Consider the following 72,089-nt stretch of genomic DNA (forward strand, 5'->3'; position numbering starts at 1 on the left):
CTCCTTATGTCTGTATATTTTTTTATCTTTCCTAACTTAGTGTATATATATATATATATATATGTAGCGCTAGCTCCTGAAGAGCATGCACTATATGTTTTGTCATTTAACTATTCCTGGAACCGCAGTTTGGTTTTGGGTTCAATTACACTAAATTGTAGCCTCAGTACCAGTCTTGCTGGATTGCATGGTGTTCTACCTGACCATTGGTGGCGCTGTCAGCTTTGGCAGGGTTTAGAATGCAGTCTAGTTAGGTGCATTAAGTGTTTATTCTCTCTCGGAACCAGCCCAGTGGGAGTGTCCTCTTGCTGTGCATTCTGGCAGAGGGTACTTAAGGTGCTGATGTCACGTGCTTCGGGGGTTTCCGTTCCAGAAGAGTTTTCTGTCTGTTTGGTCCTGGTCCTCCTTATGGCCTGGGGTGCGAATCCACCCGACTCTAAGTCTCGGGGCTGGCTGGCCTGAGGCAAAGTAACTGAAGGAAAGATTCGAAGGTGGTCCGGTGCCGTCTCGGTTTGTGGAGAGGCCCAGCAACTGGAGAAGCATCCAGGGGAGGACTCTTCGGCAGAAGGCCAAGGAAAGGTTGGCTTCTCAGAAAAAGCCTGGAGGCTTAGTTGAAAGACCCCAAGTGAATCTGATGTCGTATGGTATCGCCGGACCAGCTGCAAGATACTGGTGCTTTACGAGGGTTCTCTAATGCCACGTACACACGATCAAACAATCGGGTGGAAAAGTCCGGCAAACTCAAGTCCGCCGGACAATCCCCCCGTGTGTAGCCTCCGGCGTACTTTTTTTACCCAAAAGTACGGCGGACTTATAAAGTAGTTTTGCTCTCCAATCTTCCCGCCGGACTTGCATTTCGGCGGACAATCCGGCCGTGCGTATGCCAGTCCGCCGTACTTTCGCAATGAACGGACTTTTCCCGCCCGGAGAAAAGTCCGCTCATTTTGAGCACGTCTCCAGGTAGGTGGGACCCGCGAAGGATGCATCACTAGCCCGCCACCTGGTATGGACTTAAAGGGGAAACCCAACACCGAAAAAATCGGCGTGGGGGTCCCCCCAGGTCCACATCAGACCCTTGTCTGAGCACGCTACCCGGCCGGCCAGGAAAGGGGGGGATGAGCGAGCCCCCCCTCCTGAGCTGTACCAGGCCGCGTGCCCTCAACATGGGGGGGTGCCTTGGGGAGGGGGGGCCGCGTGGCCCCCCCACCCCAAAGCACCTTGTCCCCATGTTGATGAGGACAAGGGCCTCTTCCCGACAACCCTGGCCATTGGTTGTCGGGGTCTGCGGGCGGGGGGCTTATCGGAATCCGGGAGCCCCCTTTAATAAGGGGGCCCCGGATAGCGGCCCTCCACCCTATGTGAATGAGTATGGGGTACTATGTACCCCTACCCATTCACCTGTAAAATAAAGTAAAAAAAAAACACAACACACAAGATAAAATAGTCTATTGCACGGTTTCGGGGGTCTTCCGTCTTCGGGGGTCTTTAGTACTTAGTACGCCATATTAGTCCGCTGAAAAAGTGCCGTGTGTGGGCAAGTAGCCCGTTCGGAAAGTCCAGCGGACAGTCCGGTGGGAAGTCCGCCGGACTAAGTCCGCCGGATAGTCGGCTACGTGTGTACGCGGCTAAATCCTTTCAGTTATTCAAGTGTTCTATAAGTCTGTGGCAGAGACTTTATTCAAGTGTCCTGTAACAAGTCTGTGGCTTTGCTTCATTTAATCACCCTGTTGGCTGCTAGGCCTGGTGAGAGAAGGACTATCCGATAGGGGTGAGGATCCAGCTGTGAATGGCTATTTTCTGGATTTCCTAATGTGAGAGACTTTTTCCTATTTGACTTAGTACTAAGAGTACCTGGACTTTCCTACCTAAACCTTCTAACCCTATGTTGAGAGACTGTGCTTGTTTACTCTTTTGCAAATAAAAATCCCTTAAGTGGATCTGGTGTCAGTCTCTACAGTTCTTGGGCCATCTACCTCGGGAAACCTCTAGACACGCACGAGGTCAAGAAGGTAACGGTAAGCCCAATTAAATCAGCCGCTCCTTCGGGGGGGTTTTTTTTTCCTTTTTTTGTTTTTCTTTTACCTTTTTGTGTGAGCATACACCAAAAAAATAATTAAACAAAAAAAAAAAATTTTGAATTATAAACATGGAAGAGCGAGAAAAGACCAAACGGTCTGGCTTTTTTTTTATTATTTGTCTTGTCTGAGTAGATGTATAAAGGTTGAAAAAAAATTATTATTTTTTTTTTTTTTTTACCTTTTTGTCTGAGCATACATCTACGACAAAAAAATAATTAAACAAAAAACAAAAAATTTAAAAAGGTGGGAGAACGGTTGGACCACTTTGTGGTTTCTGACATCACCCTTCTATTTTTTCTCTTGATTTGGAAACAAAAGTGTCATTGAAGACTCATAGCTAAAATACAGAAAATACATGGGCTGAAAATGTTCACTACTTTAAAGATTTACTCAGGGTCTCGGCTATGTTTTTTTTTTTTTTTGTAATAATTTGGTATATCTTTTTTTTTTCTTTGTACTGTCTCTCTGACTCTGAATTAATTGTTCATCTATTGCAGGACATAATGGACTAATTATCATAAATGCTCTGCCCACCCCCCCCCCCCCCCCACCAGGATCCTCCTCTGTGACTCTCATAATTATCCTAACGAGCTGGACATCCCTTTCCAGCCTCAGTCAGTGTAATGAAGGCTGCGGGGAGCCGCTGTTTCCTCTGGACAGGGCTTTGTCCCTGCTCAGCGCTCTGACAAGTCATCATTAGAAACTTCAGAGACTCCTCGGGGGCCGGTCCCTAAGGATTCTGTGCTTAGTAAACAGTTCTATGGAAGCCTCTTAGACTTTGCACATAATTAGGTCTCGCAGTTAAAACTTTTAGCTGATTATCACCGACCCCGGCAGGTCTCCACAGAGACAGTCCATTTATGGACTGCACCAACTATTTAAATAAATGTATATACCACCACTTCTAATTACAATCATGGACCTCAGAGGTGTGTGTATAGGACCTAGTGCAGCAGAGTATCCTCACGGTGTACTCATATACAAAAAATATGTGTTTATACTCAGTGGTTTAATGTGCCCTCAGGTATTATTTATGTATACCCTTTAGTAAATATGCAAAGGAAATACGTGCTCCTATGCCAAAATGAAATAAAATAAAATATAAAAATATATATATATAAAATATGAAAACATGTGGTAATAAACTAAATTACACCCCTACATCAAAATGACAAAGTGAAACAAATATCTAGAAATGTAACTACCGTATATACTCGAGTATAAGCCGAGATTTTCAGCCTCTTTTTTGAGGCTGAAAGTGCCCCCCTCGGCTTATACTCGAGTCATCGCTGTCTGTCTGCCCGATCAGCGTGTCGAGCAGACAGACAGCGGCCATTCTAGGATTCAAAGGCCGCGCCTCCCTCTCCGCCTTCGCCTGTGATAGGCGGAACACTGAATTTCCCAGCAGTCTGTGTTCCGCCTATCACGGACATCCTCTCATCCTCGTCCGTAGTATGAAGATGAGCGGACGTCCATGATAGGCGGACCACTGACTGCTGGGAAATTGAGTGTTCCGCCTATCACGGACATCCGATAGGCGGAACACTCAATTTCCCAGCAGTCAGTGGGAAATTGAGTGTTCCGCCTATCACCGACGGAGGCGCGGCTTTTGAATCCTAGAATGGCCACCGACGAAGAGCTGAAGGACGGAGGCTCGGCTCGGGACGGGCCGGGACGCAGGCCGGGACGGGACGCAGGCCGGGACGGGACGCAGGCCGGGACGGGACGCAGGCCGGGACGGACACAGGCTGGACGGACACAGGCAGGCTGGACACAGGTAGGCTCTACTGTGTCTTTACTGTGCCTCTCCTGGAAATGAAGAAATCAATGCATGTGCCCTATTCCATTTTTCTTTCAGTTTGTACCATATGGAACCCATTACTTCAATGGCTACTTCCTCTGACTGGTGTTTATGATGATCAAACAATGTTTAGCAAATAATATACATACACATATGCTTATTATAGTGCTTTTGTAACAACAGCAATGTAAAACCTTTCTATTACTGGTGTTACTGGTTTATTCCTTAGTAGCCTATTTGACAGTTGTTTCTAATTCCTTAGGGCAAGGTGGGAAAAAGCACACACACACACACGGATGCATGCACACACACACACACACACACACACAGGGATGGATGGACACACACACACACACGGATGCATGGACACACACACACACACACACACACACACACGGATGCATGGACACACACACACACACACACGGATGCATGGACACACACACACACACACACACACACGGATGCATGGACACACACACACACACACACACACGGATGCATGGACACACACACACACACACGGATGCATGGACACACACAGGGATGGATGGACCCACAGGGATGGACGGACACACAGGGATGGACAGGCATGTCTCACCCTCGGCTTATACACGAGTCAATAATTTTTTCCAGTTTTTTGGGGGTAAATTGGGGACCTCGGCTTATATTCGGGTCGGCCTATACTCGAGTATATACGGTACTACCTGTGAACAAAATCTGTATATATATATATATATATATATATATATATATATATATATATATATACATACACCTATACATACACACACATATATAAAATTAAAGCAATGCCAAAAGAAAACTTAAAATATGTATCTTCAGTAGGGATGGGCTTTATGTTCAAGTTGAACATGGGACTCGAACATTGGCTGCTCGCCATTTTGCCGAACAACAAACAATTTTGGGTGTTCGCGGCAAATTCAAAAGCCGCGGAACACCCTTTAAAAGTCTATGGGAGAAATCAAAAGTGCTAATTTTAAAGGCTTATATGCATGGTATTGTCATAAAAAGGGTTTGGGGACCCGAGTCCTGCCCCAGGGGACATGTATCAATGCAAAAGAAAGTTTTTTTCGGGAGCAATGATTTTAATAATGCTTAAAGTGAAACAATAAAAGTATAATATTCCTTTAAATTTCATACCTGGGGGGTGTCTATAGTATGCCTGTAAAGGGGCGCATGTTTCCCGTGTTTAGAACAGTCTCACAGCAAAATTACATTTCTAAAGGAAAAAAGTAATTTAAAACTACTGGCGGCTACAATGAATTAATGATCCGTTAATAAGCATAAAAGTTTATTGATAAAAACGGCATGGGGATTTCCCCACAGGGGAACTCTGAACCAAAATTTTAAATAAATACGTGGAGTTCCCCCTAATCCATACCAGGCCCTTCAGGTCTGGTATGGATATTAAGGGGAACCCCGTGCCAAAAAAAAAAAAAAAATGGTGTTGGGTCCCCCTTAAAATCCATACCAGACCCTTATCCTAGCATGCAACCTGGCAGGCCACAGGAAAAGAGGGGGGGGAGAGAGCACCCCCCTGAACCATACCAGGCCACATACCCTCAACCTTGGGAGGGTGCTTTGGGGTAGGGGCCCACCTCAAAGCACCTTGTCCCAATGTTGATGGGGAGAAGGGTCCCATCCTCACAACCCTTGCCCGCTTTTTTTTTTATTTTGGTTTGGGGTTCCCCAGTGGGGAAATTCCATGCCTTTTTTTATCAATGAACTTTTATGTGTATTGTCGGACCGACAATTCATTGTAGCCGCGAGTAGTTTTAAATGACTTTTTTTCCTTTTAGAAATGTCATTTTGCTGTTCTAAACACGGGAAACATGCGCCTCTTTACAGGCATACTATAGACACCCCTCAGGTACGAAATTTAAAGGAATATTACACTTTTATTGTTTCACTTTAAGCATTATTAAAATCAGTGCTCCATTTTTTTTTTGCATTGATACATGTCCCCTGGGGCAGGACCCGGGTCCCCAAACACTTTTTATGAAAATACCAGCATATAAGCCTTTAAAATTGGCACTTTTGATTTCTCCCACAGACTTTTAATGGGTGTTCCACGGCTTTTGAATTTGCCGCGAAACCCACAATTGTTCGCTGTTTGGCAAACTGGCCAATAGCCAATGTTCGAGTCAAACTCATGTTCGACTCGAACATAAAGCTCATCCCTATTTGAGTGACAAAGCAGAGCTTTCTTTTGGTGGTATTTGATCACCTGGTGATATTTGATTTTTGCTAAAAAAAAATAAAAAAAGACCAATTTAAGAAACAAAAATACAAAACTGTTTTATATTTGTTAATAAATTTTGCAAACAGGTCGTTTTTCTCCTTCGTTGATGTACACCGATGAGGCTACACTGATGGGCACTGATAGACTGCCCTGATGGGCACTGATAGGCTGCACTCATGGGCACTGATAAGGTGACACTGATGGGCACTGATAGGTGGCACTGATTGACACTAATAGGCAGCACTGGTGAGCACTGATAGGTGGCACTGATAGGCACTAATCGGAGGCACTGATAGCTGGCAGTGATGGGCACGGATTGACACTGGTAGGTGACACTGATAGGCAGCACTGCTAGGTGGCACAGATGAGGCACTGATTGGTACCACTAGTGGGAATTGATAGGTGGCACTTGTGGGCACTGGTAGGTAACACTGATTGCTGGCACTTACGTACTGTGGGCACTAATTGGTGGGCACTGTGGGCACTGATTCATGGTGCTGGCAGGTGGCACTGGCAGGCGGTACTGGTGGGCACATGAGGCTCTTCCTCTTCGGGACTGATGTCCTTGCAAACAGAAGATCAGCTTTTTTAGCAATTCTCTGTTTATATCATGTGATCAGCTGTCATTGGCTGACAGCTGATCACATGGTAAGGGGGCGGGATCGGCTCCTTACTCGGATCTGTGATCACCCAAGTAACATTGACTCGGGTTATCACAGCACATGCCACGCGCCCTTCAGGGGGCGTGGCAAGGCTGCAAAGGGGAGAACATCAATAGACGTTCTCCCGGCAAAGCAGATCTGTACTGTAGCCATCATTCGGCTATATCGCGGATCTGAAGCAGTTAAATAGTTCTCCATGAATGATGTCCCTAGAGATATTCCTCTCACTCTGGTCTGTGCAGCCATATGTAAAATGTGTAGTGTGATCCTTGTTTTCCTACTTAACCGCACCCAACACTGGCCTTTGTATATCTACGTGGGAATTGGGGCTTTAAAATTTTGTGTGTGTTTTTTATTGACAGCGTATTACTTTTTTTGTCACTTCATTCTATTTTTATTACATAAGGGATTGATGGAGTAGTACGAATATTGCTTGTCACAGGTCCTCTTTAAAGAGACATCAGAGGTCTTTTAGACCCCCTAATGTCACTGGACACCAAAAAAGGTGGTCAAGTACACAGCACACTTGATCGGCTCCTTCCCCGGCCACAGCAACCGGGGAATGACAGCGCTGAAACCCAGAAATGACATAATCTCACACCTTCCATGTTCATTCACTGAAGGGGAGATCAGAGATCTGATGTTTGCTGATCTCCTTCTGCTGTCACCGCTGACACCCACCTCGCATTTGGGGGAACGGTGCTCTTTGTGAGCTGTATGCCTGGGGACCCCTGAGGTGCTGTTACTTGGATTCAGTGCCCCCCCCCAAGACACACAGACTCTGGATATGTAAATGCCATGTTAGCAATAGACTAAATCACACTATTGGGACACAAACTCTTAGATGCTAATATCATCACCTCCAGCCACCTGTCTGTCTTGTATAATGTAAATGAGTCTAGTCTGGCTTGACACCGATTCTAAAGAGTATTTCACCTATTGTTGTTTTGTTGTTTGTGCTAATTAACCTGCAATTGAATTCGGCAGGAGCCGAAAAGTCTTATCCCTCAGTCAACTAATCTGAGTGTTGATTTAGATAATTAGCTCATGCTAATTAGGTTAGGTTTTAGTCACCCCGCTGTATATATTTTGTGTGAGATCTCAAATAAAGGTAATTCCTGATGTCCTCCAAGACTGGTGTCGTCTAGTCTCTTGGGGGTTCCTATAGCCAGATCCATTGGACTTGTGTTCCAGGACTTAGGAAGCGGTATATAGACGTAAGCACTCAAGCGGAGTGTTGGATCAGTTCCGTCACAGTCCTCTATCCTTGTAGATGGTAACATGGACTTGTTGGGTGTGAATGAGCAAGAGGGGCTCTGGGTTATCTTGTACCCAATGAACTTGTTATGGATAAAAGATTAAAGTGTTTTCTGGGAATTTACAAGGATATGGATGTTTAGAGGGTTACATAAGTGGGCGGGGCTGGTATTAATGAGGGGAGTGTCATATGGTAATCAGTTTCTTAGCATAGATTATATAAATGGTATAAATATATCATTGATATGTAAACAATCAACCTCTTTTCTTCTGTTGTTAAAGTGTTACATATATATCATTAATAAAGTTGGATTACATTTTCACCACACCATACCGTGGTCTGGGTTCTTCTACAACACATTCCCCCAAAAATGTAATCTTCCAGTTCTAGGAGTCTGGTGGAATGGGTGACAAGCTGCTTGTATGTCTTAGGTCCCTTGTACATGGGGGGTCCTGCCCCTGTGTGTGCAATGCTGGTGTTATAATACAATATAATACCAACATAATATTGGTCCAGCAGCGCACCAACACCTTTGCAGCCATTGTGCTACTTGCTGGGTGTTTGGTGTGCTCATGTACGTTTAAGAAGGGGTGGGCTCCCTTTCAGTCCACCTGCCCTCATTTATTCATCAGAATGCATGAGCCTCCGCTGAGGGGACACTTATATTTTAGTGTTAGGACCATAGATATCAGGGTGCCGTAATGAGGCTCTGTGGTTTACACATGCGTTTGCAAATGCGTGCGTACTAAACTCATGTTTTTAACTCACTGTTAGGTACATTTGGTTTTCTGTGAGCTGGTGGTAAGTAGGCTTGGGTTTTTTTTTCTTGGGCATTCCCCAGGCTTTGTTGTTGGCATTATAATACACCTGGTAGGCTCAGGTACAGCGTAAAATTACTATGCCTTAGTTTATGAATGGATAGAATCCTCTCTGCAGAGACTTCTATTCATTCATATGCATTGCAGCCGAGCCTGCAGAGAAAGGGACTGAACTCTGACTTCAATCACTTTCTCTGTCAAATAAGAGACATTTGAGGTCTGTATAGACCCCAGATATCTTTCCAAAAATGTAAAGAAATATATAAAAAATATACCTGTTAAAAATATAAAATAAAAATAAGAATCATAGTAAAGGTAGATGTAGACATGCATCTGATCTCCCTTCCCTGTGAAGCCCGAGGTTACACTCCAGAGGCTACTGACAGCTGATGAAGAAGAGATCCGATGCCTCCTCACCACTTGTTTTAACCCAATTTTTTTACAACAAATTCATCCACCCGCGAAGTTGTGGGGCGTTTGCAGCGTTTTTCCCATTGATTTGAATGTGTAGCATTCGGTGCATGGCATCTCTACAAATCCGGACATTTTTGCCACAGGTGCAAAGCACCACAGGCCCCACCATGTATACATCCCCATCCACTGCCTATTGCAGCTTAAGGGGGTGTGGTTGGTGGACAGCAGAAATGCAGCTCAACTGTGCACCCCCCCCACCACCAAATGCAAGTCTAAACAGAGCCAAAGACCTCTTTCATGTGGGGCATACTACTGTGGGGCTGTGTTCATACATCCCAAGTTTCTTAGGTGGGAATGAGGAACACCTATTACCGAAAGTATGCAGGCACATGACATACCCCTTGCCACACCCCCTTAACTAGAATTGTACTAAAAAAAATTATTGGTTAAACCCAGAATTGCTTTTTACTAATACTATTTCTTTGTATTGGATTTCAGAATTTACAAAAGCAGCAAATTAGAAATTTTATGAAATGTTTATCACTAAAAAACACTTTTTGATAGATAAGTAGTGCATTTTTTAATGCAACTATATAGATCATACCAAAATTAGGGACAACTGAGGAGGAAAGAGAGAAAGAGGGACATTGTTCTGAATGAGGGAAAGTCCCTCAAAATCAGGGACAGTTGGGAGCTACAGTATGTAGTGTTTTGCTGCAGAGGGGTGCACAGGTGTTCTGTACATCTCCATGCAGGCAGTCCCATTGATGTCAATTGGGATGCAGCAGATGCACGGGAATGCACAGGTGGACTTCAGGATCCAGATGCTATTTCTGCCCCCAGATTGAGAAGGTTTCAGGTCTCTACACTGATCGACCTTGTGGAGTGCTCCAGGAGGCACATCATAAGAGTGCTCGGATTAATGATGACGTGTATACTGGCTGTGACGTGGGCACAGCTTCACAGCTTCACTCTAGGGAGCTTCAGTTCTTCCTGCTCTCCTTCTGGGACAGGAGACGTTTCATGTAGTGTGTCTATGCATTGGATTTCTGGTAAGTTGGGTGACTTTCTGGTTGCCTTCATCATTGCTAGGCAGTAGGCCCCATGAATGCAGGAGATCCAAGCCTTTTTTTCAAAGACATGATTGTAAAGGAAAACAAATTATTCCTATCCACCAGTAATGCAGCTGGAAAGCTACATTTATAGGTCAGTTTGTGGTTGAGCAAAATTTTAGTGAGAGGTACTAAGTTGCTCCTCGCCATCATGGTGGCTTGTGACAGGTCTGCATAAAGTGAGATGTCACCGTATGGAACAGGTAAAGAGGGTTGCTGCCTTGAAATGTGCATCAGCTGCTCTTTCATGTGACAAACAATGGATTCTCGCGATGATGTCTCTATGGACTCTTTCGGACAGGTGTGCTGGTTTGGGGAGCCCGTGGACCCTGTCTATGATGACATCATTGGGGGATAGCAAGGGGAGGACATCCAACATCAATTTCTGTAAAAAAAGGTCAGAGGTCAACTGTTTTAACGGTTTCAGGAACACCACAGAATTTTATATTGTTCCTCCAGGATCTATCCTCCAAATCCGCCACCTTAAGTTTTAGAGCCGCAAGCTCCTCTTCAACCTCAAAATGTGCGTCTACCAGCTCATTATAAAATCCCATTATTTTATTTTCCATGTGATCAACTCTGTCTCCCAGGGCTTCTGGGTCCCTTTGTGTGGACAACAGGAAGTTAGCCATATCATGTTGCAGGGCTCCCCTAAGGGATAACAGCATATCATTTTGGGTGGTGTCCAATACAGGTTGACCTGTTGTGGGGAATGCATCTAACTGCTCCTCATTCTGTTCCTCTTCCATATCTGTTTCTGAATGACACCCCTCAGTTGTCTGGTCTCCCTCTGCTGCTATCCTTCTCTTTTGTTTAAGAGGGCTATTAGGTGCAGATGAGTAATTACAGTTACCTCTGCCCGCTTCTTCTGCTGGAGCTGTGTGTCTATGGGAATACCCCCTGGCCGCCTCTATTGAGCCTGCAGGGTGAAAAGTACCAGCTCCATCATGGCTGTGTTTCACCTCTGCCAGGATGAAGAAATCTGTGAGATTCTTTGAGCCATCATGGTTCTTTCTCTTGCTCATTACTGACAGCGAGCCCCCCTGTAGTCTCTCCCAGCCTCGAGTCTCCTCCATGCCTGATTTCTGTCACTGCGGATAGCTGATATGCCTCTCGCTGCCTCAGAACTCTCTCACTACTCAATCATCCACTCTGGCCACGGGCTCCGCCCCCTTGGTCTGAATTTTTTATCTACAACAATCAATGTTTAACCAACTTATCCATTGAAGTCAGACTTATAAGGTGAGTGGATGGGGGATTCATGAAGAGACTATTTGAAGAACACAAAAGAGCAAGCTTTTTCCATGTCACCAAGGAGGGGAGTTTCGATTGTCACATGTTGTATTTTATGTAAGGGAATTTGATCATTTTGTACATTCTTTGGCCCTTTTATTGCAGGATGCATTTGTGTGTGTTACATCATTGGAGGTCTATATATTTATCTTACATATTTTTGCACTTTATTATTTGCACATTTATTATGCTTTATGTAAGCCCTTGTACACACGGTCGGAGATTCCGACAACCAAATCCGTCGGAGTAATTCAGACGGATTAATTCCAGAAGAGGTCCGGAAATGATGTTGCATACACACGGTCAGACTAAGTTGTCGGAAAATCCGATTGTACATAACGTGATGACGTTATTTTGTTACGACTGGACTACGTACAGGCTAGTAGCCAATAGCTTTGGTCTAGGAATTTGATCTGAGCATGCGTGGCACTTTGTCCGTCGGAGTAGGCTACACATGATCGGAGTATGTCCGATCGGAGCATTTTGTCTGAAAATGTTACCGGCAAGTTGAAAAAGTTGGTCCGTCGGATATTTTCAGACGGAAACAGTCCGATGCAGACCACACACAGTCGGAATATCCGACAAAACGGTCCATTAGGAAACATTCTGTCGTAATCTCCGACCGCGTGTACAAGGGCTAAGAGTGATTATATTTATTTGAGGACTATTGATTAATACTATGCTGTATAATATTTTTTGGGGTTTACACATACATATATATGTATATATATATATATATATATATATATATATATATATATATATATATATATATATATATATATATATATATATATATATATATAATGCAGGGGTGTTTGCCACCTAAGTTACTATGTAAATATGTGATGTTCTTTAAAAAATAGTTTGGCTCCCTCTACTGTCCATTCTAATTAATGTTACTAAGACTTTTGTTTGGTTTCATTAAGCCATAATACAAAGCTTTGTGGGAGATGTAGTGAATGAGGAAGTGACTCATATGTTTAAATCATTCAAGGAACTACCTACCCACAATGCCCCACTTTCCTACCCTCAAGGCAAAAGCACTGAACAGCCTGCTGGGTAAGGATAAATAAGGGCGAGGCGAAGCATGTTTCTCTCTCTTGCTGGGATGCCATTAAAGACTTGCCTGTTGGGACCTGTGGGGTGCGATTGAAAGACTGCGGCCTGTGTGGTGCAGATCAGAATCGTGTGGCCACCAAGGCTCAAAAGTACTCACTTTTGTTGCCAGTGGTTTAGACATTAATGGCTGTGTGTTTAGTTATTTTGAGGGGAAAGAAAATTTACACTGTTATACAAGCTGTACACTCACTACTTTACATTGTAGACAAGTGACATTTCTTCAGTGTTGTCACATGAAAAGATAGAAGAAAATATTTACAAAAATGTGAGGGTGTACTCACTTTTGTGAGATACTGTGTAAATATATTTATATTTTTATTAAGCAGTGTTGTTCTTAGTGTGTATAATTAGAATACTTATAGGAAGGGATTGGGGGGATTGTTACTTCTTTATCTTTTCATCTTTTTCTTTGGCGCGTCTGACTAGGAGATTTCGGAGATGGCAGAAATACCCTATTATGGGGCCCTTACGAGTAAGAACATTAATTTTAAAACATATTAAGCTAACATAAGTCTAGTGTTTAATCTCTCCTTCAAAATAAAACCTATAACTGATCAATGATCACCTGGAAGTTTTCATATCAGGATCTGGAAAGGTGTGAGGTCGGAGTGTTGTCTCTGCAGCATTGTATGGGGAAGCGGAATACTCCCTTGTGGTAGCAGTTTACAAAGTAATTTATGCAAGGAGAAAGATTTTTTAAATTAGGTTCTATGAAGAAAATTTGCTTTAAAATGAAGTCAACTTATCACTTAAAATGTGAACTTGGAAGTGTCCTGTGCCTCCTGCTCACCATAAGACATTCTGGGTAACGTGCTCCTTCCTTTCTGGCGGATAAGCTATCGGCATAAGCCAGAATGGGTGCCTACAAGTATATGCAAGTGCTATGGAGGAAGAAGCAGTCAGCTGTGATGCAATTTCTCCTGCGTGTCCACTGCTGCAGTATCACCCACTGTCTTCTCTCCATCACGCACCACGTTCTACTCTCCCAGGCAAAGCTTGTAGACTAGGCTACAAGGCCAAGCAAGGGTATGTCATCTACTGTGTCAGAGTTCACAATGGTGGAGATAAGCACTCCATGCCCAAGGGTACCAGACTGAGTATGCTTGCAGCCTGCAGTCTGTTGCTGAGGAGTGTGCTGACCGTCACTGTGAAGGACTGAGAGTCCTTAACTCCTACTGGGTTGGTGAAGACTCAACTTGTAAGATCTTTGAGATCATCCTCATTGACACTTTCTACAACACCATCAGACGCAATCCAGGCACCCAAAGGATCACAAAAACTGTGCACAAACACAGGGAGATGGGTAGGCTGATTTACGCAGGAAAAAAGAGTCATGGTCTTGGCAAAGGTCACAAGCTCCATCTTACCATTGGTGGCTCTCGTTATGCTGCCTTGAGAAGATGCAACACTCTTCAGCTCCACCGTTACCACTAACTGGGATCATGCCTATAATTACGTTTTTGGATTACTGAGTAAATGCTTCCATCAACTTTAATATTAAAAATTATTTTTGAAGGCACCAACAAAGTGTATTAATATACCTGGACACATCTACATAAAATATAATTAAAGTGACCCCAACACTAAAATAATGATATTACAATCAGCCTATAAAAGAACGTTCAATATTTATCTTCTGGGAAGGTGGTGGGTGAAATCTGTGATGGGTATCTCAGGTATCTGACACATTAGGATGTTTTGGATAGTTTGTCCCCCTCTGGTCACTGTAGTTTCTCCTCACTAAGTGACTACATTGTTCTGTAGTGATGGAACCACTACACCCAGCAGGGAACAAGGTTTCCAACAAACCCAAAATGTCTGATACCAGCCGTGTCCAGAAAAAAATAAAATAAACTCACCATGCTCTGGAGAGGTAAGTATCAAATATTTATATATAACAGTGTTCATTTTCAATACATTAGCAAAATACTACAATTAACAATAATAGAGATAATGCTATAACTACTGGTAACCCAGCGTTGCTCCATACATATTAGTGGATAAATGTTTTTGTGTTCAGGTCAGGTCTGAACAGAATTATGTAACATTTTGGGAAAAATATACATCCAAGAAGTCCAGAGCTTGAGGCTATTAGAGCAAAAACCTCCACAGCCACCATGTATTTCCCTCTGGTGCTCAGATAGGTCGGGATCATGGCGATCCAGACACTGCAGAACACCAGCATGCTGAAGGTGATGAACTTGGCTTCATTAAAACTGTCCGGTAATGTCCTGGCTAAAAAAGCGATAATGAAACTCACAGCTGCCAGAAGCCCCATATATCCCAGGACAGAGTAGAAGCCGATAACTGAACCCTCATTACACTGAATGATGACCTTCCCCTGATAAGAGTGAGTGTCCCGATCCTGGAAGGGAGGAGAAATAGACAACCAAGTGACACAGATTAAGACTTGAACCAGTGATAAGACACAAATGATAAAAGTCGGTAGTTTGGCTCCCATCCATTTCCTCCAGGGGCTCCCAGGTTTGGTGGCTTTAAAAGCAATACACACCATTATACTCTTGGCAAGTAGAGAAGAGACGGCAACTGAGAAGATGACACCAAAAGAGGAGACACGGAGCATGCAGGTCACATCTACTGGATGGCCGAGGAACAAGAAGACACATAGGAAGCTCAGCATGATGGAGACCAGGAGAAGATAGCTCAGGTCCCGGTTATTAGCTTTAACAATGGGGGTGTCCTGGTAATGTATAAATATCCCCAATATTATACCAGTCAGAAGACAACAGAGGATGGAGACAGCCGAAAATACTACAACAATGGTGTCATCAGTGTAGGAGAGGAATTCCACCAGTTTTGGAACACACCGATCCTTCTTCTCATTTGGCCATTCTTCATCAGGACATTTCATGCAGTTTTCACTGTCTGCAAGAAGAACAATACAAACATAATGAGCAGAGATAGCAATGGGATTTCCAGCAGAGCATTGTGGGAGAGATAATCAAAATATCTACCTATCTATCTAACAACTAAATTCCTATAGGAAGAGACTGTTTATTGGCAAGTGGAAGAAAAGTTGTCGTTGCCATAAGGACATGGTAAAGATTATAAAAAGGAATGCATGCAATGGGGTGTATTTACTAAAACTGGTGCACTCAGAATCTGGTACAGCTGTACATGGTAGCCAATCAGCTTCTAACTTCAGCGTTGACAATAAAACCTGGAAGGTGGTTGGTTTCTATGCAGAGTTGCACCCGATTTTGCACTCTCCAGCTTTAGTAAATAAATCCCAATGTGTTAAGGGCAGAAAAGTGATGATAATGCATAGTTTCAATTTCAATTGTCTGAAAATCCTGAAAAACCCTGAAAATGAACTTCTCTTATTTGTGTCCACAGAGTGATTAGTCTCTATGTTGTGGAGAACAGGATAGGAGGATGGTTTGAGTAATTTTTTTTAAAACAGAAATTATTTTTATTGAAGTACCAACAGAATCAACAGAAAAGAGAAAACCATAGGTACATAGTACAAGCGTTTAAGGCAACAGACATAAGTTGTATACTGACATAGGGATGAAAATCCCAAACATATGTAGCACTGACCCCGAAGGAGCTGCTGGTTTGATTTGGGCCTGCACTCTGCTAATAATCCCCACTAACTTGACTCAGTCCCCCTGACACAGCTGTGGTGCAATAAAATACAGTACAATATCATGTAACACAATATACCTGTATTGACACGTCAGGATCAACTGGCTCCACCTGCTGGGATAAAACAATACTCCACTCAATGGGGTACTTAATCAAAGTATATTTTACTATAAGTATTGGCAAACAGGTGGTTCAATAATTGTGCTGTCATCCCAACATAGAATGACAGAACAATGACTTTTGATATAACAATTATAAACAATATAATGTCAAGGGAGCTCCCCCTACTTTGATAGCTATGTGTGAGATCTCAACTTAAAGTACTCAGTCTTTTTGGTCTTCTTGTCTTCGCTAGCAATGATAATTCCTTATAATTTGTAATCCAAAGGTTAAAGTAATTAAAGTTAAGTTAAGGATGATCTGAGTGTTGCTTCCGTAATTATAACACAATACTTGAGATGCGATAGTAAGTAGGCCTTATGCCTACCTAGTGTCAGTTGCTATACTCCTCCTCCGTGGGACTATGGATCCCAGCGAGGCCTGTATATAAGTCTGACTAGGTGCAACGGTTAGTAAACTGTGGGCCGCAACCCGCTCACCAACTGGATCAAAAGCTTGGTACGGTAACTTTGGTCCAATGTTTGCTGCTTGCTTCTTTGTCAGCCGGCTCCGTCACTCCATTCAATTTGATAGGTGGACCTGGTCTTCCGATGCTCAAACGAGTGTCTCTGGATCTTCCCAATCTGATCACTGTGTCTCTGGCACTTCAGGCCACTCACACAATCGAGCAGAGTTGCACTTTGCAAGAGCAATAGGCCGCTTCCTCCGGGAGGCCTTCTCACAGGCAGGCCATGCGTTCCCCAAGAGACCTAAGATGGCCGCTCTGGCTCCTTTTATGTCCTACCAAGCATGCACTGTCAGAGAGAGTGTCCATGGGTAGGTCAGCGTGCCATCTGAAATATAATCGACAATTTCACAAAAAAACCTGGTCACAATATGCCCAACAACACCTTGACATACCTGATTGGGCTTTTTTGTGGCATTGGCGCAGTTAAGGCTTCCTTCTGGCAGCTCAACCATGCAGCTCTTTTTTGTTCAAGTATCGATGAATTGTCTTGTGACAAACTACTCATCAGTAAACAGTCTTATCAGCAGGGAGAGGCTGCTGGAGGAGTCCCCCCCTTAGACTCATATCCCATAAAAAAAACTTTAGTTCCAAGGCAGACAGACACAATACAACAATGGATTACGACCACACCCCAAATGATCCAAGCAAAGAGTCCACAACAGCATGAGACAACACACAACATTCCAGTGTGGCTGTACAGTGAGTCAGACTAACACAGATCATAGTGGGGTTCTCGGTCACCCTGTGCCCCTAATGGACACCGGGTGAATTACACATAAGAGGGGCCGGATAAGCTGGACACAGTTTACAGAGCTGTCCAAGGTAAGCTGAGTTGCACAAACCCCCCCACCCAAAGTGACTCCCATCACATATCTCCCCTTTCGGCAGGAGACTAACACAGGAGGAGACCCCAGACGGGTTGACTCCAAAGTTAGTCAGTAGTTCCAGTCCCCCAATGCTGGTATCCACACAGTAACCCAAATAAATTGTCCCAAACAGAGCATTACTCTCAGAGAACACGCCCGCCGCTGGGGAGAGGCATAGTTACATAGTTAGCAAGGTTGAATAAAGACACCAGTCCATCAAGTTCAACCCCCCCAAGTGAGTGTCCACAACTTTCACCATCCCTGTACACTGCACACCCACATCAGTCCCCACCCTGAAGGAGCCCACAATCCAAGGTCCCCACTCATACACTAGGTCCAATCTTGGACAGAAGCCAATCAACCTACCTGCATGTCTTTGGAGTGTGGGAGGAAACCGGAATAGCCAGAGGAAACCCACACAGACACAGGGAAAACATACAAACAGGTAGTGTCGTGGTTGAGATTTGAACCAGCAACCCTTTTTACTGCTAGGCAAGAGTGCTAACCACTACACCACTGTACCGCCCATAGACTAGCCCTTCTCCCTGGAGTCCTTTCAGCCACTGGAGAGAAGACACAGTGACTGGGCTTGCTCCAGCATGCTGTTGGGGTTCTGTGCTGACTGCCCAGCATCCCTGGGGTATACAAGTGGAGACTGAAGTCCCATCCACTTTTGGTAGGTGAAAATCCCCCAATGCTTGCAAAGCATGGCTGACATCCTCCTGTCTCAGTGTCACACCAATTTTTGGGGTTGTGTCAGTGGAGACCAAAGTCCCATCCACTATCACAGGAATTCTACCTTCTGTTAGTTGAGGGCAGAGGCCAGCAGGACTCTGCCCTGTTGTCAACTCTTCTGCTGGGTTGCTGTGAGTGGAGACCACAGTCCCATCCACCAATTTCAGCTCAAGCTGCAGTTGTGCGTAGAGGCCAGTAGCATTCCGCCCTGTTAACACTTCAGCTGAGGATGTGGGGATCATCCACTCTGGCTAACTGTGGGGGAGTGACCATCGCAGTCTCACCATGGGCCCCTGGAAATGCCACAGGTGGGGGGCAGAGGTCTTGGACCCTCTGTCCGGTGACGAGCGCTTCAGCTGGAGGAGTCAGTGAAGTTCGGCCCTGATACCAGATCTTCTGCTGGAGACTCACCAGGTCCTCAGCAGAAACAGCCCATCAAATCCCCAATCTCTATAACTGGTGTCTGGGGATAGAGATTCACCATATCCTGTCCGTAGAATGAAGAAGAGTTTACTGGTGCAGGGCAGAGCTCAGTTATGTCTGGCCCTGATGCCAACTCTTCTGCTGGGGTGGTTGCTTAGGAGTAGGGATGAGCTGGGTGTTCTTTATGGGGCGTTTGCGCCATATTCGTGTGGCGCTCAAAGCCCACAATGCACTGCGGCCTCGCAGTGCATTCCTGGCCGATGATTGGCCAAGCATGCACTATGACCCACATGCTTGGCCAATCACAGCGCCAGCAGTGAGGAGAGCCATCATTGACCATATGCAGGATGCCTGTGGCCAATTATAGCTCAGGGGGTTTAGTACACTCCCCACACTATATAAGGCTGCCTGCGTGGCGGCCTTACGTAGTGTGTTGCGGCAGCTCATAGAGACAGATAGGCAGAGACAGTGTCTTCATTTCTTTTGAATCTAGTGCAATTACAGTCTGTGTATTGTGCCCCCTGCACAGTCTACACCTGAAGCTACCCCAATTGCTGGTGTTGTTCTAGTCCTATACCACAGGCAGCTGCAGCAGTTACAGTTGGTGTATTGTGCCACCTGCACAGTCTACACCTGAAGCTACCCCAATTGCTGATGTTGTTCTAGTCCTATACCACAGGCAGCTGCAGCAGTTACAGTCGGTGTATTGTGCCACCTACACAGTGTATACCTGAAGCTACCCCAATTGCTCGTTTTCTTCAGATCCTATACCACAGGTAGGCAGCTGCAGTAATTACAGTCAGTGTACTGTGTCATCTGCTCAGTGTGCACCTAACGCTATCCCATTTGCTAGTGTTCTCATCTCCCTGCAGGCCATTAGTATGTTTGGAAGGCCAACAAGGAGAGGCAGACAGTCACGAGCCAATAAAAGAATGCAAACAGACTCTGTGTCTAGAGGCAACAGTGCTGGTCCTGGACGCGGTGCATCCTCATCAGCATGTGACCATGGGACACGCTTGTCCTTATTTTCGGCAGCTGGACATGTTGAATCGCAACATGCCAAAGACTTGGTAGAGTGGATGACCAAGCCCTCCTCATCCTCCTCATCCTCTCTCACCCAGGCTCAGGGTACTGGCAGAGCAGCTGCCAAAGCGGCCTCTTTCATCGTCTTAATGGCATCAGTCACTCCTTCCCTAGACCCACCATGTCCTCCTGAGGAGTCCCCCAAACTGTTTGACCACAGTGTTGGGTACATGCTCCAGAAGGATGCCCAGCATTTTGACACAACCACTGTAATTGTCACGTTATCATTACCACAGTAAAATACCCCTTTGGTTAAGTACATTGGTGTGGAGTATTGTTCTTTCTCCAGCAGGTGGAGCCCTTGGATACCCAGGTGACAATCAAAGTATACTGTCATTATATCGTATATTGCGGGGTTATCTTTCACCATTTATTCCACACCAACATTGCACCCCAGCTGTGTCAAGGAGCCAAGTCAGTGGGGGTTTAATAACAGAGTGCAGGCCCAAATAAATTCAGCAGCTCCTTCGGGGGTCAGTGCTACATAGTGTATATCACTGGGAGGTTTCAACATCCCTATGAACTGTCACTATCAAAGATTTGGATATTATGGACTACTTTGTTATTTAAATATTTAGAAATATACAATTTTTGGTAAAGTTTGCACCTTATGAATCATTTCACAGTTTATATGTTTGAGTGCCGCAATTTTTATTTATTTGTTGTGGCGATGTGACCCCCGTGTCACAGGTGCATATGAGCAGTGTGTGCCTTTTTTTGGTAGGCTTGATAATTGCACACCTGTTTGCTGGCTTCATAATCATCCCAGGAATAGAGTTCAGGGCTCAACCTTAGTGATAACTCCGCCTGGCAGACAGGAGGTCTGGCCTAGGAGTCAGGAGGGAGTCAGGAGGGAGCCAGGAGGGAGCCAGGAGGGAATCAGGAGGGAATCAGGAGGGAGCAAGGAGGGAGCCAGGAGGGAGTCAGGAGGGAGCCAGGAGGGAGCCAGGAGGGAGTCAGGAGGGAGCCAGGAGGAAGTCAGGAGGGAGCCAGTGCAGCACGAAGCTGCAAGCACAGAGGTGCTGAATGTCAGGTCTGGGGAAGACAGACCAAGACCTAAGGTGTAAGGCCTGGGCACTAGTGCTGTGTTTTTAGCCACTAAGGCTGAATGCTGATTGTTCTGATGTTTATTTTTGCACTTTGTTTCTTTTGCATAAAACGGGCTGCCATGCCCTTAAAAATGCAGTCGGGAATGACATGATTTCTTCAACTCGGACGCACCACTAGAGCTTAATCACCCCAGATCGTCACATTATTTATTAAATTTTATAGCAAAGGTTTGGGCATATTTTCAGTTTTTAAGCATACAAATAACAGGCCACATTTACGTCCACCAACCACTGGCTATAACACAATTGCCGGTGGACATTTACATACAAATGTGCATATTTACCTCTAGGACTAGCATCTGCTTTATCCATGAAGCACCAACTCTTATTTTATTTTTGGAGCTCAATGATACCTTTTTAACCACTTTCAGACCGGACCATTTTGCTGGTCAAAGACCAGACCACTTTTTGCGATTCGCCACTGCGTCGCTTTAACTGACAATTGTGCGGTCGTGCGACGTGGCTCCCAAACAAAATTGACGTCCTTTTTTTCCCACAAATAGAGCTTTCTTTTGGTGGTATTTGATCACCCCTGCGGTTTTTATTTTTTGTGCTATAAACAAAAATAGAGCGACAATTTTGAAAAAAACGCATTATTTTTTACTTTTTGTTATAATAAATATCCCCCAAAAATATATAAAAAAACATTTTTTTCCCTCAGTTTAGGCCGATACGTATTCTTCTACATATTTTTGGTAAAAAAAAATCGCAATAAGCGATTATTGATTGGTTTGCGCAAAAGTTATAGCGTTTACAAAATAGGGATAGTTTTATAGCATTTTTATTAATAATTTTTTATTATTTATTTTTTTACTAGTAATGGCGGCGATCAGCGATTTTTATTGTGACTGCGACATTGTGGGGGACCCATCGGACATTTTTGACACATTTTTGGGACCATTGTCATTTATACAGTAATCACTGCTATATAAATGCAGTGATTCCTGTGTAAATGACACTGGCAGTGAAGGGGGTTAACCAGTGGGTGGCAGTGTAGGGATTAAGTGTTCCTAGGGGTGTGTTACTAACTGTGGGGGGGCTGGGCTTTCATTTAGTGAACACTGATCTCTGCTCCAATCACATGGAGCAGAGATCAGCGTCACTAGTTGCTAGGCAGAATGGAGAAATGTTGTTTACAACGGCGATCGAGTCCGCGGGTCCCGCGACCGGACTCACGGGGGTCCCGACCAGCGCGGGAGCGTGCCGCCGGCGGCGCGCTCCCGATGGCAGGGTGGCAAATTTAAAGGGATGTACATGTACGCCCATTTGCCTGACCGTGCCATTCTGTCGACGTACATCGTTGTGCGCTGGTCGGCAAGTGGTTAATCATGAATGTGAAACTTTAGAATAAACTTAAATGTTGCTGTGCATTGTGACAGATCAGGAATTGAATAATGCAGATTTGTACTGGCAGAGCTGACACCATTATTATTTTTTTCAACGTGCTTTAAGGGCTGAGTGCATTTCTGGGAGGATCAACAGGTATATTTCTGTATTTGCAGGGACTTTAAAAGGATACAGAATGAGGAAATGTGTACACATTGTAGAGATGTACTTCCTATGTTTTTTTCCCGGACATACACTTTACCTACAGCCGTATCTTCTGCCCAGTCCAACAATAACTTAGTAACAAATACAAACTCCACCTGAAATGTTGGAGATCTCTCCTTCTGGACACGAGACACACTCATAGCAACATTTATGAATTGAAGATCCAAACTTTTTTCTGTTGCCGGGAATACAGGAATCCGAGCATCGAGATACCGGAACCTGAAATCAGATATTATTATTATTTTCTAAAGGTGCATCATATCTCATGAGGCTATACAATTTAAGTGTTACAAATATAGATGAGGTTTGGGTTTGCCTCTACCCAGGGCCAGATTAAGAGCATCATGGGCCTGATGCTGAGGATTTTGGTGGCATTTTTTCTCTGGTGGGCCATGGATTATGAAGCCCTTTGCCCTGTATGCTACATTAACATTTTCTCTACAGCACTGACTTCCTTAACTACCACTTGTGCCTAGGCTCTCCTTTCCTCACCACCCACTGTGCCTGGAACCTCTTTCCTCACTATCTACTGTGTCTGCAGCCCCCTTCCCTTACCACCCACCACACCTGGGCATCTTTCTCTTGCCACTTTCTGTGTCTGTACCAAGGCCAAACATTCCAGGGTATGTAAATTTTTATCAGGGCCATTTGGGTGATTTCCGTTATCATTATGATTTAAAAAGGATCCAAAAAAAATGATAATAAATGGCTTCATGTGATTACTATCATTAAATAAAAGACATTTTTTTTGTCATGATCAGTCATATTTTCAACATTAATGCCAAAAATTCACAATTTCTGCCAGGGTATGAAAACTTTTGAGCACACACACACACACACACACACACACACACACACACACACACACACACACACACACACACACAATATAATTTTCAGTAGTGACTAGATGTTACTTGTCAGGGTCTCCCTGAACATCTTCCCTTGAGAGCACCACCCGTGGAATTAGGGCAGACCTGCCATACATTATACAGTCACAGAAAACACTGGGTCCGTAAATGAGTGCCAAAAATATGAAAAAATAAAACCCAAAACAAACAGAACTCCTATCCATATGCCACTCTTTCTTTCATACAATTGTAACGCTGACATATTTTTGCCTATTAATGTGTGTTTTCATGCTAATCACAAGTCTGTGGACATTTCTTTGGTTTAGTATTTGGCGCCATCTAGCGGCCAAATACTGGTACTGAACTTTAATGTTGATTGCTTGAAAGACAGCACGAGATATATACAGGAAGTGACTGTTGTTTTGTTTAGAAGGTTGACCCTTTTACTCAGGAGGCTTGATGACTTACCCATGAACATTTTCACAAGCAGTGCATGCTGGGTCGGACATAAAAGGAACCCGAGCGCCCATTTTAGCTCTCTTGGGATCTCGTGGCCTGCCTGTGAGGATCTGTGCGGAAGCCTCCCATGAGAAGAGGCCTACAGCCATCACAGAGCGCAACTTCCACAGCTTGTGTGAGTGACCTGACGGTGCAGGAGACACAGTGACCAGATTGGAGAAATCCAGAGACACTCGTTTGAGCATCCGAGGATCGGGTTCACCCAGCATATTAGAAAAGAGTGACGGAGCCATCTGACAGAGAAGCAAGCTGCAGTCACCAGAGCTACTACACGGAGTTCCGATCCAGTTGGTGAATGGGTCAAAACCCAGAGTTTGTTAACTTTCACATGCAGATAGACTCATACACAGGCCTCACTGGGATCTGTAGTTCCACGGAGGAGGGGCTGAGTAACTGACACTAAGCCGGTCTGAGGCCTATCTACTCTGACGTTTCTAAGTTTTGTAACATAGTTACTAAAGTTACACGAGGAGCACCTTTACCTCAACTTAACTTAACTTAATCTGTGGATTACAAAGAGTTACTTTAGCCAGCGAAGACAAGAAGATCAAAGACCAAGTGCTTAAAGTGAGATCTCACTCATAGCTTTAAAAGTAGGGGGAGCTCCCACGTAACAGATTCCGGCCTCTGACTTCTTTTTGTTTTCCAGCATGGCATCTTCTTCCTGCACAATCCAGATCAGGTCTGGGTACTTCAAGATGCAACCATCTTGCCAGGTTCTCATCAGGAGGGTGATGGGGTCCAAAGGCTGGCACCACTCCAAACCCCCGTGGGTGTCGGGCGCTGGACGACACAGAAAACAGGCCACTATGGGCCTGATAGAGGAGAGAGAAGCGCCAGCAGTCCCTCGGGGAGCCCAGGAACGATGGCCGGGGAGGAGGAGGAGGGCGGACTGAGGGCAGGAGGAATAGGCAGTCCGCTGGGATAACATCAGGTAAGGCAATGGTCAATCTGCATTTCTATCTTAATGGTGTCACTCTGCATTTCTATGGTAATGGTGTCACTCTGCATTTCTATGGTAATGGTGTCACTCTGCATTTCTATGCTAATGGTGTCAGTCTTAATTTCTATGGTAATGGTGTCACTCTGCATTTCTATGGTAATAGTCACTTTGCATTTCATGTGCACTGGAAAATATTTTAGTACACCATTTGGTTCAGAATATTTTTTTTTCCTTTTTTCAACCTCTAAAACCTAGGTGCGTCTCATGATCCGAAAAATAAGGTATATTATATGAAATTTTAGGCTTTTTTTTTGCTTTGCATCCATATTAATGTAGCATGAATATCCTTCCATTGGTATTGTCATTTTATTATCACTATATGTTAAGTATTCTTTTTATGCTATGTGTATTTTACTTCAGATCTTAGATCTGTTGGGATGATTGAGTGTGTCCTTTTGTTACTAATTACTACCCATGAAACATCTGTGTATATTGGGGGGTGGCCTTATATAGATATATATGTGTGTTCAGTAGGCTATTTCTTTGTAATGATTAAACACAAATGTACTGTGTGAAACGCGTCTACAAGACTGTATTTTGGTGTCGTTTGATGTCACTCTGGTGATTTAATAAACGGCAAATTGGACTTTCTTCGATGTGCAGCTATTTCTTCTCCATTTTACATCCTGGTGCTTGCATGGATGTTGACTTGAGGAGTTGATTGATTGCAGAGTAACAGAATTATCCCGGATGAGCCCCTATGTGTAGCGATACCCCCCAAAAGTAGCTGATTTTGTTTGTTCAGTCTGTTACTTTGCCTCTCAACCCCAAAGAACTGCCCCTCTGGCACACCTAGAAATGTGATCAATGGAATAACACAGTAATAACACAGAGACGCAGTTCAGCTCTCTCAAGTTTACTTGGTCAAGAGAAGACATTCAATGTGATCTTAGTCAGCCAAGTCCTGTATAAGTAGCCAATAAGCTGCATGCTTTGGCCAATCGCAGTGCTCTCTGCTGAGAGAGCCATAATTGGCCAAAGGCAAGGTTTGGCCAGTCATGGCTCAGGGGGATAAGTCCATGCCCCACACTATGTAAGGCTGCTTACATAGTGGCTGTACATAGGGCAATGAATGAGAGCAGCAAATTTAAATTTTTAAAGGAAATTTTTTTTTTAAATGCTTGCGGCTGTAATGTATTGTCGGATCCCGGCAATATACATAACTACACGGCACATATACATAAAAATCATTTAAAAAATGGGCCCTTCAGGTCTGGTATGGATATTAAGGGAACCCTGTGCCAAAATGTAAAAAAAAAATGATGTGGGGACCCCCCTAAAATCAATGAAGGGGAACCCCATGCCATTTTTTTAAAATGGCGTGGAGCCCCCCCCCCAAAATCCATACTAGGCCCTTCAGGTCTGGTATGGATTTTAAGAGGAACCCCCCGTCAAAATCTATACCAGACCCTTATCCAAAGATGCAACCTGGCAGGCCACAGGAAAAGGGCAACAAGAGAGTGCCCCCCCTTCCTGAACCATACCAGGCCACATGCCTTCAATATGGGGAAGGTGTTTTGGGGTCCCCCCAAAGCACCGTGTCCCCATGTTGATGGGGACAAGGGCCTCCTCCCCACAAAGCTTGCCCGGTAGTTGTGGGGGTCTGCAGGCAGGGGGCTTATCAGAATCTGGAAGCCCTTTCTAACAAGGGGGACCCCAGATCCCGGCCCCCCTATGTGAATGGGTATCAGGTACATTGTACTTCTACTCATTAACCAAAAAGTGTGTCAAAGTAAAAATGACAGGAGACAGTTTTGGGTAATTCCTTTATAATTTTTTTTTTTTTTACAGTGCCGATGGACCAAAAAAACAAACAAAAAAAAACACCTCAGAAAAACCTCAGACTGCAGCCTTTTTGCACTGACAGCTCTTACATAGCCAAGGGTGGGGCCACTCGGTGATGTAAACAGATGACCCCACCCCCCATGGACATCACATGATGTCACATGATGTCAGAAGGGGGTGGAGTCACCCAGTTACATCACTGGAACACACACTGTTTTTTTTTCAATGATTTTTATCTATATTCCCGGGACCCAACAATACAAATACAGCCGCAAACAGTTTTAAATTACATTTTTTCCTTTAGACTATGTCATTTTGCTGTGGTACTGTTATGAACATGGGAAAGATGTACTACTTTACAGGAAGACTAAGGAGACCCCCCAGGCACAATATTTAAAGGAATATTTCATTTTTATTGTTTCACATTAAGCATTATTAAAATCACTTCTCCAGAAAAAAAAAGCCTTTTTTTAAACCTTTTTTTTCACTGATACATGTCCCCTGGGCCAGTATTCGGGTCCCCAAACACTTTTTATGGCAACCTGCATATAAGCCTTTAAAATTATCACTTTTTCATGTTCGTCCCATAGACTTTAACAGTGTTCGCACAATTTTTTGGCCTGTTCCCATGTTCTGCTGTGAACCGAACTGGGGGGTGTTTTGCTCATGCCTAGTAGCCAATACTAGGTTAAAAAAAAATCTATTAAAACAATAAATGGTTATCAGCAACAACAAAAGTAACAGCAGTGAGTACAATGTTAAACAACAAATCTTTAAGCAAGCTAATGATAGTTAAAGATATTAATATTACTAAAGGGGAACCCCAGGCCAGCCTATAATACCTCAGAGTCTATTGGGAATAATAAACTATAGGTTTCAGTAGTGTGTCCCATTTAAGAATGACAACAAGAATGTTCTAAAAGCAAGGCCTAGCTTTATCTTCACAAGCATGTTGGAGCTCTATGAGCAAGGGTCCCTCAATGTAACAGAGTGATGAGGAGCAATGTAGAATATCTGGTGCTGTGCTATAGCACTCCTCTATGTGGCTCAGATAACAGGTGTCTGTGCACAGTGTTCAAGTGTGGTGTTTATGGAAGGCAATAGGATTCCCGGGCAAAGCCCCCTCACCAATCCTGTATGCATTCAGCAGTCCTCTAAAGTGCGATCAAACAAATCTCCTGGCTGCAGATGTGTCGCAATGACTTTCAGTCTGCTGACCCGTGAACCGGCCAATTCCATGACATTCCACACTGCTGCAGAGTGTCCTTCTGGAGGCAGGCGGCGTTCTGACCCTGTGGGCTGGAGCTGCAGGCTGTGTGCCCCTTGGTAGGCCGCAGTCCTCTCACACAGCAACAGAATTGTGCTCTCATGATGGGATCCAGGAAACAAGAGATCCTGGGCCTTTTTCTATAGATTATTTTATAGTCACTCCCATCTGTCATCCTCTCCTTTCTATGCAATGCAGACCGGGTTTTGTAGTTTTGTCCCTTTAAATGTCAGTGAGCAGCTTTGTGCTGGGACTTCATATTCCAGACTTCTTTTCAGCTGCTGCTTGTTAAAGCCCCACTGGTTGGTTCCTGTAACTGCTCCTTTAATTGGCTTCCCTCCTCCTGCCAATAGGAACACGGGGGAGGAACAGAATAGCCTGTGTGTGTGGTAGGAGCGGGAGCGGGGTGAAAAGCCCATGCAGGGACTGGCAGGCAGCTCTCCCCTCTGTGAAAAGCCTGTGTACTTGCGACGGTCAGCTTGGAGAGGTTACAGGTGACAGAGTGGGGCACTCGCTACACAAGCATTTATGAAGATGTTCTGTTATGTAAAGCAAAAGGACATTATTAACCGCTTCCCACCCGCCCAACGTCATATGACGTCATGGACTTTCAGCAGTAATATCTGATGCATCATTCAGGTATCTTCTTTTAGATCCGGTGATTCCCTTCACCATAATAACAATCATAGCGGCTGTTCAGCTGCTTGATTATTCTTATAGGCGGCGGGAGAGGGGATGTCCGGTGCTTCTACCGACTCACCTCTGCGATCGGCGAACCAGAGAAGAAACCAACTGGTGCCAGATGTTGACCATAGAGATTTTTGGCAGGCCAGATGGTGCCCGGAGTCTCTATGATCATTCAGAGGCCGGCGTGATGTTATGACGTTACGCCCGGCCTCTGCATTTGGAAAAAAATGCCATTGCCTCAACTGGGAAGCCAGGATCTCTTTATTTCTTTTAATTTTTTATCTCAGGCTTCCCAGCCTAGAGGTGAGATCTGGGGAATTATTGACCCCCACCCCCCCCCCCCCCCTGATCTCACTGCAAAGAGGACCTGTCACACACTATTCATATTACAAGGGATCATCTTTCACACTATGCATCTTTCACACTATGCAAAAAAATAGGCTAACTTTACTTTTTTTTATTTATTTTTTATGCACAAATTTTTATTATTTTTTTTAAATGCATTTGCTGCGCAAATACCGTGCAAGATAAAAAGTTAACAACCACCATTTTTTATTTTCTATGGTCTCTGCTAAAAATCATATATTATGTTTGGAGGTTCTGTGTAATTTTCTAGCACAAAAAGGATGATTTTTACATGTAGGAAAGAATTGTCAGAATTAGTCTGGTAGGCAAGTCGTAAAGGCCATGATCGTCTCTGCCAGTGTGGGACTCATAGCAGATGCTGATGTCATTAGCAAGCCACCTGTCTGGGGCCCCCTGCCATAATGTGTTTATTGTAAGCATGTCTGCTATTGTCTGAAGGAGTTCTGTGTTTATACTTATGATAATTTGTATTGTAGTTTGTGAGCTAGGACCACTTCTTTGCCCCCAATGCCCCCCAGCTTGCATCACTCCCAGACCACTTCATACATCCAGCTGACAGACCTCACTCCGAGCTGCTTCTTACCCCCAACTGAGGGACTACATTCCATAGTCACTTTCCTTCCCTTATCTTCCCAACTTCACTCCCTGGTCACCCCATAGACACTGCAAGAAATCCCTCCTCATTCTACCCTCATCATACCCTCCACACTCCTCTCCTGTACATACTGCCCCATCATCCCCTCCACACTCCTCCCTATACATACCACCCCATCATACCCTCCGCACTCCTCCCCTATACATACCGCCCCATCATACCCTCTGCACTCCTCTCTATACATACTGCCCCCATCATCCCCTCCACACTCCTCCCTATACATACCGCCCCCATCATCCCCTCCACACTCCTCCCCTATGCATACCGCCCCCATCATCCCCTACACACTCCTCCCTATACATACTGCCCCCATCATCCCCTCCACACTCCTCTACTATACATACTGCCCCCATCATCCCCTCCACACTCCTCTACTATACATACTGCCCCCATCATCCCCTCCACACTCCTCTTCTATACATACTGCCCCCATCATCCCCTCCACACTCCTCCCCTATGCATACTGCCCCCATCATCCCCTACACACTCCTCCTCTATACATACTGCCCCCATCATCCCCTCCACAGTCCTCTCCTATACATACTGCTCCCATCATCCCCTCCACACTCCTCTCCTATACATACATTCCCTCCACACTCCTCCCCTATACATACTGTCCCCATCATCCCCTCCACACTCCTCTCCTGTACATACTGCCCCCATCATCCCCTCCACACTCCTCCCCTATACATACTGCCTCCATCATCCCCTCCACACTCCTCCCCTATACATACTGTCCCCATCATCCCTTCCACACTCCTCTACTATACATACTGCCCCCATCATCCCCTCCACACTCCTCCCCTATACATACCGTCCCCATCATCCCCTCCACACTCACCTACTATACATACTGCCCCCATCATCCCCTCCACAGTCCTCTCCTATAGATACTGCCCCCATCATCCCCTCCACAATACTTTCCTGCAGATTTAGATGTAAAGAGGAACAGACCCTGTGCTTTCAGATCTAAAGGGGAACTCTGCAGATATAGATCTAAAGGGGAACTCTGTTGAATCTGATGTAAAGGGGGACTCTTGTGATTAACTCCATATGATTAGAAATGTTATTTAATCACAAAATATATGTATAGTGTGTAGTACATAAAAAATTGTGGTGTATTGCTTTGTACAGAGGTAATGAATTTAATGTACTATAAAAATAAAAAATTTGGGCGTGCGCTGCTAAAGTTTTCAGGTTTGGCTGGGCGAAAAGGTGGCAACCCTATTCCCATTGGATGTACAGGCGGTCCGCGGGTTACAAACAAAGTTCTGAATGTTTGTTCTTAAGTTGAGTTCATATGTAAGTTGGATCAGGTCGATTTTCAGTGCTGTTGTTTCTCTTTAGAATTATATCCCATATCACATATGTCCAGTGGTGTCTCCAGCTTTCATATTTAGGGGGGGGGGGGCACATGGGGGGACAGGGACAAAAGTAGGGGGGCAACTATAAAATGCAATGATATATCCTGGGGTCCTTTACTACGATCCCACAACGGGCCCTTTCACACGTTCTGCAGTGAGCTCCCTTCCTACTGTATTGGGGCTCCCCAGGGTGGCAGAAAACAAGAGATATATGTCACCAGCATTGTCTTGCCACCGGGCCTTGGTGTTCTGCCACTGTGGGGCTCCTCAGCCTCCTCTTGCTGTCTTGCCCCTGCTATTGACAGCGCTGGTCTGGCATCTGTATCCTTGGCAGCGGCGGCAGTATATTAGGACCTAGTGCTGGTGACATTATGGGGTGCATGCAGGGGAAGGCTGGCACTATTGGTTGTAGTGAGCCGAGCCTCCAGCTGGTCACCTAGCAGCAGAAATACTGTATAACCTTCTCTGTTGACATGCTGATCGGGGTGTGATCCAGGTGATGCCAGTCAGATCTAATAAACAAAGTATTTATTAGAATCAAGAGTACAACCACATCAACCGTATGTTCAGCAGCCGTGTGGGCTTTGATTAATAAAATCACTATGATTTTTAACACTAGGATTTGACTAGGAGCATTACCTGGATTGCATCCCGATCAGCATGTCAGAGAAGGCTGCACTGCTGCTAAGCAACCCGCAGGGCGGTCAACTTTCTACTCTACAACCATTAGAGATGGGCTTGGGTGTGTTTGAAATCCCACATGCCCGATCCCGCCAGGAAGCCGACACTGCACACGGCTAATCACAGGCAGTGAGACATTCCTGATCTGTGCAGCTGCGGACCAGGAAATGTCTCACTGCCTGTAATTAGCGCTGTGCAGTGTGGGCTTCCTGGTGGGCAGGGGCATGTAGGGATTTTGAACATGCCCAGCCCATCTCTAACAAAAAATTGTGCTGGCCCTCCTGTACATCAGCCCCATAAAGTAACCAGCACTGGGTTCCAATGTGCCGCCGCCGCCATGGAGACAGAGACCATCGCTGTGAATAGCCGGGACAGGACAGCAACCCTGGTAGTTCCACCACTGGTCCACACTGGGAGGATTCCACCCAACCACCTATAATGTGTAGATGGGAGAATTGGATCATTTCTTTTTTTCTTCATTCAACCTACTAGTTGAATGAAAAAAAAGTGATCAATTTATGGGCTGCCTAAGTGCTAAGACCACCCATAGGCAGTTTAAGTACTTCCCACCCAGCCAATGTATATATACGGCCGGATGGGAGCTCTCTACTTCTAACTGGACGTTCCTGAACGTCCTTCAGAAGTAGCGGGATCGTGCGCGCGCGTGCCCGCGCAGCGGCGCGATCCCGATGCGCTCGTGCCACCCGGACACGGCGCATCTCGGATCGACAGGAGGGCTCTGTGATTGGCCCTCCTGATCACATGACGGCCGTGTCCAATCACAGCTGTCATGTAATGTAAACAAACATCCGGTTGCTAGGCAATCGGCTCTCCTCTCCTCACACGGAAGTCGTCGCTGAGGAGAGGAGAGCAGATCGCTGCAGCCGGCTGGTGATCCGTGAGTATGAGCTGTTTTTACAGCTTTTTACTCAACCTAGTGTAAAACACACATGTCCCCAAAACATACATGTCCCCAAATAATAAAAACACATGTCCCCCACATATGTCCCACTAAAATCACATGTCCCAATGATTATCTGCACACATATGTCCGTGATCACCTGCACACATCTTTACACGATCATTTGCGTACATATATCCGTGATCACACAAACCAATTATTATACACTTAATTGAATTTTTTTTTACCAAAGACATGTAGCAGAATACATTTTGGCTTAAATTTATGACAACATTCGATTTTATTGGATTTCTTTTAAAATAGAAAGAAGCAAATATTGTTTTTGTTTGTTTTTTATTACAAATTTACGCATTTTTTTCTGCTTATATCGCAAAAAAATGAAAAACAGTGTTGTCAATAAATAATACCAAAATAAAGCTCTATTTGTGCAAACAAAATGATAAAAATTTCATTTGGGTACAGTGTAGCACGACCGCGCAATTGTCATTGAAAGTGCGAGAGCGCTGAAAGCTGAAAATTGGGCTGGGAAGGAAGGTTGGGCGAAAGTGCCCGGGATTGTAGTGGTTAGGTCTCAGCTGGTTTAGCAGGAACTGGCTAAGGTTTGAACCATTAATGAGCAGGCTGAATGTACCAAGTTGAATCGATCAAATTGGGAACAACCAGCCTGCCAGATACTCTAATGCCCCCAGCCTGCCAGATACTCTAATGCCCCGTACACACGAGCGGACTTTTCAACATCCAAAGTCCGAAGGACCGAGTCCGTCAGACTATCCGATCGTGTGTGGGCTGCAACGGACTTTTGATTCGCCAAAGTCTGACGGACTTTAGAAATGAAGCATGCTTCAAATTTTCCCGAAGGAACTCCGCCGGACCCGGTCCCCTTCGAAAACTCCGCTCGTGTGTATGCTACTCCGACGGACTAAAACCGACGCTAGGGCAGCTATTGGCTACTGGCTATGAACTTCCTTATTCGAGTCAGGTCGTACGTCATCACGTTCGAATCCGTCGGAGTTTAGTGTGATCGTGTGTGGCCAAGTCCGTTCGGCCGAAAAGTCTGTCAGAACTCCGGCGGAACTCCTTTGGAAGTCTGTCGGACATAAGTCCTCTCGTGTGTACGGGGCATTAGCCCTTGTACACACGGTCGGAGATTCCGACGGAATGTGTCCGATCGGACCGTTTTGTCGGATATTCCGACTGTGTGTGGTCTCCATCGGACTGTTTCCGTCGGAGTATCCGACGGACCAAGTTTTCCAACATGTCGGTAAAATTTTCCGGCAAAATGCTCCGATAGGACATACTCCAATCATGTGTAGAGAATTCCGATCGGACAAAGTGCCACGCATGCTCAGATCAAATTCCTACACCAAAGCTATTGGCTACTAGCCTGAACGTAGTCCCGTCGTAACAAAATAACGTCATCACGTCGGATTTTCCATCAACTTTGTCCGACCGTGTGTATACAACAGTTTCGGACAAAATCCGACGGATTTGGTTGTCGGAATCTCCGACCACGTGTACAAGGGCTTATGATTATCAATAGTGGTTGCTATAGCCACTAGTGACAATCAATGTTTGTTGGGAGAATAAATTTTCTGGGCAGGAAGGATATTCCCGTCACCACTGTCTTTGTTGATGGAGGAATCATGCAAGTTTCTTTCCTGCAATCTGTGGATGCAGGAAATACATTTGCACCGTCTGTTACCTGCCTAACTAAAGGTGAAAGTAAATTGTGAAGGTCTTGAAAGAACAGGAGAGGGGGAGGGGCAGATGGGGGAGAGAAGGGATGGAGATAATACAGTTCGGTGATTACAGTGTACAGCAGTGCACACACCTACCCACAGGTCCAGGCTAGAAGCTCAGGCATCATTGACACACCGGCCGGGAATGCTGCTGATTTTCATATTTCCCACCCACACATGCCCTTTCTTTGGATACAGCTGCACGCCGGGGATAGTGTGGGCGGGACTGGAAGACGCATGAGGGGCGGGGGGAGGAGGAGGAGCTGTATTCATCTCTGCTCTAATGTACATGAGGAGAGTGGGGGGGGGGGGGGTGGCTGGACTCGCTGGTGAAAGAGTGTCATTAACTGAATGAATGAATGAATGAATGACTTGTATCGCGCTACAAATGCGAACCGAATCGCCTCAAGGCGCTTGATCCGTCCTGCATTGTCCTGCTTCTTAGAAGAGGTAGACTGGCACTCGGCTCAGCTTGCAGTCACCACTCTTGGAATTTACAGGCTGGTTCTCCTTCCCGCAACTTGCTCTACTCCCTGCCAATGAGGATGCAGGGGAATGAGCAGATCGGGGCGGCCGTGGTTGTGTGAGCGCTCGCATTATGCAGTGTCAGCGAGCAGAGGGAGGGGGAGGAATCCCCCGCAGGAGCTGACTGGGGGCGCTCTCCCTCTCAATAGAGACTGTGTTACTCCTGCGGCGGCCTGAGTAAGATGTGGCGCATCCGCTACAAATGCAAACAAAACGACATTGGGGCACATGGTGGGGTATAGCATAATGTTGGGGAGGTCAGGGTCCCCTCTGCCCCCTCCGTAGGGACGCCATTGCATATGTCAGAGATTTACAGCATCCATTACCTTCTATGACAACTTTATTCAATAGCACATATATACCCAATATCAAAAATAAATATCCTATAAGAAACATTCCATGTGCATAAATTTACAGCAACAACCTTCACCGACTCCAAGAATGACCCCATTCATGAACAGGCACATTGGCCAGTATAACCTTACAATAATGCCGCGTACACACGGTTGGACTTTCCGGCATAAAAAGTCAGACGGAATCTTTTCATCACGTATTCTGATCGTGTGTGGGCCCTCATCGGACTTTTCTTTTTTTTCAAAAATTCTGACGGACCTAGAAATAGAACATGGTTTAAATATTTCCGACGGAACCAATTCCTATCGGGAGAACCGCTCATCTGTATGCTGTTCCGACAGACCAAAAATGACGCATGCTTTGAAGCAAGTACGAGACGGCAGCTATTGGCTATTGAACTTCCTTTTTCTACTCCCGTCGTACGTGTTGTACGGCACCGCGATCTAGGTAAGGTGTGATCGTGTGTAGGCAGTGTAGGAGTTCAGCGTAACTCCGTTGGAACTGTGCCGGAACTCTGTCAGAAAAACCTTTGGAGTTTAATCCGATGGGGAAAACGCAACATTAAAGATAAAAATCCCTATAAATCATAATTATGACCCTCCTCCTCAGCATGTGATAGAAACAGAAAAAGATAAAACAATCTCTTACTTTGCCTCTTTTCCAGAAGAAGGGATCAGTGATATTCATTAACATTCCGGGCTCAAAGTCTTGGCCTTTAATATAGGAAATTGCCATAGTGAGAAGACTTGAGTTCTTCGATATCATCCAGCTTTGTAAAGCAAGTTCGCTCGGAACTTCTCGCCTCTCGTTAAAGTAGATCTCGCCATCGTCTGGGTCGGTGTAATGAACATTTCTCACATATTTGTGCAGCTGTTAATGGAAGACAGAAATACACACATTACCATCTACAGCTATAAGAGTTCTGGAATTAACCACCTCAATACCGGGCACTTTCACCCCCTTCCTGCCCAGGCCATTTTTCAGCTTTCAGCGCAGTCGCACTTTGAATGACAATTGCTCGGTCATACAACACTGTACACACATTTTTTAGCTTTAGATATTTGTTTTCACACAAATAGAGCTTTCTTTTGGTGCTATTTATTCACTGCTGTTTTTTTTTATTTTTTGCTACTGAGAAGTGGCACTGAAGGGCACTGGTAGGAGGCACTGATAGGCAGCACTGATAGGCAGCACTGATATGTGGCACTGATGATAAGGGCACTGATAGCTGACAAAGGTGGGCATTGATAGGTGGCACTGGTAGGGGGCACTGGTGGGCACAGTTAGGCAGCACTGATATGCACTGGTATGTGGCACTGGCAGGTGGCACTGGTGAGCACTGCATATCAGCAGTGGCTCTCCCTGTTCGGGATCGATGTCCCTCTGACAAAACCCGGTAATCTGCTTTTTGTTTTTTTTCTTTTCCTCATGCTGTTAGCGTGAGTAAAACATAATCCGATTACCGATCTTCTGTTTGCATCATGTGATGGGCTGTCATTGGCTGACAGCTGATCGGCTGATCGGCCCCTTACTCCAATCCATGATCAACCGAGTCTTATTGACTTGGGATAAAGACGTCGCTCCTAGGGATAAAGAATAATCCACAGGAGAGACAGGACGCCATTTTTAGGGTTTGATTAAATCAAACTGATACCTCCCAGGAATCGTTTGACGTCAATTCTGGCTGAACAGTGCAACTATATGTGAAATCACCTTCATACAATAATTGAATATTAAGAAACACAAATAAAATAAATATGAAAAATAAGAAAGAAGATAATAATGAAAATAAAAATAAAAAATAAATAAAAATGAAAATAGAAATAAAAAAATAGAAATAAAAAATAAATGAAAATAAAAATAAAAATGCAAATAAATATATATGAAAATAAAATTCACAAAAATAGAATGAAAATAAAAATGAAAATAGAAATAAAAAAAATAATAAAAATGAAAATAAGGATGAGAATGAAAATAAAAAAAAATGAAAATAAACATAAAAATGGTGCAAAATGGCAAATACAAATAGATATATTAAAACTCTAAAAATTGTTCTACATAAAAATATATAAACTCTCCTAGAAATTGGACAGGAAGCAATTTAGATCCAATTCAATATGTAACCCCAGGGGACTCATCGTTCTAAGCCACATCAGGTCTCATTACGAGAAATAGCTTGCTTGAGATTACCACCTATCCAGTGTCCCTCAATTCTATCTATGCCACAGAAGGTGAGGACACTAGGGTCCCTTCTGTGGACTAGTCTGAAATGGTTGGACAAACTGTGGTGTTTGTAACCTTTTTTGATCCTATTAACATGTTTCCTTAATCTAACTCCCAGTGCTCTGGTGGTTCTCCCCATGTGCTGTAGCCCACAGAGGCAAGATAAGAGATACGTGATGTGGGTAGTGCCACACGTGATGAATTTGTTGATTTTGAAGAACTCACCAGAGGATCGAGAAGTAAACTCAGTAGTTTTCCTCTTCCTTTGTTTGGATGTTTTACACATTGCACATCTCCTGCAGTACAAATCTTTTTCGGAGGATCAACAACATTAGGTGCCAACCTCATTCGTAGAGTGGGGGGCTTAGTGTAAATAAACTGTGGTTTACTGGGTAGAGTTTTAGCCAAATCATTATCTTTTAACAAAAGGTGCCAATATTTACAAATAATTTGTTCTACTTGTCTATGTTGGCGGGTAAAACCAGTCATGAAGGCGATGCCAAAATCCCTTTTGCTGACCCCTTTGTTCTAAACAGGTCATCTTGATTAAGATTCCTAAGCACTTGTACACACGGTCGGAGAATCCGTCGGAATGTGTCCTATCGGATCGTGTTGTCAGATAATCCGACTGTGTGTGGTATGCATCGGACTGATTCTGTCCGAATATCCGTCGGATCCAATTTTCCAACTTGTTGGAAATATTTCCCAACCAACTGGGCCGGTCGGACATACTCCGATCATGTGTAGAGAATTTTGATCGGACCAAGTGCCACGCATGATCAAATTCCTACATCAAAGCTATTGGCTACTAGCCTGAATGTAGTCCCATCGTAACGAAATTACGTCATCACGTTCTGAATGATCGGATTTTTCGACAGCTTTGTCCGACCGTGTGTATGCAACAGTTTCGGACAAGATCCGACAGACAAAATCCGACGGATTTGGTTGTCGAAATCTCCGACCGTGTGTACAGGGGCTAACTGTTGGTAGAGTTCTGTTCAGCTCATGTGGAGATTAACCCTTTTCCACAAACCTGTCAAACAGAACTCTAATTTGTGTGTAAAAATCCTCAATACTGGCGCAATTGCGCCTAACTCTCAACAATTGGCTCTTGGGAATTGTACTGAGCCATCGAGGATGACGACAACTCCCCAGGGGGATATATATCCATTTGTATTTGCCTTTTTGCAATATTTCTATGTTTATTTTCATTTCTTTTTTATTTTCATTCTCATCCTTATTTTCATTTTTTTTTCTTTTTATTTTGTTTTCATTTTCATTCTTGGTTTTTGGTTTTATTTTTATCTTATTTATTTTTTTATTTAAATTTTTTTTTTTTATTTCTATTTAAATTTTTATTTTCATTTTTATCTTCTTTTTTTCTTTTTTCTTATTTTTCTTATTTCTTTTATTTATATTTCTTAATATTCAATTATTCTATGAAGGTGATTTCACATATAGTTCCACTGTTCAGCCAGAATTGACGTCAAACGATTCCTGGGAGGTATCAGTTTGATTTAATCAAACCCTAAAAAATGGCATCCTGTCTCTCCTGTGGATCATTCTTTATCCCTAGGCGCGACGTCTTTATCCCACCAACAAAATGGCCGCTATACCAAATTTGATTGGTTATTTTGAGGGATGTTTCTCTTCCACCCCTTATTTAAAGATGGCTCAGCCAACCGGAAATTAGGTCCTTGATGACACCCTGTGGGAGGGTGAAACGTTGACGTAATTTCCGGCATCACTGACGTCACTTCCGGTGGAACGCACGCCAGGAACGACGTTTTTATACTCACAGCTCCATGTTTGAGGCTTGTTTTGATCGTACTTGTTGTAAGTACCCATCCCCTTGTACAATAAACCTTTTTTAAATGGCACTTCACTTTTAGTTCTATCCTTTTTACTTCTGGGTACCCGTTTGTCTGCTGAGAAACTTCATAAACAAACTTTGGATCTGATGATTTGACACCACATCCACTATCCCTGGATACCATTACAAAGCTTAACCACTAAAGACCCGCGCTATAGCCAAATGACGGCTACAGCGCAGACCTCCTTTGCCGGAACGACGTCTATTCCACTCTGGGAATCACACGATTCTATCACCTCTGACCTCCAGCTCTTTCTGGATGCATTCTGGAAAACTTTTGATGAGCCCGGCAGAGTGTCCTCAGCTGCTGGGGCCCTTCTTCATCTTTGTCAGCAAGGAATGACAGTCGGCCAGTATGCAGTTTAATTCTGTACGCTGGCCGCTGAACTCAAATGGAATAATGAGACCCTTACTGCTACCTTCTGGCAAGGCCTATCTGAGCATGTCAAGGATGAACTCACTGGAAGCACCATTCCTACCACATTGGATGACTTTGTATTGAGCATTCAAATAGACATTCGCTTCCAGGAGCGGGTCCTGGAGAAATCCAGATCCAGTCATCACCCTGATGGCCGTCCAGCACAGGTAGTCTAAAGACCTATGGAATCCTTTCCGTCTTCAAACTTTCACACGTTGGAAGAACCTATGCAGCTTGAGCAAACCCGCCTCACTCCAGAGGAACGTGCCCGGCGCATGGGATTTGGCTTATGCCTTTCCTGTGGCGATAAAGGACATCTTTTGAACTCCTGTCCAGTCCGTCTGGGAAACTCCAGCAGGGTCTAAGTCACTTGGAGGGAGGTGATCTAGACCGATCCATTAATTTTGTCCTCTTCCCTCGTTTCACCCTTCCACTGGGCTCAAAATCAACTCTCTGCATACATGGAATCTGGTGCTGTCGGGAATTTCATTGAACAATCTTTAGCTTCCGAGTTGAAAATCGCCTTTGTTGCCTTGGCTATACCCCTTTTCGTGACCACAGTAGCTGGCTCCTTCTTGCCTATGAGTCCCATCTGGTTTAAAACCCCTCCTATTGAGTTACGCATTGGGGTTTTGCATGGTGAGGAGATCTCTTCCCTAATTTTGCCTTAATCCTCCAGTCCCATCATCCTGGGCTTTCCATGGTTGCAGAAACACTCCCCACATCTTGACATCGTGTCAGCAACAATGTATTTCCAAGGTGCTACCTCCTCCTTCAATTCCACTGGCTGAGACCTCCACAGCTCCCCACTCCCTGCCCAATATCAGTCTTTCTGAGATGTTTTCTGCAAAAAGTCAGCTGATCGCCTTCCTCCTCACAGAGACTTTAACTGCTCCATTTATCTGTTACCAGGGACCTCTCCTCCCCAAAGCCGAGTCTACCCTCTATCTATCCCTGAGACACAAGCCATGTCTGAATACATTGGGGAAAACCTGCAAAAGGGTTTCGTCAGGAAATCTAACTCACCTGCCAGATCCGGGTTCTTCTTTGTAGCGAAAAAAGATGGTTCACTCCGTCCATGCATCGACTACAGGGATCTTAACGCCATCACTGTGAAGAACCGATACCCTCTTCTTTTAATTTCAGACTCTTTGAGAGACTGTGAGGTTCTCATGTTTTTACTAAACTGAATCTTAAAGGGGCCTACAATTTAATAAGAATCCAGGAAGGAGACAAATGGATGACTGCCTTTAACACCAGGGACAGACATTATGAGTATCTTGTGATGCCCTTTGGCTTATGCAATGCCTCAGTGGTCTTCCAAAATTTGTTTAATGAGATCTTCCGTGACCTTCTGTATGTCTGTATTATTGTATATCTAGATGACATTCTTATTTTCCCATCAGGCTTACTTACCCATTGTCTTCATGTGAAAGCTGTGCTACAGCGTCTACGGGACAATTGTCTATATGCAAAAATTGGAGAAATGTCTATTTGAACAAACACAAGTTAAATTTCTGGGCTACATAATCTGGTCACAGGGCCTCCTCATGGACCCAGCCAAACTTCGGGCCATCTCCGAGTGGCCCCAGCCCTCTGGTCTTAAAGCCACCCAATGCATTTTGGGCTTCACCAATTACTATTGGAAATTCATTCGTAACTACTCCACCTTGGTGGCCCCTATTACATCTCTCACGGCAAGGATGTCAATGCTCAGCTCTGGTCCCCTGAAGCCATTAATGCTTTCCTCAAACTCAAGGCAGCCTTCCTCTCCGCCCCAATTCTCCTACGTCTGGACATTACTAAACCCTTTTCTTTGGAGGTAGATGCCTCTTCAGTAAGAGTTGGTGCCATCCATCCCAAGTTTTCTGATGCGGAGAAAAACTATACCATTGGGGACCATGAGCTACTCACTATTAAACTAGCTCTTCAAGAATGGCAACATCTTCTGGAGGGTTCTCCCCATTGTATTACCATCTATACTGATAATAAAAATCTGCAGTATTTACAATCCGCAAAACGCCAAAAACCTTCAAGCCGATGCCTTGTCCAGGTCATTTGATGTCAATGATTCTGAGAATCACCTAGATCCTGGTCCCATCGTCCCTCCGCATCGTATTCTAGCCACTACTCCAGTCTATGCAGCCTCCTCTAGGTGAAACTTTTGTAGTTCCCGCACTTCGTCCCAAACTCCTTGTTTGGGCACATGACTCCAAGTTCTCTGGGCATCCTGACATACCTCGTACTTGTTCTTCAGCGTCATTATTGGTGGCCTTCTCTTCATAAGGATGTCAAGGAATATGTTCAAGCTTGTACCCGATATACATTGGCATTGTATTTCCATGGATTTTATCTCAGATCTGCCTCCCTCAACAGGTTCTACAGTCATCTGGGTAGTGGTGGATCGGTTCTCCAAAATGTGTCACTTGATTCCTTTCCCAGGCCTACCTTCTGCTCCCAGTCTTGCCACAACTTTCATTAAAGTGGTGTGCCCATTTAAAAAAAATAAAAGTCAGCAGCTACAAATACTGCAGCTGCTAACTTTTAGTAATCGGACATTTACCTGTCCCAGGGTCCAGCGATGCAGGGGATCAAAGCCGTGAGTGGCCACACAATCAAGGGGAAGTGATGTCACCAGCCCAGGCACTGAAGGAGGCAGACTATGAGGGGCCCCCTAGCTACAGCCATTTAGAGGTGAATTTCCAAATGTTTTTTTTACATTTTTTTTAGGAACATTAATGATTTTTTTTTGGGGTGCAACCCCACTTTAACCACTTCAGGACCGCCGTATTGCCATTGTACGTCAGCACAATGGCACAGGCAGGCACAATCACGTACATCTACGTGATTGCCTTCCAGCGGGTGGGGGGTCCGATCGGACCCCCTCCCGCTGTTTACGGCGGTCCGATTCGGTCCAGGAGCGCTCTGTGATGAGGGGATGGCCGTTGGTTTTCGGCCATCCCCTCTGGATCGCTCCTGGCCAATGAGAAGCTTCCTCCCCTGTGTATTGTTTACACAGGAAGGAGGAAGTGATGTCATTCTCCTCGGGGCGGTCTTTTTGACCGGACTACGAGGAGAAGACTAAAAGTAAGTGTGCACCAACACTACACTGACATGTAGATACACACAGGCACACAAACCCCCCCCCCGATCGCCCCCCGATCCCCCCCCCGCGCCCCCTCCCCCCCAGTCACAGTGTCACTGATTGCATTGATCATTTCTTTACTGATCAATGCATTCAGTGTCAGTTGTGACAGTAAAAACTGTCAGGACAGTTAGTGTTAGGTCCAGGGTAGCCCCCTATCACCCCCCAATAAAGATTTAACCCCCTGATTGCCCCTAGAGTTAACCCTTTCACCCCCTTTTGCCAGTGTCACTAAGCGATCATTTTTCTGATCGCTGCATGTGTCGCTAGGTAGCTAGTTATTTTTTTAGGTTCACCGCCAGGTTTTTATATCGCTAGGTACCCCGATATACTACCCAATAATGGTTTTAACCCCCTGATTGCCGCTAGTTAACCCTTTCACCCCCTTTTGCCAGTGTCACTAAGCGATCGTTTTTCTGATCGCTGCATTAGTGTCGCTACAGTCGCTAGGTAGCTAGTTATTTTTTTAGGTTCACCGCCAGGTTTTTATAGCGCTAGGTACCCCGATATACTACCCAATAATGGTTTTAACCCCCTGATTGCCGCTAGTTAACCCTTTCACCCCCTTTTGCCAGTGTCACTAAGTGATCATTTTTCTGATCGCTGCATTAGTGTCGCTACAGTCGCTAGGTAGCTAGTTATTTTTTTAGGTTCACCGCCAGGTTTTTATAGCGCTAGGTACCCCGATATACTACCCAATAATGGTTTTAACCCCCTGATTTCCGCTAGTTAACCCTTTCACCCCCTTTTGCCAGTGTCACTAAGCGATAATTTTTCTGAACGCTGCATCAGTGTCGCTAGTGTCGCTAGGTAGCTAGTTATTTTTTTAGGTTCACCGCCAGGTTTTTATAGCGCTAGGTACCCCGATATACTACCCAATAATGGTTTTAACCCCCTGATTGCTGCTAGTTAACCCTTTCACCCCCCTTTCACCAGCGATCACAGTATAAGTGTCACTGGTGACGCTGGTTAGCCAGTTAGTTATTTAGGTTCCCCGTCAGATTTTTATATAGCGCCAGGGACCCCCATATACTACCTAATAAAAATTTGAACCCCCTGATTGCCCCTAGTTAACCCTTTCACCACTGATCACCGTATAAGTGTTACGGGTGACTCTGATTAGTTTGTTTTTTATAGCATTTTATATTCAAATCCGGAAGGCAGTGCTTGGTTTTCGGGGTCCCGTACGTGGCTAGGCTCCCAAAAAGTCCCCCACATGTGGTATCCCCGTACTCGGGAGAAGCAGCAGAATTTATTTTGGGGTGTAATTTGACGTCTGCCCATAGCATGTGTGAGCAATATATCATTTAGTGACAACTTTGTGCAAAAAAAAAAAGTTTGTAATATTCCCGCAACTTTTGGCAAAATATAAAATATTCCATGGACTCAACATGCCTCTCAGTAAATAGCTTGGGGTGTCTACTTTCCAAAATGGGGTCATTTGGGGGGGTTTAGTGCTATTTTGGCATTTTATGGCCTTCGAAACTGTGATAGGTAGTGAGGAGTTAAATCAAAAATTTGCACCCTTAGAAATCCTGAAGGTGGTGATTGGTTTTCGGGGTGCCGTGCGCGACTAGACTCCCAAAAAGTCCCACACATGTGGTATCCCCGTACTCGGGAGAAGCAGCAGAATGTATTTTGGGGTGTCATTTCACATATGCCCATAGCATGTGTGAGCAATATATCATTTAGTGACAACTTGGTGCAAAAAAAAAAAAGTTTGTAATATTCCCGCAACTTGTGGCAAAATATAAAATATTCCATGGACTCAACATGCCTCTCAGTAAATAGCTTGGGGTGTCTACTTTCCAAAATGGGGTCATTTTGGGGGGTTTTGTGCTATTTTGGCATTTTATGGCCTTCGAAACTGTGATAGGTAGTGAGGAGTTAAATCAAAAATTTGCACCCTTAGAAATCCTGAAGGTGGTGATTGGTTTTCGGGGTGCCGTGCGCGACTAGACTCCCAAAAAGTCCCACACATGTGGTATCCCCATACTCGGGAGAAGTAGCGGAATATATTTTGGGGTGCAATTCCACATATAACCATGGCATGTGTGAGCAATATATCATTTAGTGACAACTTTTTGTAAAAAATTTTTTTTTTTTTTTTTTGTCATTATTCAATCCCTTAGGACAAAAAAAATAAATATTCAATGGGCTCAACATACCCATCAGCAATTTCCTTGGGGTGTCTACTTTCCAAAATGGGGTCATTTGGGGGGGGATTTGTACTGCCCTGCCATTTTAGCACCTCAAGAAATGAGATCGGCAGTCATAAATTAAAAGCTGTGTAAATTCCAGAAAATGTACTCTAGTTTGTAGACGCTATAACTTTTGCGCAAACCAAAAAATATACGCTTATTGACATTTTTTTTACTAAAGACATGTGGCTGAATAAATTTTGCCCTCAATGTATGACTAAAATTTAGTTTATTCGATTTTTCTTATAACAAAAAGAAGAAAATATCTTTTTTTTTCAAAATTTTCGCTCTTTTTCCATTTATATCGCAAAAAAAAAAAATCGCAGAGGCAATCAAATACCATCAAAAGAAAGCTCTATTTGTGGGAAGAAAAGGACGCAAATTTCGTATGGGTGCAATATTGCATGACCGCGCAATTACCAGTTAAAGCAGCGCAGTGCGAAATTGCAAAAAGACCTCTGGTCCTTAAGGTGTTTATTGGTCCGGAGCTGAAGTGGTTAAAAAGATTTTTTGTCTTCATGGGATGCCTTCTCTCAGTTTTTTCAGAATACCGGCTGGCCCTTAGACTCCACGCCCTGGGGGATCCCGTGTCACCTGCTTCCCCGTGGGCTCACTTTAAGTAGTACCGTTACAATATCTCCCAGAACCTTTATTAGCTTTATTGCCCTTCTTTGTACTTGCTCCATTTCTAGTACATCCTTGCTGAGGACTGGTGCCCAGAACTGGACAGCATTCTCCAGGTGTGGCCGGACCAGAGTCTTGTAAAACAGGATAATTATCCTTTTATCTCTGGAGTTAATCCCTTTTTAATGCATGCCAATATTCTGTTTGCTTTGTTAGCAGCAGCTTGGCATTGCATGCCATTGCTGAGCCTATCATCTACTAGGACCCCCAGGTCCTTTTGCATCCTAGATTCCCCCAGAGGTTCTCCCCCCAGTCTATAGATTGCATTCATATTTTTGCCACCCAAATGCATTATTTTACATTTTTCTACATTTAACCTCATTTGCCATGTAGTTGCCCACCCCATTAATTTGTTCAGATCTTTTTGCAAGGTTTCCACATCCTGCAGAGAAGTTATTGCCCTGCTTAGCTTAGTATCATCCACAAATACAGAAATTGAACTGTTTACCCCCATCCCCCAGGTGTTTAATGAACAAATTAAATAGGATTGGTACAGCACTGAATCCTGGGGGACCCCACTACCCACCCCTGACCATTTTGAGTACTCCCCATTTATCAACACTCTCTGAACTTGCCCTTGTAGCCAGTTTTCAATCCATGTACTCACCCTGTGGTCCATGCCAATGGACCTTATTTTGTACAGTAAACGTTTATGGGGAACTGTGTCAAATGCTTTTGCAAAATCCAGATACACCAAGTCTAGATTGGTTTGGCAAGAATTATTCTTTGTGAATTCATGCTGATTACTGCTAATGATAACGTTCTCATTATTAAAATCTTGTATATAATCCCTTATTCATCCCCTCCAAGAGTTTACATACTATTGATGTTCGGCTAACTGGTCTGTAATTCCCAGGGATGTATTTTGGGCCCTTTTTAAATATTGGTGCTACATTGGATTTTCTCCAATCAGCTGGTACCATTCCAGTCAGTAGGGATGAGCCGAACACCCCCCCCCCCCGTTTGTTTCGCACCAGAACATGCAAACAGGCAAACAATGTGTTAAAGTCTATGGGACATGAACAGAAATAATCAAAAGTGCTAATTTTAAAGGCTTATATGCATGGTATTATCATAAAAAGTGTTTGGGGACCCGGGTCCTGCCCCAGGGGACATGTATCAATGCAAAAAAAAGTTTTAAAAACTGCAGTTTTTTCCGGAGCAGTGATTTTAATAATGCTTAAAGTGAAACAATAAAAGTTTAATATTCCTTTACATTTCATACCTGGGGGGTGTCTATTGTATGCCTGTAAAGTGGCACATGTTTCCCGTGTTTAGAACAGTCTGACAGCAAAATTACATTTCTAAAGGAAAAAAAAGTAATTTAAAACTACTTGTGGCTACAATGAATTGTCGGTCCGCAATACACGTAAAAGTTAATTGATAAAAAGGACATGGGGATTTCCCCACAGGGGAACCTCGAACCAAAATTTAAAAATAAATACGTTCCATACCATGTCGGATCCCAGCAATATACAAAAAAAGATTGTAAAAAACGGAGTGGGTTTCCCCTCCAGTCCAGTACCAGGCCCTTCATTTCTGGCATGGGGTTCCCCCTAAAATCCATACCAGGCCCTTCAGGTCTAGTATGGATATTAAGGGGAACCCCGCGCCAAAATTAATATTTATTTTACGTAAACGGGTGACCCCGCTCCCCTCTGACATCACAGGGAAAGCCATAGGGAAGTCCCCGTGCATCAGAGGATGACGGGGTCACCGGGTGGCCCCGCCCTACGTTATTTAAGAAGTGTCAGAAGAATCAAAGCGTCACAAGGTGGAAGACTCCCACAGAGGTGGATCATGCGGACGGAGCGGAGAAGAATCCGGAGCAAGATGCGGGACGAGAAGAGAGGAGGAAGAAGAAGATGAAGAAGAAGATGGAGAAGAAGAAGATGGAGGAACAAGAACAACACTGAAGGAAGACCAGGAGAAGATGAAAGAAGAAGCAGAAAGAAGGAGAAATTAATAAAGGACTTGTCAAAAACTGTCTCATGTGTTTTTTAACCTTTTTTGTCATTTTTGTGTGTGAAATGGTATGGGTACATTTGTACCCCATTAACAATTCACACAGGGGGGTGGGATCTGGGGGGCTTCCAGATTCCGATAAGCCCCCCACCCACAGACCCCCACAACCACCAGGCAAGGGTTGTGGGGATGAGGCCCTTTCGCCCATGGGGACAAGGTGCTTTGGGGGGGCTACCTCAAAGCACCCTCCCAATGTTGAGGGCATGGGGCCTGGTACAGTTTAGGAGGGGGCGCTCTCTCATCCCCCCTCTTTTCCTGCGGCCTGCCAGGTTGTGTGCTTGGATAAGGGTCTGGTATGGAATTTTGGTGCGGGATTCCCCTTAAAATCCATACCAGACCTGAAGGGTCTGATATGGATTTTGAGGAGGATCTCCAGACCATTTAAAAAAAAAAATTGTCACGGGGTTCCCCTTAATATCCATATCAGACCTGAAAGGCCTGGTATGCAATTTAGGGGGACCCCCACGCATTTTATTTTTCAATTTTGGATTGGGTTCTCCTGTGGGGAAATCCCCATACTGTCTTTATCAATGAACTTTTATGTGTATTGCGGACCAACAATTCATTGTAGCTGCGAGTAGTTTTAAATTACTTTTTTTCCTTTAGAAATACGGAAAACATGCGACCCTTTACAGGCATACTTTAAACAACCCCCAGGTACGAAATTTAAAGGAATATTAACTTTTATTGTTTGACTTTAAGCATTATTAAAATCACTGCTCCCGAAAAAAACGGCCGTTTTAAAAAATATTTTTTTTTGCATTGATAAAATTAAAAATAAAATTAGCACTTTGGTTTCTCCCATAGACTTTTAAAGGGTGTTCCGCGGCTTTCAATTTTGCCACGAACACCCAAAATTGTTCACTGTTCGGCGAACTGGCGAACAGTCAATATTCGAATTGAACATGAGTTTGACTCGAACATAAAGCTCATCCCTACCAATAAAAAATAGGAACAATGGTCTGGCATATACTTGATCATGTTCCCTAAGTACCCTCAAGGGCAAGCCATCTGGTCCCAGTGATTTATTAATGTTAAGTTTCCCAAGTCTAATTTTAATTCTTTCCACTGTTAACCATGGAGGTGCTTCCTGTGATGTGTCCTGAGGATAAACACTGCAGTTTTGGTTACTGAAGCCCCCCCGATTCCCTCGTGAAGACTGAGGAGAAGAATAAATTCAATACCTTCACCATCTCCCCATCCTTTGTAACCAGATGTCCTTCCTCATTCTTTATGGGGCCAATATGGTCTGTCCCACCTTTTTTACTGCTTACATGCTTAAATAATTTCTTGGGAATTCTTTGCTCTCTTCCCACTATGAAAAAATGTTTTCAAAATGTGACAGCAGATGCGGGGAGAGAATCACCTGCCTGCTGTCAAAGGGATGAGAATTGGAGGGGAGGGGTGAGGACATATACCGGATCATGTTACATGTTATACTCTAAATATGGATGTGACGTGTAACATGCTCCAGAAGGTGTCTACAATATTCCTGATGGCCCAGGTAGGGAGATGGAGGGCAGAGATTGCTGCCCATCTTACTTCAGTCACATCATTATTATATAATCTAGGACCGGATCCTAGTAATATAAACATTTATTATCCACTTACTCTGTGCTGGAGTCCATTGTGTTCAGATGTCTTTTTCTTCATGTACATTCCATGTAGAGCATGGGCCAGAACATATACAGCCCTGTATACATAGGAAGGTGTAGATGTGTAAGCATTAAGATTGGCTGAAATATTTTTTACATCTGTACACATTTTTGCAGAAATCCCATAGAATTTTTGAAAACAGTAATTTTTGGCTCGGTTTGGAGAAAGGCACCGATACCAAAAAATCCAAAAATCTTCCATTATTGGGTCATGTAAGCAGCTGTAGAAGCTGAAACCATCATTATGGACTTTAATGTCTAGGTGGATTTTTTCTGGCCATAGAAATATGAAGCTGCAGTTGATTGATTTATGGGTCCGAGTTAGTGCAGAATTTAGTTTACTCCATTGTGGTGGGAATATAAATGTGATATTTTCTATAACAGAGGGCATGCAATGAATTATATAAAAAAAGTCATTTGTGAAAGTCCCACACACTATGATGACCTCAGCTGCTGATTTACCAATAATCATTTCCCATTTATCAATTAGAAAATCTGGAGAGAGCCAAATGATATAATCTGTACAGATCCCGTGTTGTCCCATCATCTTACTCAGTTCTTGGGACTCCTCATCACCGCTGCCGTCCTCCGATGTCATTATCCCAACCCAGTTCCACCCCATATGCTGCAAGAATGTAATAATAGCTGCAAAACGCGCCCAATCGTCTGGTGTCATATGGAATAAAGATGGATACGTTCTTCCTTCCCTCAGGTGAGGATCAGCGACTCGATAATTGATCTGGAGAAGATGTTGGGAAATATTTTAATGGGATGTTATTATGCAGATAAAGAAATATACAGTGCCTTGAAAAAGTATTCATACCCCTTGAAATTCCCCACATTTTCTCATGTTACAACCAAAAGCGTAAATGTATTTTATTGGGATTTTATGCGATAGACCAACACAAAGTGGCACATAATTGTGAAGTAGAAGGAAAATTATAAATGGTTTTCAATTTTTTTTTTTTTACAAATAATTATGTAAAAAGTGTGGGGGGCATTTGTATAGCCCCCCCCCGAGTCAATACTTTGTAGAACCCCCTCTCTCTACAAGTCTTTTTGGGGATGTCTCTACCAGCTTTGCACATCTAGAGAGGGACATTTTTGCCCATTCTTCTTCTTAAGAAAAATATCTCAAGCTCTGTCAGATTGGATGGTAGAGCATCTGTGAACAGCAATTTTCAAGTACTGCCGCAGATTCTCAATTGGATTTACACCACTTTTCAGTTTTTTATTTGCTAAAAAAGTTTAAAATATCCAATATATTTCGTTCCACTTCACAATTGTGTCCCACTTGTTGGTGATTCTTCACAAAAAATAAAAATTTTATATCTTTATGTTTGAAGCCTGAAATGTGGCAAAAGGTTGAAAGGTTCAAGGGGGCCGAATACTTTTGCAAGGCACTGTAGATCTGGACTGTGACTGGGCCATTCTAACACATGAATATACTTTGATCTAAACCATTCCATTGTAGCTCTGGCTGTATGTTTCGGGTCGTTGTCCTGCTGGAAGGTGAACCTCCGCCCCGGTCTCAAGTCTTTTGCAGACTCTAAGGCCGCGTACACACGACCGGACTGTCTGTCCAACTTAGTCCGCTGAAACGTGTTTCAGCGGACAGTCCGCTCGTGTGTGGGCTGCAGCAGACTTTTTCAGCGGACAGTCTGGCAGACTAAGTCTTTCGGAATTTCCGTAATATTGTCCGTCCAACTTTGGTTTCAGCGGACAGTCCGCTCGTGAGTAGGCAAGTTGGACGGACTAAGTATGGCGCATGCTCAGAAAGGATTTACACGGCGAAAGGTTGCATTGCAGTGTATTGGACGTCGTATTTCTAGTCCCGTCGTACGTGCCGTACACGTCATCGCGCAAGCTTTCAGCGGACTGTCTGTTCATCGTGTGTGGTCAAGTCCGTTCATTCAAAAGTAGGACGGACTGTCTGTCGGATTGTCTGACGGACTTAGTTGGCCAGACAGTCCGCCCGTGTGTATGCGGCCTAACAGGTTTTCTTCTAAGCTTGCCCTGTATTGGGCTGCATCCATATTCCCATCAACTCTGACCAGCTTCCCTGTCCCTACTGAAGAAAAGCATCCCAACACCATGATGCTGCCACCACCATGTTTCACAGTGTGGATGGTGTGTTCAGGGTGATGTGCAGTGTTCGTTTTCTGCCACACAGTGTTTTTTAATCGCGTTTATGCACATTTTTCAGCGTTTTTGGTCATTTGTGTAAAATTACACTAGGAGCACGCCCAAACTCCCACAATGCATGTGTAATAATGAATTATTAATCCCATGAGCCATTTTGGGAGGGCAGATAGAGCACTGCCTTTAGTAGGGAGCTGTCTGCTGTTGCTAGCTGCATGCACTATGGATCCAGCCCTGAAGACGGTTCAGGAAATGCTCCTTCTGATTTCTGTTGGGACAGATCAGAAGATGGAGAAAATTGCATGAGAGGACCAGAGGTCATCGGGACTGGACCCATCTTTTGATGGACCAACCCATATCTTCAGGATATTTCACCAGCCTATATGTTCAGCTGCTTAACTATACAGAAAAGTTTTTCTAACTTTAGAAGGATGTCCATTAGGGATGAGCTTCGTGTTCGAACGTTAGGGGCCATTTGAGCCAAATTCGTATGGCGCTCACGGCCCACAATGCACTGCGATGGCGCAGTGCATTGCTGGCTCATGATTGGCCAAGCATGCACTGTGACCCCGCATGCTTGGCCAATCACAGCGCCGGCAGCGAGGAGAGCCATGATTGGCCACAGGCAGGATGTCTGTGGCCAATCATAGCTCAGGCTGTGTAGTACACACCCCACACTATATAAGGCCGCCAGCGCGGCGGCCTTGTGTAGTGTGTTGACGTCTGTAGCAGTTAGTGGGTGTTCTGTGTACCTTCAACACAGTATACACTGATCGTTATCGGCCGATTGTTTGTTCTTGCTCTTCTGTAGTGGTTGTTGTCTGCGTGCCCTGACCGCAGTATACACCGCTATATTCACCTATATAACTAGCGATATATCTATCTTTTATAATAGAGCTTGCAGTCAGTGTTAGGAGATTGTGCGTGCTGTCTGCGTGCTCTGAACCCAGTATACACCGCTATATCCACCTATATAGCTAACTATCTTGCTGCTTTTAAATAGAGCTTTCAGTCAGTGTTAGGAGATTGTGCGTGCTGTCTGCGTGCTCTGAACGCAGTATACACCTCTATATCCACCTATATAGCTAACTATCTTGCTCGTTTTAAATAGAGCTTGCAGTCAGCGGTAGGAGCTTTTGCGTGCTGTCTGCGTGCTCTGAACCCAGTATACACTGCTCTATCCACCTATATAGCAAACTATCTTGCTAGTTTTAAATAGAGCTTGCAGTCAGCGGTAGGAGCTTGTGCGTGCTGTCTGCGTGCCCTGAACCCAGTATACACCGCTATATCCACCTATATAGCAAACTATCTTGCTCGTTTTAAATAGAGCTTGCAGTCAGCGGTAGGAGATTGTGAATGCTGTCTGCGTGCTCTGAACTCAGTATACACCGCTATATCCACCTATATAGCAAACTATCTTGCTCGTTTTAAATAGAGCTTGCAGTCAGCGGTAGGAGCTTGTGTGTGATGTCTGCGTGCTCTGAACCCAGTATACACCGCTATATCCACCTACTGTATATAGCAAACTATCTTGCTCGTTTTAAATAGAGCTTGCAGTCAGCGGTAGGAGATTGTGCGTGCTGTCTGCGTGCTCTGAACCCAGTATACACCGCTATATCCACCTACATAGCTCTTCTCTATTTGAGCCATCTGCCATCTGCAGGAGTTAGTGAAAGTTATGTGTGCCTCCAGCACAATATACACTACCCAATTGCTGGTTTTCCCAACTCCCTTCAGGCCATTACCATGTCTGGAAGGCCAGCAAGGAGGGGCAGACAGGCGAGCCGATAAAAGAGGGCAAGCAGGCTCTGTGTCTAGAGACAACAGTGCTGGTCGTGGACGCGGTGCATCGTCATCATCAGCACGTGGCCATGGGACATGCTTTTCCTTCTTTTCGGCAGCTGGACATGTTGAGCCGTAACATGCCAACGACTTGGTAGAGTGGATGACCAAGCCCTCTTCATCCTCCTCATCCTCTCTCACCCAGTCTCAGGGTACTAGCAAAGCAGGTGCCAACGCATCGTCTTCCCTCCTCTCAATGTCATCATCAGTGACTCCTTCTCTAGACCCACCACGTCCTCCTGAGGAGTCTCCTGAACTCTTTGAGCACAGTGTTGGGTACATGCTCCAGGAGGATGCCCAGTGTTTTGTAGGCTCTGATGATGATACTCAGCTAGAGGAAGGCAGTAGCGTGAATGCAGCGAGAGGGGATGCTCAAGAAGGACAGCAATCTTGCAGTCATGTTCCATAAGCTGCAGCATACTGCCAGGTTTGCTCCAGCGATGAAGAGGGAGGGGATGATGAGGGCACTGACTCCACGTGGGTGCCTGGTAGGAGAGAGGAGGAGGAGGAGGCACATGTCCAAGGAGGCAGGATGCCCTCTGGGGGCCAGCTTAGGGGCAGCACACCGACTGAATCACACCGCAGAGCTCCGCCTGTGCAGGGTGCTGCCTCTGCGCGTTATTCTAAAAGTTCTTTGGTGTGGGCCTTTTTTGAGACGAGTGCATCAGATTGCACCGCTGCTATTTACAACATATGTCTCAAGCGTATCTCGCGTGGCCAAAACATCAGCCGCTTGGGCACCACATGCTTGACCAGACATATGTTGACCTGCCATGCAGCTCGTTGGCAAGCGTACCTCAAAGACCCACACCAAAGAACAAAGCGGACCTCTCCTTGCTCCTCATCAGCTGGGATCTCCAACCCCACTAGACCTTCAGTCCTCTCTGAAACCTGCTCTGAGAGGAATGAAGGTGTAGAATTAGGTGTGTCAAAGCCAAGTGCTTCCGGGCACTCTGCTAGCAGTACACCCACGTCCGATTGTAGCAGGCAAATGTCCCTGCCCCAGCTGCTGGACTGGCGAAAGAAGTTCACTCCCAGCCATCCACATGCCCAGCAGTTGAATGCTAGCTTGGCTAAATTGCTAGCACTTCAACTGCTGCCTTTTCAGTTGGTAGACTCCGCCCCCTTCTGTGAGTTTGTACAATGTGCGGTTCCTCAGTGGCAGGTCCCCAAACGCCACTTTTTCTCACGGAAGGCGATTCCGGCTCTCTACCGGCATGTGGAAGGCAATGTCCTTGCCTCGCTGGACAGGGCGGTCAGTGGTAAGGTGCATATTACCGCTGACTCATGGTCCAGCAGGCATGGACAGGGACGTTACCTGTCTTTCACGGCCCATTGGGTCACTCTTCTGGCAGCTGGGAAGGATGCAGGACAAGGTGCAGTAGTGTTGGAGGTTGTTCCGCCACCACGCCTCCAAAATGCTACTATTGGTTGTGACACACCTCTCTCCTTCACCCCCTCCTCTTCTTCTTCCTCCATGGCCTCTTCCAGTGCTCTGTCCTCAGAACTAGCGGTGCTCCGTAGGCGTTCCAGGGGCTACGCAAGTACTCAGGCAAAACAATGCCATGCCGTGCTTGCGCTGGTTTGTTTGGGGGACAGGAGCCACACTGGGGAGGATGTTTTGTCAGCTCTGCAAGGGCAGGCCGAGAGGTGGTTGACGCCACGCCAGCTTAAGCCAGGAATGGTGGTTTGCGACAATGGCACCAACCTCCTCTCCGCCCTCCGACAGGGACAACTGACCCATGTGCCCATGTGTAGCTCACGTCCTTAACCTGGTGGTGCAGCGGTTCTTGGGCAGGTACCCGGGCTTACAGGATGTCCTGAAGTAGGCCAGGAAAGTCTGTGTGCATTTCCGCCGATCATTTAATGCCTGTGCTCGGCTGGCTGAGCTCCAAAAGGAGTTGAACCTGCCCAAGAACCGCCTTATATGTGACATGCCCACCAGGTGGAACTCAACGTTGGCCATGCTGCAGCGGCTGCACACGCAGCAGAGGGCCATCAATGAGTACCTGTGTGACTACGGCACCAGGACAGGGTCAGGGGAGCTCGGTTTTTTCTCACCACGCCAGTGGGGCATGATCAGGGATGCATGCACTGTCCTGTCACCATTTGAGGAGGCCACAAGGATGGTGAGCAGTGACAGGGCATGCATCAGTGACACTGTACCTCTTGTCCACCTGAAGGAGCATATGCTGCGTGGAATAATGGATAGGGCACTTGAGGCAGAACAAAGGCAGGAAGAGGAGGACTTCCTTGCCTCTCAAGGCCCCCTTTATCCAGACAGTGTTCCTGCTGTGCCACCCATCACACAGTAAGAGGATGAGGAGGAGGAGGATGATTGTGTCAGCATGGAGGTGGAGGCTGGCACTCAGCATCAGCAGCAGCAGCAGTCTTGTAGGGACGATTTACAGTCCCAAGAAACCCGTGGACTTGTACGTGGCTGGGAGGAGGTAGCTGCGGATCATGTTGTCCTTAGTGACCCAGAGGACTCCGGACTGAATGCCTCAGCTAACCTACGCTGCATGGCCTCCCTGATCCTGCAAAGCCTGCGGAAGGATCCTCGTATTCTTCGGATCAAGGAGAGGGACCATTACTGGCTGGCGACTCTCCTTGATCCACGGTACAAGGGTAAGGTTGCTGACCTTATCTTGCCATCGCAGAGGGAGCAGAGGATGAGACATCTCCGGGAGGCCTTGCAGAAAGGTCTGTGCAACGCGTTCTCAGGAACTGGGAGGTTACAAACTCCTGGTCCTGGACAACGTGTTGCTGAGGCATCGGTCAGAAGGAGCGGTGGAGAAGGTGGCCGTCTGACCAATGCTTTCAGACAATTTTTTAGTCCGCAGCCCCAAGGTATGATCGGTTCCAGCAACTATCGCCAGCGTCTGATTTACATGGTGCAGGAATACCTAGGGGCAAGGTCAGACTTGGACACCTTTCCCACTGAAAATCCTCTGGCTTACTGGGTCTTGAGGATGGATCACTGGCCAGAGCTTGCACAGTATGCAATTGAGCTACTGGCCTGTCCTGCATCCAGCGTTCTTTCGGAACGCACCTTCAGTGCTGCTGGTGGCTTTGTTACCGATCACAGGGTGCGCCTGTCCACCGAATCAGTTGGCCGACTGACCTTCATCAAGATGAATCAGTCTTGGATCACCACCAGCTACCAAGCACCTGAAGCTGATGTAACCGTATAATTTTTTTTTAAATATCACATCCCTTCAAGACTGCCTATGCTGATGCTGAGTGACTGTCCTGTTATGTTGATTGTCTATCCTCTTCCTCCTCCGCTGATATGTTGAAAGAACATTTCTGGTTCTGGGTGATGCCTAAGGCCCAATTTTTCTGCCCCTGTTTAACAGGGGTGTTTAATTACAATTTTTGATGCAATGCTTTGCAGCAGGGCTAATTCCTGCACTACAACTAGAGTATATGGGAGAGGTTGCAGTGTGGTGGCACCAGCACCAGTGCCTAAGGCCCAATTTTTCTGCCCCTGTTTAACAGGGGCATTTAATTACAATTTTTGATGCAATGCTTTGCAGTAGGGCTAATTTCTGCACTAAAACTAGAGTATATGGGAGAGGTTGCAGTGTGGTGGCACCAGCACCAGTGCCATCAGCCCAATTTTTCTGCCCCTGTTTAACAGGGGCGTTTAATTACAATTTTTGATGCAATGCTTTGCAGCAGGGCTAATTCCTGCACTAAAACTAGAGTATATGGGAGAGGTTGAAGTGTCGTGGCACCAGCACCAGTGCCTAAGGCCCAATTTTTCTGCCCCTGTTTAACAGGGGCTTGCAGCAGGGCTATTTCCTGCACTAAAACTAGAGTATATGGGAGAGGTTGCAGTGTCGTGGCACCAGCACCAGTGCCTAATGCCCAATTTTTCTGCCCCTGTTTAACAGGGACATGTAATTACAATTCTTGATATAATATTTCACAGGAGGGCCCGTTCCTGTGCCCACCCAGAGTAACGGTGAGGACTTATAGTGTTATGGCACCAGCACCACAACCACCAAAGGTCAATTTTTCTACCACTGTTCAACAATGGCATGTAATTACAATTCTTGATATAATCGTTCACAGCAGGGCGCTCCAGCGCCAACCAAGAGTCACTTTGAGGGCTTACAATGTTGTGGCAAAACCAACACCTTGTTCCACCATTTCTGCAGAGCATATAGGGCAGGCCCCTACTTTCAAACATCCAACTTACAAACATCTCCTACTTGCAAACGGAAGGAGACAACAGCAAGTGAGATGAAAAAAGATGGACAACAAAACAAATTATACAGGGGTGATAACCCTTCCCTATGTTTTCCAAAAAGCTTAAAAATATTTTTTTTGACTGGAGCTACACTTTAAAAATGTACCAGTTGAAAATTACAAACAGATTCAACTTAACACAACAAACCTACCCAGTCCCTGTCTTGTTTGCACCGTCTGTATACTGCTGTTCTAAGTATATAGGGCCTGGGGGCCACACGTATTTTCTTTTATTTAATATGGGTACGGGGTTCTCCTTAATATGCGTACAAGACCCAAAGGGGCTGGTAATGGGCAGGGAGGGCTACCCATGCCATTTTTCTCAATGATTTTCAACCATATTGCAGGAACCAGATATAACATTAAAACTGCAACCAGTTTTAAATGACGTTATTTCCGTTAAATGTCATTTTGTGCAGGGACTGTTCTAAACACGGGAAACATGTGGCACTTCACAGGCATACTACAGACAACCCCCAAGCATGATATTTAAAGGAATATTTCACTTTTTTTTCACTTTAATCATCATTAAAATCAGTGCTCCCGCCAAAACGGCCATTTTTAAAAACATTTTAGGCATTGACCCATGTCCCCTGAGGCAGGAATCAGGTCCCCAGACCCTTTTTAGGACAGCATCTTGCATATTAGCCGTTAAAATTAGCACTTTTAATTTCGAACGTTCGAGTCCCATAGACTTCAATGGGGTTCTAAAGTTTGTACGAATTTGGGGTCCGTTCGAAAGTTCTGGTGCGAACCGAACCGGGGGGATGTTCGGCTCATCCCTAATGTCCATACTCACATTTTGATGATCTTCTGGAGAGTCTGTGACCCCTTTCTTACTCAAATGGACACCTAGATGAGGATGAGCGTGTCTCCTGAGGAACATCTCCTGCTATATAATTGTTTAAGTCACATGTATTTTTAAAAGACATTGGTTTCAAATTAAATATATATATATATTTTGGATAATTTGTAAACTTCAGATAAATTGATATTTGTTACTTTCACTAGCAGCCAAATTTGAAAGGAAATTCCAATACCTATAATTTATTAGTTAGTTATTATTTACATTTGTTTGATTTTTAGATTTTCTTTTCTTATCTTCAAATTTTTGAATTTCCAAAAAAAACTAAAAACGGATGAAATGAGAACAAACAAATTTTTCGGCAGTGCACATGTCTAACTTAGACTGGACTGAGCCATCTATTCAACACAACCTATTATTACATATATAATATATTGCAGTGATCACTTACCTGTGTATGCCCATACAAACTAAGGAGCTGGGCCAGCGCATGATTTGTAGGTAAAGAACTGTCACCAATAAAAGCGGCCACTTCTCCATCTCCCTTACAATAATAGTTAGGAGCTTCCTTTTCTCTAGACAATATCTTTATGGCATATCCCAAAGTCTTCATTGGATCATGACAAGTACTGAATATATGATAGCCCAGGGTCACATTGGGCAGAAGATCTGAGTTTTTGTTAATCTCCTCGATCGTAAACATCATCACTATCATGCTTCTGTACTCTTCAAGGTCAACTCTGCAGCATATTGAGAGTATTTAATACTAAATAAAAATGGTTAATTCTGAGATTACCACAGCCTGAAAAAATGAACACTTTCATAAAAATAGTGATTTAAATCTAAAAGGCAATTTCAGATCAAAGTAGAACTCTAGCCAAAACGTTTTCTTTCACTTTGGATAGAGCAATGGAGGGTTATAACCCTATTCAGATTTTCACCATTTGTGTCCCATTGAGGAGATTGTCCTTCACTTCCTGCCCCACAGCCAAACAGGAAGTGAGAGGAAATCCCTGACAATAAAGGGAATTCCTTGGGGACCCCCCCCCCAGGTCACCATTGGAAGACTACCCTTCCATTACTTTTCTGGGGACAACCCAAAATTTGGGATGCTCTTTTGCTTTTAATGATAATGGTAAAGAGGACAAATAGAGGTAGGTATTGCTGTGGTTGGCATTTGAACCAGCGATGCTTTTATATATTTATAGATTATCATTTCCAACTGATCTCACCTGTGACTAATGATACAACGTCTAGCCATTCTAAGTCTGAAGTATGAGGATGGGTCAGTGACTCCAATGAGTCGGTGATGAAATGTATATCTTAAAGAGACCTGCATGATGTGGATATTGGTGAAGGCAGAGAGGTAGGGATGAGTCGAACACCCCCCGGTTCGGTTTGCACCAGAACTTTCGAACAGACCGAAAATTTGTGCAAACTTTAGAACCCCATTGAAGTCTATGGGACTCGAACGTACGAAATAAAAAGTGCTAATTTTAATGGCTAATATGCAAGATATTGTCCTAAAAGGGGTTTGGGGACCTGTCTTCTGCCCCAGGGGACATGAGTCAATGCCAAAATAGTTTTTAAAAACTGCATTTTTTTTGGGAGCACTGATTTTAATGACAATTAAAGTGAAAAAAAGTGAAATATTCCTTTAAATATTATGCCTGGGGGATGGCTATAGTATGCCTGTGAAGTGCCACGTGTTTCCAGTGTTTAGAACAGTCCCTGCAAAAAATTACATTTACCGGAAAAATAAATAATTTAAAACTGCTTGCGGTTGTAATGTAATATCTGGTTCCAGTAATATGGATGGAAATCATTGAGAAAAATGGCATGGGTAGCCCCCCAGCCCATTAACAGCCCATTTGGGTCTTGTACGGATATTACGGGGAGACCAGTACCCAAATAAAAAAAAAGGAAAGGTGTGGGGCCCCCAGGACCTATATACTCAGAACAGCAGTATACAGGCAGAGACTGTGTAGGTTTGTTGTGTTAAGTAGAATCTGTTTGTAATTTTGAACTGGTACATTTTGAAAGTGTACCTCCAGTCAAAAAGTCTATTTTTAAGCTTTCTGGAAAACATGGGAAGGGTTAGCACCCCTGTATAATTTGTTTTGCCGTCTGTCTTTTTTCATCTCACTTCCTATTGTCTCCTTCCATTTGCAAGTAGGAGACATTTGTAAGTTGGATATTTGAAAGTAGGGGCCTGCCCTATATGCTCTGCAGAAATGGCGGAACAAGGTGTTGGTGTTGCCACAATACTGTAAGCCCTCAAAGTGACTCTTGGTGGGTGCTGGAGTGCCCTGTTGTGAACGATTATATCAAGAATTGTAATTGCATGCCATTGTTAAACAGTGGTAGAAAAATTGGGCCTTTGGTGGTTGTGGGGGCAGTCCTGGTGCCACAACACTATAAGCCCTCACAGTTACTCTTGGTGGGCACAGGAATGGGCCCTGTTGTGAAATATTATATCAAGAATTGTAATTACATGCCCCTGTTAAACAGGGGCTGGAAAATTGGGCCTTAGGCACGGCTTGCTGGTGCCACAACACTGCAACCTCTCCCAGATACTCTAGTTGGAGTGCAGGAATGAGCCCTGCTGCAAAGCATTGCATCAAAAATTGTATTACATGTCCCTGTTAAACAGGGGCTGAAAAATTGGGCATATACACTGCAACCTCTACCATATACTCTAGTTGGAGTGCAGGAATTAGCCCTGCTGCAAAGCATTGCATCAAAAATTGTAATTACATGCCCCTGTTAAACAGGGTCTGAAAAATTGGGCCTTAGGCACTGGTGGACTTTCAGTGGGAAAGGTGTCCAAGTCTGACCTTGCCCCTTGGTATTCCTGCACCATGTAAATCAGACGCTGGTGATGGCTGCTGGAACCGATCATAACTTCGGGCTGCGGACTAAAAAATTGTCTGAACACATCGGTCAGACGACCACCTTCTCCACCGCTCCTTCTGACCGAAGCCTCAACAACACGTTGTCCAGGACCCGGAGTTTTTTAACCTCCCAGTCTCTGGGAACGTGTTGCACAGACCTTTCTGCAAGGCCTCCCATAGATGTCTCATCCTCTGCTCCCTCTGCAATGGCAAGATAAGGTCCGCAACCTTACCCTTGTACCGTAGATCAAGGAGAGTAGCCAGCAAGTAATGGTCCCTCTCCTTGATCCGAAGAATACGAGGATCCTTTGGCAGGCTTTGCAGGATCAGGGAGGCCATGCAGCATAGGTTAGCTGAGGCATTCGGTCGGGAGTCCTCTGGGTCACTAAGGACAACATGATCCGCAGCCACCTCCTCCCAGCCACGTAGGAGTCCACGGGTTTCTTGGGACTGTAAATAATCCCTACAATACTGCTGCTGCTGATGCTGAGTGCCAGGCTCCACCTCCATGCTGACACAATCCTCCTCCTCTTTCTCCTCTTCCTGTGTGATGGGTGGACAGCAGGAATACTGTCTGGATAAAGGGGGCCTTGAGAGGCAAGGAAGTCCTCCTCTTCCTGCCTCTGTTCTGCCTCAAGTGCCCTGTCCATTATTCCACGCAGCGTATGCTTCAAAAGGTGAACAAGAGGTACAGTGTCACTGATGCATGCACTGTCACTGCTCACCATCCTTGTGGCCTCCTCAAATGGTGACAGGACAGTGCATGCATCCCTGATCATGCCCCACTGGCGTGGTGAGAAAAAACCGAGCTCCCCTGACCCTGTCCTGGTGCCGTAGTCGCACAGGTACTCATTATTGGCCCTCTGCTGCGTGTGCAGCCGCTGCAGCATGGCCAACGTTGAGATCCACCTGGTGGTCATGTCACATATAAGGCAGTTCTTGGGCAGGTTCAACTCCTTTTGGAGCTCAGCCAGCCGAGCACAGGCATTAAATGATCGACGGAAATGCACACAGACTTTCCTGGCCTGCTTCAGGACATCTTGTAAGCCAGGGTCACCCAAGCCGTGATGTCACCCGCAAGCCGCACACTGATCCGTGCATGGACATTTGAATGCACCTATATTTATGTTTACCACTCGGCACTGGAGATCAGTGCAAAAAAATGTGAGTGTACCATTTTATTTTGCTTCTCTTTTAATAAATCCTTCATAAACGGAGAGCACTAGATCTTGTCTTTTATGCTTTTATGTGGAATCATGCTGGTATTTGGGACATGAAAAGGATCCACCTCCGGAGTACTCCCGTTATGTTTGCTGATTGCTGTGATTAACCCTTGTTGGGAATATGCGTTTTTGACCTATCTGATTTATCAGGGGTCCAGTATTTGAGGTGAGAGTCCATCTTGCTCTTTGGTGGAAGGGATCACATCATCACCTGTTTTTTCTGATTGAAGACACACTGCACAAGCGTATTCTTCTTGAAAATCTATTTATTCTATCTTATATTTCATTTATAGACTTTTCTATACGCACTATATTTATATTTACTTTTGTTAATTTTTATCTGCACTGTACTGTTATTTTTTATGTGGAACATGACTGCAAGATTGCTGTCCTTCTTGAGCATCCCCTCTCTCTGCGTTCACGCTACTGCCTTCCTCTAGCTGAGTATCATCATCAGAGCCTACAAAACACTGGGCATCCTCCTGGAGCATGTACCCAACACTGTGCTCAAATAGTTTGGGGGACACCTCAGGAAGACATGGTGGGTCTAGGGAAGGAGTGACTGATGATGACATTGAGACGAGGGAGGAGGATGCGTTGGCAGCTGCTTTGCTAGTACCCTGAGCCTGGGTGAGAGAGGATGAGGAGGATTAAGAGGGCTTGGTCATCCACTCTACCAAGTCTTCGGCATGATGCGGCTCAACACGTCCAGCTGCCAAAAATAAAGACAAGCGTGTCCCATGGCCATGTGATGATGACGATGCACCGCATCCACGAACAGCACTGTTGCCCTAGGCACAGAGCCTGCTTGACCTCTTTTATTGGCTCGTTACTGTCTGCCTCTCCTTGTTAGCCTTCCAGACATAGTAATGGCCTGTAGGGAGATGGGAAAACCAGCAACTGGGTAATGTATATTGTGCTGGAGGAAGACAACACCCACTAAATCCTGCAGATGCCTGTATGATAGAACACCAGCAATAAAGGGTAAAAACAGGGGTATACTGTGCTGGAGGCACACAACACCCACTAACTCCTGCAGATGGCTCTATTCGAGAACAACAATAAAGGGTAGATACAGGTGTATACTGCACTGGAGGCACACAACACCCACTAACTCTGGCAGACGGCTCTATTAGTGAACAGCAATAAAGGGTAGATACAGGTGTATACTGTGCTGGAGGCACACAGCACCCACTAATTCCTGCAGATCGCTCTATTAGAGAACTCCAGCAATAAAGGGTAGAAACAGGTGTATACTGTGCTGTGCTGGGGGCATACAACACCCACTAACTCCTGCAGATGGCTCTATTAGAGAACAGCAATAAAGAGTAGATACAGGTGTATACTGCGCTGGATGCACACAACATCCACTAACTCCTACAGACGGCTCTATTAGAGAACACCAGCAATAAAGGGTAGATACAGGTGTATACTCTGCTGTGCTGGAGGCACACAACACCCACTAACTCCTGCAGATAGCTGTATTGGAGAACAAAGCAATAAAGGGTAGATACAGGTGTTTACTGCGCTCGAGGCACACAACATCCACTAACTCCTGCAGATGGCTCTATTGGAGAACAGCAATAAAGGGTAGATAAAGGTTTATATTGTGCTGGGCTGGAGGCACACAACACCCACTAACTACTGCAGATGCCTTTATTATAGAACACCAGCAATAAAGGGTAGATACAGGTGTATACTGTGCTGTGCTGGAGGCAAACAACACCCACTCACTCCTGCAGGTGGCTGTACTGGAGAACAACAGCAATAAAGGGTAGATACAGGTTTATACTGTGCTGGAGGCACACAACACCCACCAACTCCTGCAGATGGCTCTATTGGAGAACAGCAATAAATGGTAGATACAGGTGTATATAGTGCTGTGCTGGAGAAACACAACACCCACTAACTCCTGCAGGTGGCTCTATTAGAGAACTCCAGCAATAAATGGTAGATACATGTGTATTCTGTGCTGTGCTGGAGGCACACAACACCCACTAACTCCTGCAGATGCCTTTATTAGAGAACAACAGCAATAAAGGGTAGATACAGGTGTATACTGCGCTGGAGGCACACAGCATCCACTAACTCCTGCAGATGGCTCTATTGGAGAACAGCAATAAAGGGTAGATACAGGTGTATACTGTGCTGGAGGCACACAACATCCACTAACTCCTGCAGATGTCTCTATTAGAGAACTCCAGCAATAAAGGGTAGATACAGGTATATACTGTGCTGTGCTGGAGGCCCACAACACCCACTAACTCCTGCAGATGCCTTTATTAAAGAACACCAGCAATAAAGGGTAGATACAGGTGTATACTGTGATGTGCTGGAGGCACACAACACCCACTAACTCATGCAGATGGCTGTATTATAGAACAACAGCAATAAAGGGTAGATACAGGTGTATATTGTGATGTGCTGGAGCCACACAACACCCACTAACTCCTGAAGATGGCTCTATTGGAGAACAGCAATAAAGGTTAGATACAGGTGTATACTGCGCTGAAGGCCCACAACACCCACTAACTCCTGCAGATGGCTGTATTAGAGAACTCCAACAATAAAGGGTAGATACAGGTGTATATTGTGCTGTGCTGGAGGCACACAACACCCACTAACTCCTGCAGATGGCTGTATGAGAGAACAACAGCAATAAAGGGTAGATACAGGTGTATACTGCGCTGGAGGCCCACAACACCCACTAACTCCTGCAGATGGCTAGAGAACAGCAATCAAGGGTAGATACAGGTGTATTCTGTGCTGGAGGCACACAACACAAACTAACTCCGGCAGATGGCTTTATTAGAGAACAGCAATAAAGGGTAGATACAGGTGTATACTGTGCTGGAGGCACACTACACCCAATAACTCCTGAAGATGGCTAGAGAACAACAAAAAAGGGTAGATACGGGTGTTTTCTGCGCTGGAGGCACACAACACCCACTAACTCCTGCAGATGGCTCTATTGGAGAACAGCAGTAAAGGGTAGATACAGGTGTATATTGTGCTGTGCTGGAGGCAAATAACACCCACTCACTCCTGCAGATGGCTCTATTAGAGAAGAGCAATAAAGGGTAGATCCAGGTTTATACTGCGCTGGAGGCAAATAACACCCACTAACTCCCGCAGATGGCTCTATTAGAGAACAGCAATAAAGGGTATATACAGTTGTATACTGCGCTGGAGGCCCACAACACCCACTAACTCCTGCAGATGGCTAGAGAACAGCAATAAAGGGTAGATACAGGTTTATACTGTGCTGGAGGCACACAACACCCACTAACTCTTGCAGATGGCTCTATTAGAGAACAGTAATAAAGGGTAGATACAGGTGCATACTGAGCTGGAGGCACACAACACCCACTAACTCCTGAAGATGGCTAGAGAACAGCAATAAAGGGTAGATACAGGTGTATTCTGCGCTGGAGGCACACAACACCCACTAACTCCTGCAGATGGCTGTATTAGAGAACTCCAGCAATAAGGGTACACAACACCCACTAACTCCTGCAGATGGATCTATTGGAGAGCAGCAATAAAGGGTAGATACAGGTGTATACTGTGCTGTGCTGGAGGCACACAACACCCACTAACTCCTGTAGATGGCTGTATTAGAGAACTCTAGCAATAAAGGGTAGATATAGGTGTCTACTGCGCTGGAGGCACACAACACCCACTCACTCCTGTAGATGGCTCTATTAGAGAACAGCAATAAAGGGTAGACCCAGGTTTATACTGCGCTGGAGGCACACAACACCCACTAACTCCTGCAGATGGCTGCATGAGAGAACAACAGCAATAAAGGGTATATACAGTTGTATACTGCGCTGGAGGCCCACAACACCCACTAACTCCTGCAGATGGCTAGAGAACAGCAATAAAGGGTAGATACAGGTTTATACTGTGCTGGAGGCACACAACACCCACTAACTCTTGCAGATGGCTCTATTAGAGAACAGTAATAAAGGGTAGATACAGGTGCATACTGAGCTGGAGGCACACAACACCCACTAACTCCTGAAGATGGCTAGAGAACAGCAATAAAGGGTAGATACAGGTGTATTCTGCGCTGGAGGCACACAACACCCACTAACTCCTGCAGATGGCTGTATTAGAGAACTCCAGCAATAAGGGTACACAACACCCACTAACTCCTGCAGATGGATCTATTGGAGAGCAGCAATAAAGGGTAGATACAGGTGTATACTGTGCTGTGCTGGAGGCACACAACACCCACTAACTCCTGTAGATGGCTGTATTAGAGAACTCTAGCAATAAAGGGTAGATATAGGTGTCTACTGCGCTGGAGGCACACAACACCCACTCACTCCTGTAGATGGCTCTATTAGAGAACAGCAATAAAGGGTAGACCCAGGTTTATACTGCGCCGGAGGCACACAACACCCACTAACTCCTGCAGATGGCTGCATGAGAGAACAACAGCAATAAAGGGTAGATACAGGTGTATACTGCGCTGGAGGCCCACAACACCCACTAACTCCTGCAGATGGCTAGAGAACAGCAATCAAGGGTAGATACAGGTGTATTCTGTGCTGGATTCACACAACACCCACTAACTCCTGCAGATGGCTTTATTAGAGAACAGCAATAAAGGGTAGATACAGGTGTATACTGTGCTGGAGGCACACAACACCCAATAACTCCTGAAGATGGCTAGAGAACAACAAAAAAGGGTAGATACGGGTGTTTTCTGCGCTGGAGGCACACAACACCCACTAACTCCTGCAGATGGCTCTATTGGAGAACAGCAATAAAGGGTAGATACAGGTGTATATTGTGCTGTGCTGGAGGCAAATAACACCCACTCACTCCTGCAGATGGCTCTATTAGAGAACAGCAATAAAGGGTAGATCCAGGTTTATACTGCGCTGGAGGCAAATAACACCCACTAACTCCCGCAGATGGCTCTATTAGAGAACAGCAATAAAGGGTATATACAGTTGTATACTGCGCTGGAGGCCCACAACACCCACTAACTCCTGCAGATGGCTAGAGAACAGCAATAAAGGGTAGATACAGGTTTATACTGTGCTGGAGGCACACAACACCCACTAACTCTTGCAGATGGCTCTATTAGAGAACAGTAATAAAGGGTAGATACAGGTGCATACTGAGCTGGAGGCACACAACACCCACTAACTCCTGAAGATGGCTAGAGAACAGCAATAAAGGGTAGATACAGGTGTATTCTGCGCTGGAGGCACACAACACCCACTAACTCCTGCAGATGGCTGTATTAGAGAACTCCAGCAATAAGGGTACACAACACCCATTAACTCCTGCAGATGGATCTATTGGAAAGCAGCAATAAAGGGTAGATACAGGTGTATACTGTGCTGTGCTGGAGGCACACAACACCCACTAACTCCTGTAGATGGCTGTATTAGAGAACTCCAGCAATAAAGGGTAGATATAGGTGTCTACTGCGCTGGAGGCACACAACACCCACTCACTCCTGTAGATGGCTCTATTAGAGAACAGCAATAAAGGGTAGACCCAGGTTTATACTGCGCTGGAGGCACACAACACCCACTAACTCCTGCAGATGGCTGCATGAGAGAACAACAGCAATAAAGGGTAGATACAGGTGTATACTGCGCTGGAGGCCCACAACACCCACTAACTCCTGCAGATGGCTAGAGAACAGCAATCAAGGGTAGATACATGTGTATTCTGTGCTGGAGGCACACAACACCCACTAACTCCTGCAGATGGCTTTATTAGAGAACAGCAATAAAGGGTAGATACAGGTGTATACTGTGCTGGAGGCACACAACACCCAATAACTCCTGAAGATGGCTAGAGAACAACAAAAAAGGGTAGATACGGGTGTTTTCTGCGCTGGAGGCACACAACACCCACTAACTCCTGCAGATGGCTCTATTGGAGAACAGCAATAAAGGGTAGATACAGGTGTATATTGTGCTGTGCTGGAGGCAAATAACACCCACTCACTCCTGCAGATGGCTCTATTAGAGAACAGCAATAAAGGGTAGATCCAGGTTTATACTGCGCTGGAGGCAAATAACACCCACTAACTCCCGCAGATGGCTCTATTAGAGAACAGCAATAAAGGGTATATACAGTTGTATACTGCGCTGGAGGCCCACAACACCCATTAACTCCTGAAGATGGCTAGAGAACAGCAATAAAGGGTAGATACAGGTTTATACTGTGCTGGAGGCACACCACACTCACTAACTCTTGCAGATGGCTAGAGAACAGCAATAAAGGGTAGATACAGGTGTATTCTGCGCTGGAGGCACACAACACCCACTAACTCCTGCAGATGGCTGTATTAGAGAACTCCAGCAATAAAGGGTACACAACACCCACTAACTCCTGCAGATGGATCTATTGGAGAGCAGCAATAAAGGGTAGATTCAGGTGTATACTGTGCTGTGCTGGAGGCACTCAACACCCACTAACTCCTGTAGATGGCTGTATTAGGGAACTCCAGCAATAAAGGGTAGATATAGGTGTCTACTGCGCTGGAGGCACACAACACCCACTAACTCCTGCAGATGGCTGTATTAGAGAACTCCAGCAATAAAGGGTAGATACAGGTGTATATTGTGCTGTGCTGGAGGCATACAACACCACTAACTCCTGCAGATGGCTCTATTGGAGAACAGCAATAAAGGGTAGATACAGGTGTATATTGTGCTGTGCTGGAGGCAAATAACACCCACTCACTCCTGCAGATGGCTCTATTAGAGAACAGCAATAAAGGGTAGATCCAGGTTTATACTGCGCTGGAGGCAAATAACACCCACTAACTCCCGCAGATGGCTTTATTAGAGAACAGCAATAAAGGGTATATACAGTTGTATACTGCGCTGGAGGCCCACAACACCCACTAACTCCTGCAGATGGCTAGAGAACAGCAATAAAGGGTAGATACAGGTTTATACTGTGCTGGAGGCACACAACACCCACTAACTCTTGCAGATGGCTCTATTAGAGAACAGTAATAAAGGGTAGATACAGGTGCATACTGAGCTGGAGGCACACAACACCCACTAACTCCTGAAGATGGCTAGAGAACAGCAATAAAGGGTAGATACAGGTGTATTCTGCGCTGGAGGCACACAACACCCACTAACTCCTGCAGATGGCTGTATTAGAGAACTAAAGCAATAAGGGTACACAACACCCACTAACTCCTGCAGATGGATCTATTGGAGAGCAGCAATAAAGGGTAGATACAGGTGTATACTGTGCTGTGCTGGAGGCACACAACACCCACTAACTCCTGTAGATGGCTGTATTAGAGAACTCCAGCAATAAAGGGTAGATATAGGTGTCTACTGCGCTGGAGGCACACAACACCCACTCACTCCTGTAGATGGCTCTATTAGAGAACAGCAATAAAGGGTAGACCCAGGTTTATACTGCGCTGGAGGCACACAACACCCACTAACTCCTGCAGATGGCTGCATGAGAGAACAACAGCAATAAAGGGTAGATACAGGTGTATACTGCGCTGGAGGCCCACAACACCCACTAACTCCTGCAGATGGCTAGAGAACAGCAATCAAGGGTAGATACAGGTGTATTCTGTGCTGGAGGCACACAACACCCACTAACTCCTGCAGATGGCTTTATTAGAGAACAGCAATAAAGGGTAGATACAGGTGTATACTGTGCTGGAGGCACACAACACCCAATAACTCCTGAAGATGGCTAGAGAACAACAAAAAAGGGTAGATACGGGTGTTTTCTGCGCTGGAGGCACACAACACCCACTAACTCCTGCAGATGGCTCTATTGGAGAACAGCAATAAAGGTTAGATACAGGTGTATATTGTGCTGTGCTGGAGGCAAATAACACCCACTCACTCCTGCAGATGGCTCTATTAGAGAACAGCAATAAAGGGTAGATCCAGGTTTATACTGCGCTGGAGGCAAATAACACCCACTAACTCCCGCAGATGGCTCTATTAGAGAACAGCAATAAAGGGTATATACAGTTGTATACTGCGCTGGAGGCCCACAACACCCACTAACTCCTGAAGATGGCTAGAGAACAGCAATAAAGGGTAGATACAGGTTTATACTGTGCTGGAGGCACACCACACTCGCTAACTCTTGCAGATGGCTAGAGAACAGCAATAAAGGGTAGATACAGGTGTATTCTGCGCTGGAGGCACACAACACCCACTAACTCCTGCAGATGGCTGTATTAGAGAACTCCAGCAATAAAGGGTACACAACACCCACTAACTCCTGCAGATGGATCTATTGGAGAGCAGCAATAAAGGGTAGATTCAGGTGTATACTGTGCTGTGCTGGAGGCACTCAACACCCACTAACTCCTGTAGATGGCTGTATTAGGGAACTCCAGCAATAAAGGGTAGATATAGGTGTCTACTGCGCTGGAGGCACACAACACCCACTAACTCCTGCAGATGGCTGTATTAGAGAACTCCAGCAATAAAGGGTAGATACAGGTGTATATTGTGCTGTGCTGGAGGCATACAACACCACTAACTCCTGCAGATGGCTCTATTGGAGAACAGCAATAAAGGGTAGATACAGGTGTATATTGTGCTGTGCTGGAGGCAAATAACACCCACTCACTCCTGCAGATGGCTCTATTAGAGAACAGCAATAAAGGGTAGATCCAGGTTTATACTGCGCTGGAGGCAAATAACACCCACTAACTCCCGCAGATGGCTTTATTAGAGAACAGCAATAAAGGGTATATACAGTTGTATACTGCGCTGGAGGCCCACAACACCCACTAACTCCTGCAGATGGCTAGAGAACAGCAATAAAGGGTAGATACAGGTTTATACTGTGCTGGAGGCACACAACACCCACTAACTCTTGCAGATGGCTCTATTAGAGAACAGTAATAAAGGGTAGATACAGGTGCATACTGAGCTGGAGGCACACAACACCCACTAACTCCTGAAGATGGCTAGAGAACAGCAATAAAGGGTAGATACAGGTGTATTCTGCGCTGGAGGCACACAACACCCACTAACTCCTGCAGATGGCTGTATTAGAGAACTAAAGCAATAAGGGTACACAACACCCACTAACTCCTGCAGATGGATCTATTGGAGAGCAGCAATAAAGGGTAGATACAGGTGTATACTGTGCTGTGCTGGAGGCACACAA

General features: G+C 45.0%; 1 protein-coding gene and 1 pseudogene across 1 annotated transcript; one reads left to right on the plus strand and one right to left on the minus strand.

Moving 5' to 3' along the window:
• Positions 1–13,678: 13,678 nt before the first annotated feature.
• On the plus strand, positions 13,679–14,258 carry LOC143926787 (large ribosomal subunit protein eL15 pseudogene; annotated as a pseudogene).
• Positions 14,259–14,817: 559 nt separating this feature from the next.
• Positions 14,818–60,077, minus strand: LOC143926788 (vomeronasal type-2 receptor 26-like). Its single transcript, XM_077450835.1, has 5 exons — positions 60,049–60,077; positions 59,268–59,556; positions 36,195–36,416; positions 22,924–23,047; positions 14,818–15,710 (listed from the first exon to the last, which is right to left on the minus strand). The coding sequence occupies exons 1-5, from the start codon at positions 60,075–60,077 to the stop codon at positions 14,818–14,820; spliced, it is 1,557 nt and encodes a 518-aa protein (XP_077306961.1).
• Between the last annotated feature and the right edge of the window lie 12,012 nt (positions 60,078–72,089).

The sequence above is a fragment of the Lithobates pipiens genome, unplaced genomic scaffold (genome assembly GCF_037356315.1).
Source record: "Lithobates pipiens isolate NorthernLeopardFrog02 unplaced genomic scaffold, aLitPip1_a1.2 Scaffold_23, whole genome shotgun sequence".
NCBI lineage: Eukaryota > Metazoa > Chordata > Amphibia > Anura > Ranidae > Lithobates > Lithobates pipiens.

Bases quoted from the DNA above. Each gene is read 5' to 3' on its own strand.
- LOC143926788 (XM_077450835.1), bottom strand. From the start codon at position 60,077: ATGGCTAGACGTTGTATCATTAGTCACAG. The intron at 36,417-59,267 runs GTAAGTGATCAC...TTCCATTAACAG, and splicing joins GTTTGTATGGGCATACACAG to CTGCACAAATATGTGAGAAA. The intron at 15,711-22,923 runs GTGGAGTTTGTA...TTCTTCTTGCAG, and splicing joins AGAGATCTCCAACATTTCAG to ACAGTGAAAACTGCATGAAA.